General features: G+C 43.9%; 3 protein-coding genes, 3 non-coding genes and 2 pseudogenes across 6 annotated transcripts; 7 read left to right on the forward strand and 1 right to left on the reverse strand.

The window, feature by feature from the left end:
* The first annotated feature begins 1,973 nt into the window (after positions 1-1,973).
* On the forward strand, positions 1,974-2,046 carry TRNAT-UGU (transfer RNA threonine (anticodon UGU)). The gene has a single exon. It is a non-coding gene; the product is annotated as a tRNA-Thr (tRNA).
* A 1,517-nt stretch (positions 2,047-3,563) lies between these two features.
* Positions 3,564-3,652, forward strand: TRNAY-GUA (transfer RNA tyrosine (anticodon GUA)). The gene is given in 2 exon segments: positions 3,564-3,600; positions 3,617-3,652. It is a non-coding gene; the product is annotated as a tRNA-Tyr (tRNA).
* A 617-nt stretch (positions 3,653-4,269) lies between these two features.
* Positions 4,270-4,341, forward strand: TRNAP-UGG (transfer RNA proline (anticodon UGG)). Its single transcript has one exon. It is a non-coding gene; the product is annotated as a tRNA-Pro (tRNA).
* Positions 4,342-13,790: 9,449 nt separating this feature from the next.
* On the forward strand, positions 13,791-14,412 carry ANG (angiogenin). The gene has a single exon (XM_054449113.2). The coding sequence runs from the start codon at positions 13,791-13,793 to the stop codon at positions 14,232-14,234; it is 444 nt and encodes a 147-aa protein (XP_054305088.1). The 3' UTR covers positions 14,235-14,412.
* Positions 14,413-19,583: 5,171 nt separating this feature from the next.
* Positions 19,584-20,812, forward strand: RNASE4 (ribonuclease A family member 4). The gene has a single exon (XM_054449112.2). The coding sequence runs from the start codon at positions 19,584-19,586 to the stop codon at positions 20,025-20,027; it is 444 nt and encodes a 147-aa protein (XP_054305087.1). The 3' UTR covers positions 20,028-20,812.
* Positions 20,813-40,874: 20,062 nt separating this feature from the next.
* LOC129013215 (exportin-6-like) lies at positions 40,875-43,314 on the reverse strand (annotated as a pseudogene).
* An 8,943-nt stretch (positions 43,315-52,257) lies between these two features.
* LOC129012924 (epididymal secretory protein E3-alpha-like) lies at positions 52,258-52,694 on the forward strand (annotated as a pseudogene).
* Positions 52,695-63,800: 11,106 nt separating this feature from the next.
* On the forward strand, positions 63,801-66,570 carry LOC129012925 (epididymal secretory protein E3-alpha). The gene is made up of 2 exons (XM_054449091.2): positions 63,801-63,906; positions 65,746-66,570. The coding sequence occupies exon 2, from the start codon at positions 65,772-65,774 to the stop codon at positions 66,213-66,215; it is 444 nt and encodes a 147-aa protein (XP_054305066.1). The 5' UTR covers positions 63,801-63,906; positions 65,746-65,771; the 3' UTR covers positions 66,216-66,570.
* The last annotated feature ends 4,703 nt before the right edge of the window (positions 66,571-71,273 follow it).

A 71,273-nucleotide genomic window follows, 5' to 3' on the forward strand; every position in this document is an offset into this window, starting at 1 on the left:
CTATAAGGGGAGTAAATTTAGACACAAAGAGAGGCGCTAAGGGTGTGGACCCACAGAGGGACAGCCATGTGAGGCGGCAGCAAGAGGCCAGCCATCTCTAAGTGAAGGAGAGAGCCCTCAGAAGGAACAAAACCTGCCAACACTTTGGTCTTGGATTTTTGACCTCCAGGACTGTGAGAAAAATGAATTTCAGTTGTTTAAGTCACCCAGTCTGTGGTATTTTATTATGGAAGCCCTAGCAAACTAACACAATGACTGAGAGTTTTCCAGAACTAAAGAAAAACAGCAGTATATGGATTTAAGAAAACCCATACCCAAAAACTTGACACTGATACCATATTTGGAAAAACATGGGTTTTCCTATGGTGTCCTGTACTCCTGTTTTATGTTTCTAAATGGAAAGCTTCCTGGGCGATGCATCTGATTGGTGGAGCCCAGGTCACATGCCAATTCTCAGCTGCAAGCTGGGAAAGCAAGTGTTCTAGGACAGACTTACTTATAATATGTGAAATATCCACATGTAAGGAGAATTTTTAAAAGATGTTGGGCACACACTAACATAACATATGCCTATAACAGGGCTATTCAAAACTTAGGTTCTAGTCTCGGCTGTTTTCTCTGTATTCTTTTCCTTCAAGAGTGCATAACTCGTAGTCTCTAACTCAACGGATGACTTATGTAATTTGATTAATTCATTTATCAATTCATGAAACTCTAGACACAAAAGTATTCTGGCTATCATACAATTCCCATGAACTGCTCCACCTTCACTTCGTATTCAGTTTACCTAAATCCTAGCATCACCCCTCTGCCCTCTCCAGATACCCTGAAGAGGTAGGCTTCGTTTTTTCTGCAAGTATTATCTTGCCTCTTCAAGACACCTTTGAGAGTCCCCTCTCTTTCCTCTTGATTTCACTTCATATGTAGGTTCAGCAGAATCGCCCCTCCCTGTAACACTCTCACTCATCCCCTCCTTTCCAGTCCCATAACGATTACCCTTTTGCAGCTTTATGTTTGAGCATCTGCACCATGGCTAGTCACTGGTGTTTCTGACTCTGGTTGCTCGTCCCTTCAATTAATTCCGCAAACTCATCAATGTTTGGTGAATTTCTATTTTCTTCTACTAATCTTCTCACCTGCTGCCCCAGCCGGTGTTCCCTTGAATGTCTCAGTCTTTCTCTTGGACTTTGCTCGTAATTTTATTCTACCAGGGACCACCCTGCTCCCATTTTTGTCTAAGTCTTCACCTCCCTTCATAGTGCAGCTCAGGCCAATGCCCTCTTGAAGACACCCCCGGATGGTTCACTTTGTAGATGTGTGGACCTTGGCATGGCCAACGCCCCTTCACACCTGGCACAGCTACTTTTCATTGTTTTCCTTCATGAAAACTAAAGTTCTTTTGTTCCACAAGACTGTGACTGTGACTTCAGGATAAAGATCATATCTGGATCCCTAATTCTTAGTGCAGAGCCTAGCACAGAACTGGAATGCCGTGTTTGTTGAATGAAGGAATGAATTAAACTGCAAATTAACGGATGCCTGCTCTGGCACTGAGACTCGCAGCTGTGAGAAAGGTATCTGGAGGCAGACAGTTGCTGGTACGAACTCCTGAGTCAAGCAGGAAACAAAATGCGGATGTCAGCAGTTTCAAGTGAGACCTGTGGTGAGCTCCTTCCTCTGCCGGTTTTCCGTTCTTAATTTTCAGTCTGAAGTGAGGGAGTGGAGAATCTTTCTGTGTTAGACTGTCGTGTTGGGCAGATTTCTCCAATCTTAGGATAGTAGTGGTCCCTGTCACTGGCCTTCACTTTGCACCATCTCCAGCAAGAACACTGAGTCTGTGAACTGAATTCTAGTGGTTGGGAAATGGATTGAAACGACATCCAGGTTTTAACTTAGTTTCTATGCTCAGATGTTAGCAGAAGCCCTGCAAATCTTTTCCTTTTCTGTGAAAGGAAGAGCAAACTTCTCCGTGAGGCCCTATAGCTCAGGGGTTAGAGCACTGGTCTTGTAAACCAGGGGTCGCGAGTTCAAATCTCGCTGGGGCCTTCCGGAATTAATTTCTTGATACAAGTTTTTAAAAAAACTCTCCTCCTAGTCTTTCTGAACTAAGTCTCAGAAAATGTGGCGAATTATAGCTTCTTTCCCCAGTTCAGAGCTTCCAAACACCAGCTCAGCAGAACGTTTCCTTTAGGTTCCAGTAGTAATGCTGCTTTAGCTCCTGGAATGCGGCGGAATCCATTCATTACACAAGCGGTGGAAATCGCCGTCAGCCTCTGCCGATGCCCTGGCTTGCGGACTGGCAACGAGAGCCCTGCTGGCTGCCGGGCGGGAAATGGGGACAGCTAGGTGAGACAATAGCCCTTTAAGCTATTCTCAAGCCCCGGGTCTGGGCATATTTGGAGTACAGATCAAGGTTCTCCTTCTGAAACGGGAAGAGCCAGCGATGGCCGCTCCGGCCAGGAGTCCAGAAAATAGATGCTCACTGTGCGTGCGGCAAGGTTTCATGTGCCAGTGGGGTTTTGGGAAATTAAGGGCCCGACTTTAGGGGCGAGACTTGGGTCACTAGATTTGATTTTGACGCAGAGAAATGTGGCCTTCCTTTTGAATGAGCTAAAAATATTTTCTCCGAAAGCGAATTCACACAGAAACATTGGGTTTGCCCAGATGTCCTCTATTTCGGGGGTTCCCAACCCTTGGGCCGCGCACCGGCCCATGGCCTGTTAGGAACCCGGCTGTACAGCAGGAGGTGAACTCCGGGCTAGCTACCAGTACCGCCTGAGCTCCGCCTCCTGTGAGATCAGAGGTGGCATTACAATCTCACAGGAGCGCGAACCCTCTTGGGAACTGCGCATGCCAGGGATCTAAACTGCACTCCTTATGAGAATCTAAGTGATGCCTGATGATCTGAGGTGGAACAGTTTCATCCCGAAACCATCCCCCAACTCCTCCCCGCCGCCCCCACGGTCCGTGGAAAAACTGTCTTCCACGAAACCGGTCCCTGGTGCCAAAAATGTTGGGGACCACTGCTCTATTCTACACCCTCTCCCTCCCGTGTCTGTGGACGCGTAAGCGGAAGAGCCGAGATTGGGAGGGAAGCGCAGGAAGTGAGGACACCGGGGAGCCCAGGCCTAAGCCTGGAGGCCCGCCCTCTCCGGCGTTCACAGTTGCGCAGTCAGAATTGTGGGCGTCCCACCGCCTCAGCCCCCAGTTCTCCGACGCCCAGGTGCCGGTCCCCACCTTAAACACAAACACACGCATCCATGCTCGCGAGGCCCCTGGGTCCGCGCCCAGTGAGGCCAACAGCCCTCGGGCGCCCAGAGGATGTGCAGCCTCGGTATGCCCGGGTTCCAGGGGCGCCTGCTCTGCTTGGGAGCCCCTCAGTGAGGCAGGGGAATACAGCTTTAGAAAGGTTGTCCTCAGAACCTCGGACGCAGGACTGTCTTACAAGCTGGCTTTGCGACTCTGCAGTAATCACTTTCCGGATATAAAGAGCTTACTTTCTTTCCTGTCTCTGGTTAAGGATATCTTGAATAGAGGTTTTTAAGAACTTCTTTTCCGGGCTCCCTTCGATAGCTCAGCTGGTAGAGCGGAGGACTGTAGTACTTAATGTGGTGTCATCCTTAGGTCGCTGGTTCGATTCCGGCTCGAAGGAGAAGCTGCTGTTTTGGGGTTTACAGTTGTTCTTCGTTTGTGCAAAAAATCTCTGTATCTTGACGTGATGAAATCTGTTTGTGTCTCTTACCCTTGTCCGAAGGAAACAGCTTAGCCACGAGTTGAGCTGCGTTAATCACGTCTTGAAAAGTTGGGGGAAGGCACTATTGTCTTGCCGAAGTGTGTTATATTTTGGCTTCTACGTTAAGTCCAAAGGCCGGCAGATATATACGTATCGCGTGTCTGTCCTGGGGCTCAGTACCCTACGGCCTTGCAACCGAGCTCAGCTCTGGCCCTCGATCTCTATTTCAGCCCCCTCCAGGTTCCCTCCAGGCCTTAGCGGGCTTCAATCGCTCCCCGGGCTCAGTGAGACACAAGCATGTGATTTAAGTCTAAAAAGCTGCCTTCTTCCTTCACCCCATCCTGCGTCTGGATCGAGGAGAATAAGCCAGAGAATAAGCCACACTTGAAACTTGGTAAAGATGGAAGGAATAACTAAATAAGGCCAAAGGGAAATGTCACAACGGAGGAAAAAAACAAAACAAAACAAAAAAACCTTCAGAACAGCAGGCGGAAAAGAGACATTCAGAGTGATAGCAAGAAACCTGCCAACACAGTGGCTCGTTGGTCTAGGGGTATGATTCTCGCTTTGGGTGCGAGAGATCCCGGGTTCAAATCCCGGACGAGCCCTCCAAATTACCGTTTTTCCACCCCCTTTTGGCAACCAGTGAAAAAAGTTTCCGTTAAATTTGAAATACAAACTGTCTCGCGTTGGGCTGTCCTGCCAAAGAAAGCAGCACCGAATAAGTATGTGGCAGATGGGGCTGTCGACTAGTGTCAAGACTAAGCTTCAAGGCTTCCTGGACGCTCAGCCAGGGGTAGTTTCGGAAGGGCCGCCTGGCAATTGGGAGCAGAAGCCAGTTTCCCGCCATCTGCTCTCCATGGAGGCAGTGCCCTAGCGGCTGCTTCCCGTTGGGTTCCAGCTGAGGAAGGAGCGCAGATCCCAGGCTCGTTCTTTGCCTGGGCTGCCCCTGCGGCCCCTGGGGCGGGTGCCGCTGCGGCGCCAGCTCCAAGGGCGGATCCAGGCGGAAGGGGCCTCCTAGGAGAAGCGGGGCGCGGTCCCAACTACGCAGAGGCTCGCACGCAGATCCTCCACACCTCACTACGCCCGTCTCCGACGGTGTACACACACTCACGCAAGCACGCCAACCCCACCTAGATGCAAAGCAGGATTCAAAAGAACATCTTTGCGTTTTCTACCGGCTCCCCATCATCGTACTAGGGAGGAAGAAGCGGGTGAGAAACAAAACTTCTTTCCATTGTCCTGCCCGTTTCTGCGGACTTGTTCTGAGGCCGAGGTAGGTTCACACTCCCGCTCCTCCTCCTCTCTGGTAGCTTCATCAGGGGCATTTAGGCCGGGGAGTCCTTTCCTAGTAGAGGCAGCTTGGGACCCCTTGGGGAGGCGTTTGCGGGACTGGGCTGGAGAGGGAGGAACGGGGAGGGAGGTGAAAGTCCAGTATTTGCATGAGTTAACGACTTTACATTCCCACTCAGGTTTTTACTTTGCGCAGCTGGGCAGCGATGCCAGCTTCTATTGATTAATAGGCTTGGAGGGGGACCACAGAATCGCCGAACCTAAGGGAAGCCCTAGGAGGCCTGCACTTGCCCACAACTAAGAAAGCTTTGCTAGTTATTCAGGTTAATCACCAGATTTTTGAAGCAGGCCTTAGTTTTTGCAAGCGTAACTAACATTTGGGGATCGGTGTTTTCTGTTTACTCTCTTCTGCCTCCTCACACTTAACCCACCCTCAGCCAGTGTTGTGCAATTCTTAGAGACACTTGCCAACAGCCTCTTCTCTAAGCCTTCCTACTGGAAGGTTGGGATCCTCCGTTTTCTCGCTCTGAGACAGCGCGTCAAATGCTAATAGCAGCACATGAGTAAAGCGCAACATCTTTATTAAAACAATTTCAGCACCACTCAGGGGGCTAGGGAAATCTCAAATGAGCCAAGACCCTCCCTCGTGACAGTAAGAATCTTATAATCAAGTCATAATGTAATCAATAGAAACCCAAGTGACATAATTATCTGCAGCACAGGACCACCTTCCCAGAAGCAGCCTCAGGTATTCAAGACTTACTTAACCACAGAGCCACTAACAAGTTTTGCAAGAGGATAGGTTTATTACATACGCTTCAATTCAAGCAATTCTTTTACTGATGACAAGCAGAGTAAAATAATTTTTCAATTTATGGTAATAGTCAATGTAGGTTTCCTTCGAACAGCAACTTTCAGTGGCCCCTTTAAAGTTAGCTTTGATTGTCTAGAAAGTACTAGTATGGAATATAAAAGTTGTGTGGGCCTGGCACGGTGGCTCATGCCTGTAATCCCAGCACTTTGGGAGGCCGAGGGGGGTGGATCACGAGATCAGGAGTTGGAGACCACCCTGGCCAAGATGGTGAAACCTCGTCTCTACTAAAAAATCAAAAATTAGCCAGGCGCGGTGGTGAGCGCCTGTAATCCCAGCTACTCGGGAGGCTGAGACAGGAGAATCGCTTGAACCTGGGAGGCAGAGGTTACAGTGAGCAGAGATTGCATCACTGCACTCTAGCCTGGGTGACAGAGCAAGACTCCGTCTCAAGAAAAAAAAAAAAATTGTGTGGTGCATTGGAAAGCTTCTAGTCCCGCAAATGCCATGAGTTCCTTGGGCAGTACATGTCTCTTTCTCTGTTCCTCAGTTGCCTCTTCTTTAATATGAGGGGTGGACAGAGTCTCAGAGGCCCCTTCCGCTCTTGTTCTATGACTGCGTGGAGTGGTACGATGTTAGTAACAGGACATAAGGCACTCTAGTAATGTGGAGATGAACTATCATTTGGCAGAGAGGATGGAAAAAATCATTCCAGGAAAAGAGGAATGGCTTTAGCTATTGTTGAAAACAGGTAATCAGGTTATAAGCAGGCAAGAGTAAGAGGTTTGTCAAGTTATTGTTGGAAGCATTTGTCACTGTGACTCAAATTAAAGTAGCTGGATAAAAAAGTGGACCAATGAAGGTCAGTGAAACCTTTCTTTAGGAGTTTTTATTGAATCTGTATTTAAGCAGATTCTCTGTAACTCTCTGTAAACAGTTATTCCCGGAAGAATGCCATGAAATACTTGGGAAAGAGGGAACGGGAACAAAGAGTGAGTGGGCACAAAGCCCAGAGTTGGTTGAAAAGCAAATGTTTAATTTTTGTCTTTGTTTGGAAATACAGGCATGTCAGCAGGACTTTGTCCCCACTGTCCTTCAATCAGTAGTAGTGTTGCCTCTTCCTGGAGATGTGGTTCTTCTTGCCACGTGGGCTTTTCCTTCTTTACCTGTTACTTCTGTTATTGAATAAGTTCATGCTTATAGACCTAAAGTGTTAGAATAATAAAGAAATTTAGAAATTATTTAGTCCATTCTTCCCATCATCTAATTTTATAATTAGTCCTAAGACAGAATGACACATATATACTCTGTATGAAGAAGGAAAGTGCTCCAACACTAGAGTCCTTGGAAACAGGACCCATGCATCCCGTGTCTGTGTGCAGGGACATTATTGGCTTGAGGGAGAGAGAGAAAAAAATCTCCAGGAAAGGGGAATGACTTTCAAGTTAAAGCTGTCTGAACATTTAAAAAATATATGAGGTTTTTTGCAATTGGCAATTCCTTCATTTGTATTAAAATTACTGACAAAGATGTGATGTTCCTTAATCACAGAATATAATTCCTTGTTGTATTTTAAACACAAATGACTAAGTGCTTAGACGCATTCTAATGAAACAGTAATTTTTCCCCCAAACCCTACTTTTCGTCTCAACAAAACTTCCTCGTGCCAAGTTTAAAAGAAAAACAAAAAACTGTCTTTTTGCATTGTGGGCAGATTGTGAATCCTCCAAAGGTTGTCCAGTGAAGGCTCAGAGGCAGAGAAGGGACCTAACTATATTCAGAGGCTGCTGGTTGCCCCACCCCAGCACTACTGCAGAACTCTAAAATCAGAGGCTGCTCTGTTTGTGTGAGTCAGTGCTTGAATTGGTGCTTCAGGCCATGGGGCTGTGTGTGTGCAGGCGCATATGGGTTGTATGTTGTGGCAGGGTACCGCTTTTCGGGACTCAGAGGTGGTGTTGCTTGAGCTAAGCCTGGAAAGACAGGTCAGTTTTCTCCTTGTTTATGAAGGGTTCAAAGTCTGACTCCACCATTCATCTGCTGTTTGTTCTTGGAGTTTCCTTATGAGCAGAGCATATTTACATAATGCCTACCTCACACAGTCCTGGTGTTGGTTGAATGTAGTCATGTATGTGAGAGCTTCACAAAATGAAAGATTGCATTGAATATTATAATTATTGTGATTTCAAGTGCATTAAACTAGCAGGCAGCCTGTCTTTTCTTGACACCTTCTCAAGTGCAGCTAGACTGAATACTTGCAGGTAGGTGGGTGACAACAGAGGATTGAGGATTTTTAAAAAGATAACACTGTCCTAGATCCAACACCACTGTGGGCAAATGCTGGGGATCTGTGAAACAGTTGGTACCCTGCTGCTGTCTGATAGTGGAAACTATGAGATCTATAAAGTGATCCTGGTGACGTTTGGCCCACTGTTTTTACGCAAGCAGTGGATCTACAGCCGTGCTTTGATGATGGAGATAAGCAATTTTGCAACTACATTACAAGGATCAGAAGATTGAATGTTCAGGGTTAGTCTCTTGTGGATAGGTAAAGATGGAAGAAGGAAAAACACAGGAAACGTGGCAAGCCTACTTCTGGGGATTAGAAGCTGAGAGGTTGAGTGTAGGGGGAGGGGCAGTGTACTAATAGCTGTCACACAACCTTCTCTAGAAGTGCTTTCCTGGCTGTATGAAATCGATGGAATAACATGCTTAGCATCCGTTCATGAAACCAAATGATGTGATACGATAAATAGAATGTGATATGATAGATGATAAATAGTACAGTGGAAAAGCTGTTTGTGTGAGTCAGTGCTTGAATCGGTGCTTCAAGCCATGGGGCTGTGTGTGTGCAGGTGCATATGGATTGTATGTTGTGGCAGGGTACCGCTTTTCAGGACTCAGAGGTGGTGTTGCTTGAGCTAAGCCTGGAAAGACAGGTCAGTTTTCTCCTTGTTTATGAAGGGTTCAAAGTCTGACTCCACCATTCATCTGCTGTTTGTTCTTGGAGTTTCCTTATGAGCAGAGTATATTGACATAATATGTAAATTATGTAAATAATTTACTGGAAGACCATATCTTACTCTGTGACATCTTCCAAGGCAGTTCTTGGAGTTGGCCCAGGGAGATCAGAGATGCTGTCTTATGGATTCAGACTATTATGTGTGAATAGTGAAATCTCAGTCCTGCCATGGACAAGAGTAAGCACCACAGACAGCAGAAAGAGGGAACTTTTGGACAGAAGGCCATGTTTCTCAAACTTTGTCTTCCAGAACAAATCTCTAATCCATTCAGGTGGGTTAATATCTAACCCAATCATGCCCAGTGAAAAGGTGAATGACCCTCCTCGTTTGTTCAAGAGCAGTGTCCTTGGTTTTCATGTCCCTGCCAGGACTGGGGGTCCTTAGCTCTATTCTCTCCACCTCCTTATTAGGAACACTGTATAATCAGAACCTGGAGAGGCCTCTAGGTTCACACAACTGGAACCCATCTCCAGGAACAAACAGCTGGAACCCATCTCCCGTTGAAGGGAAACTGCCAGATTTTTGTAAGATTCTTCCTCCTGGGTAATCTATTGTTCTGTTTGTTTTATATATTATTTATTTCTAGCCATCCATCCATTTTAATGAAACCATTTTCCTCCCTTTAAAGCCTCCAGGCTCAAGCTCATGAATTAAAAAGAAAATGGATCAGATTCTAAAGTTTAAAATGAAAACAGGTTTCCTTTGGGATGGCCTATATGTGGATAAAGAGAAATTAGTGAGATTGGGAGCAAGTGGAAGTTTAGGAGGGATTTCTAAATTGTGATAAAATCCCCAAAGGCCTGGGGGAGCCATTTGCCGAAGGGCATTGGGAGTCCTCCCCCGTCGTCCACCCCTGTTACAGGCATTACACGTGGCTTAACAAGGAAAGAAACAGAAAGTATGTTTTTAGCATTGTTTTCTTCTAACCTTCCCTGCCAATTTCTTATCTTAGAAAGGTTTTGGATGCTTTTTGAAAACAAAGTGGAACACATCTCAAGATCAAAAGAAGGCTCACTGGCAGGTTGAAGGGAAGAAGGAAGGAAAAGCGATAAAGGGATGAATATGCCTTGGGTGTTAGGCTCTCACTTTGGGGTATTTTGCCCTAGGATATATAAAAGTGTGAAGCCACATTGATGAAAATGGTAACTATAGTTACTCATCATAAACTGTCAAGTTAACTCCCTGGTGTGTAAAATTTGATGAATCTTTTGAATACTGAACATTGCCTGTGGGGAGAGGGAGAGAATATTAATTCTTGTGAAAACTAACAGATTCATTTGATACAGAAGATAAAGTTACTCTAAAGAACAGTTGGGGCCAGGTGTGGTGGCTCACACCTGTAATCCCCGCACTTTGGGAAGCCGAGGTAGGCGGATCACCTGAGGTCAGGAGTTTGAGACCAGCCTGGCCAACATGGCGAAACCCCGTCTCTACCAAATACACAAAATTAGCCAAGCATGGTGGTGGCTGCCTGTAATCCCAGCTACTTGGGAGGCTGAGGCAGGATAATTGCCTGAACCTGGGAGGTGGAGGTTGCAGTGAGCCGAGAGAGCACCACTGCGATCTAGCCTGGATGATAGAACAAGACTCTGTCTCAAAAAAAAAAAAAAAAAAAGAAAGAAAAGAAGAAAAGAACAGAGAACAGCTGGGACTAATTCCACTGACAAAAAGCTGACAGACAGTTACATGTTTGGGTATAGAAGGATATATCTATAGGACTTTTGCCACCAGATGTGAGGCTTTGCACCCTTGGCTTAGGCAGATTCACTTTTACACCACAAATAATCTGTCTCTTATTGGTTTTCTCCCAATTCCATTTTACCTTGCTTTTTGAGAAATTGAGTTGAATATATTGAGAAAGTTTTGAGTGAGGGAGCAGATGTTAGATATTGGTGGTTTTGGTGTACGCTTGCTGAGATTTGGTTCCTGGATGTCTTAGGGAATCAAGATTACAGGCCCCCAACTAAACTTATACAAAATTTGTCTCTGTAACTGAGGGTCACTGGACCTTTGCTATTGAAACTAGCAAAGCCTCTATTATGTTTAATAAGAACCATGAAACTTCAGATTTTTAGAGCTAGCAACTCTTTTATTTTCTTGATGAACAAACCCAGGCCTGGAGAGAAAAATGAAGTCAATTATTTAAAAAATATTAGGGGTTATAATAAGGCAAGCATGTTGATTCAAGGTGAATAATATGAGTTCTGTGGAATATACACCAGTAAGAAACACTAACAAATAAATAGTTCATTGTTCATCCAGGATCACGTGGGTAATGGCATGTTTGGAAATGGCACCCGTGAAACCTGACAACAGGTCGGTCTTTATTTTGTGATATCCTTATGGGTAGATCCTGAACTTTGTGGCTTTTACTTTGGCACTTATATCTAGTGAGGTGTCCTTGGTCTTAATATCTAATGCAGAGCGAGTTTGGACAGAGATTCTAAATAGGCTCACCAGCTCATACTCTCTTCTGTGAACAGCAGTATCCCCACAAGTTATACGGCATTGGCAGCTCCTGCAAGTACGATCTTTCCTAGAGAAGACATTAGTAACATTCTTATCCACCACTGCCACCTAACGACTCTTTTAGGTACTAGCAGCTCCGGTTCCGTTTCCTGATTTTTGAATTCTGGGATTCTGGCACCAGGCAGAAGGATGTTGACTATGTAAGGGAGACCTTTGACATTAGAAGTCAGTATTTGTTCATTACAGAGCAAGAGACTTAATTTATTACAAATCAATAAAACTTTAATAAGATCTTCCAAAAAACTAGAAACAGGAAACATACCCAGGAGACTGAAAAGCATGATGTAAATGTGAAGAACGTGACAATTGGGTGGCTTGGCAGCCCAGCAGCTATACTGCAGCAGCTGCATGAGTGAATACTTGTTACTCCTTTAGGGCTGGCTCTCCATTCTGCAATCATATACCTCTTTCTTGATAAACTCCCAAGAACACACTTTCAGCATGGAATTTCAGACTTTTAGAGATAGCAACTCTCTCAAGTGTGGATAAATGTCAGTGCAGACAAATTTGATGCACTGCTGAAGAATACCAAATAATATGCTAAGGAATTTTTTCATTCCACAATAATGGAGTAAATAGCAGCTGGAAATGTTTGCATTAAGTTCATAGATTATAATTTGTAATGGAATCAACACCAAATGCAAATTAGAAAGAGAGCCCACTTTGTTCACCCAGTCACATGTCTTCCCATGTAACCGTAGAACATTGGGGTCCTGTGTTTTTCTAGATCCACAGTCTTGCTCTCAGAACAGGCTAGCCACACCACAGGCCTAGTGCTAGGACCCATGGCCTTTTTTTAAGCTCAGACTCCCTTCTGTGAATAGCAATAACCCCACAACTTGTACAACATTGGTGCTTCCTGCAACGGCTACAGAACTATTTGATACGAAGATGTTCATTGACTTACACACAAGAGAAGCACAAAATAAAAAATTAATAATTAATTTAATGTCTATGAAAATGTACCATTTATTTTTACTTTTGGGGTCATAAGAATTGTATTACACTTAAGAATGTAATACAATTTGAAGATCAGATTTTTATCCCTTTGTGAGAATTTCTCAGTGTGTGTGATGACTACCAAGAAATCATAGCCAGTCATAAATTCAATGAGTTACTCATAAACGAACAAGAACCATCTACTTCTTGGGGAGGTAGGTCTGCTTCCCTTCAACTCAGGATACAACTGCTTTCAATGGCTTTCTTCACATTAGCTGACTAGCTAGAAGCCTGTCGTAAACAATTTTATGGTTGACTCCTTCCCTGGGCTCAGGGTTCCCTAAAACAGAGGTCCCCAAATCCCGGTCTGTGGCCTGTCCGCCTGAGCTCTGCCTCCTGCCAGATCAGCAGGCAGCATTAGATTCTCATAGGAGCTAGACGCCTATTGTGAACTGCGCATGTGCGGGATCCAGATTGTGCACTCTTTATGAGAATCTAACTAATGCTTGATGATCTATCTGAGCCAGAACAATTTCATCCTGAAACCATCCCCCACCCATCCATGGAAATACTGTCTTCCACAAAAATGACCCCTGGTGCCAAAAATGTTAGAGACCACTCCCCTAAAACTCTCTTCTTAGCTCTCAGCTCCCGTATTATATCTCAACTCAGTACATTGAAGCCCACATCTTTTCCCCATGGATGCCTCGTTTCCTATTAGGGAGGCATTTTTTTTGTTTTTTGGTTTTGGTTTTTGTTTTTTTTTGAGATAGAGTCTCGCTCTGTCGCCAAGGCTGGAGTGCAGTGGCGCGATCTCGGCTCACTGCAAGCTCCGCCTCCCGGGTTCACGCCATTCTCCTGCCTCAGCCTCCAGAGTAGCTGGGACTACAGGCGCCCGCCACCACTCCTGGCTAATTTTTTGTATTTTTAGTAGAGACGGGGTTTCACCGTGTTAGCCAGGATGGTCTTGATCTCCTGACCGCATGATCCGCCCGCCTTGGCCTCCCAAAGTGATGGGATTACAGGCGTGAGCCACCGCGCCCGGCCGTCATTTGGTATGTCTTAAGGTGCCTCAGGACCTAGCACAGTCCCTGGTACCCAGTAGGGACCTATGTAATGTTCGTTATTCAATTAATAAATTCATGAATTAAAGAGTGAGAGTGGATTTTGTAATGTTATGACTGATAGAGAAATACTCAGTGATTCTAAGGGATGGGGAAGAATGATTGGAGCTAGAGGTTGTGCTCAGGAAACTATTAAATAGACGTTCCGCAGGAATGGATTGACGAAGTGTGAGGTTAATGAGGAAGGGAAAATAGAAGATAAAATTTGGTGGTGGAAAAGATCTGGTTCATGATGCCGTGTCAGAGAGCAAAGCTCCTGTCCTTTTAGCCTAATTTGGTGATGCTGTTCTTGCTTCTGCCACACCTCCTTTTGCCCTTGGCAGGAGCCTGTGTTGGAAGAGATGGTGATGGGCCTGGGCGTTTTGTTGTTGGTCTTCATGCTGGGTCTGGGTCTGACCCCACCAACCCTGGCTCAGGATAACTCCAGGTACACAGACTTCCTGGCCCAGCACTATGATCCCAAACCACAGGGCCGGGATGACAGATACTGTGAAAGCATCATGAGGAGACGGGGCCTGACCTCACCCTGCAAAGGCATCAACACATTTATTCATGGCAGCAAGCGCAGCATCAAGGCCATCTGTGAAAACAAGAATGGAAACCCTCACAGAGAAAACCTAAGAATAAGCAAGTCTTCTTTCCAGGTCACCACTTGCAAGCTACATGGAGGGTCCCCCTGGCCTCCATGCCACTACCGAGCCACAGCAGATTTCAGAAACATTGTTGTTGCTTGTGAAAATGGCTTACCTGTCCACTTGGATCAGTCAATTTTCCGTCGTCTGTAACCAGCGGGCCACTGGTCAAGTGCTGGCTCTGCTGTCCTTGCCTTCCATTTCCCCTCTGTACCCAGAACAGTGGTGGCAACATTCATTGCCAAGGGCCCAAAGAAAGAGCTACCTGGACCTTTTGTTTTCTGTTTGACAACACGTTTAATAAATAAAAATGTCTTGATATCAGTAAGAATCAGAGTCTTCTCACTGATTCTGGGCATATTGATCTTTCCCCCATTTTCTCTACTTGGTTGCTCCCTGAGAGAACCGCATAGAATAGAAATGCCTTTTTCTTTTCTTTTCTTTTCTTTTTTTTTTTTGAGATGGAGTCTCATTCTGTCACCCAGGCTTAAGTGCAATGGCACAATCTCGGCTCACCGCAACCTCTGCCTCCTGGGTTCAAGTGATTCTCCTGCCTCAGCCTCCCAAATAGCTGAGATTACAGGCATGCACCACTACACCTGGCTAATTTTTGTGTTTTTAGTAGAGACAGGGTTTCACCATTTTGGCCAGGTTGGTCTTGAACTCCTGACCTCAGGAGATCTGCCCACCTTGGCCTCCCAAAGTGCTGGGATTACAGGCATGAGCCACTGAGCCGGGCCACTTTTTCTTTTCAGTCAGTTTTTACAAGTCATTAGGGAGGTAGACTTTACCTCTCTGTGAAGAAAAGTATGGTATGTTGATCTACAGAGAGAGATGGAAAAATTCCAGGGCTCATAGCTACTAAGCAGAATTTCCAAGAGAGGCAAATTGTTTTTTCTGTCAAATAATATTACTTCTACAAATATGAGACCTTGGGGAGGAGTTTCCAAGGACCAAGTACCAACATACCAACAGATTATTATAGTTTCTCTCACTCTGTTACACATACACACACACACACACACACACACACACACACATATACACATATGTAATCCAGCATGAATACCAAAATTCATTCAGGGTAGCCACCTTTTGTCTTAAGCGAGAGATAATTTTGATGTTTGAATGGAATGCTCCCAGGATATTCTCTTGTCATGGTTATTTTATATAAAATTCAAAAACCAATTACATTATTTCCTCTGTAATCTTTTACTTTATCAACTAATGTCTGGCAAGTGTGATGTTTTGGGGAAGTTATAGAAAGATTCCGGCCAGGCACTGTGGCTCACGCCTGTAATCCCAGCACTTTGGGAAGCCAAGGCAGGCAGATCACGAGGTCAAGAGATCAAGACCATCCTGGACAACATTGTGAAACCTTGTCTCTACTAAAAATGTGAAAATTAGCTGGGCATGGTGGCACACACCTATAGTCCCAACTACTCGGGAGGCTGAGGCAGGAGAATCGCTTGAACCCGGGACGCGGAGGTTGCAGTGAGCCGAGATCACGCCACTGCACTCCAGCCTGGGCGACAGAGCGAGACTCCATCTCAAAAAAAAAAAAAAGAAAGAAAATAAAAAAAAGAAAGATTCCCAGTTTATCCCAGTTTATCCCTTATTCTTCCTCAATTCTCAAGATTTGTTTTTAAGTTAACATAACTTAGGTTAACACACTCTTTGTAAAATACACTGTTCAATCTACAGACTCAGTGGTTAGCTTCCTGTTACCTAATTTCTGTTAACAGGTACTTGGATATTTTATTTAGAAAGTGGTTGCCAATAAATTAGTTATAAATCACCAGTTTCACTGCCTTGTGAACACATAATTATTGTGGTCCCAGTATTCCCTATGGTGGCTTCTCCTGCTCCTGGTATTGCCCTGAAATGGGCCAAAAGCCCTGGCTCCCCACTACTCAGGTTATAGAACATTGTCCAGGTACCACCTAGGAGAGCCCAGCCTCACTGGAAATATCAAATTTAGGAATGGGTTTGAGAAGTAGGTTGCTGGTATGTGCTTAGCACAAGAATCTCTCTTCCTTGGGTTAGTCTATTTCAAAACTGAAAACACTGTCATTCCTTAAGAAAATAGGAAAAAGTATTCCAAACCTCTGTTACTAGAAAATTTGCCATATTACCAAATCTCAAAAACCTCTCAGGAAATGAGAAAGTCCCAGTTTCTGGTAAACTATCTGGGCCCTTTTCTCAAGTTCTCCAACCAGTGCTATTTCCTTGAGGTGAGGCAAAGTTACTCAGGATCATTGCTGCCACTCAAGGCCTTGATAGGGCAAGTCAAAGGCAGGGACCATTATTATATTGATCACATCATAAGCTGTGAAAACTCACATCTTCTCCAAACATCTGCTTGGAGCATTATCGTTGCATAGTTTGCTCTGGTGTTAAGGGAAATGGCTGTTTCATAGGAAATCACATGGCAGTGGGATGGGGGTGTTTCCTGACCTGCTGATGGTACTGGCAGCTGAGCAAGCATTCCTAGTCCTTTTTGGTCTGGGCCTCTTGTTCTATCACAACCACAAGCTGTTTAAAATAAAATGTCAAGTCACAGGCAGGTCATTTTATCCTGAGTGAATCATTTGAAGAATTGAAGTCCTGGTCAGCTGTGATTGTTGGCTTTGCAAGGAAAAAGAAGGAACACTCCAAAATGCTAAGTCCTTTGAAGAATAGTGACATGCAAGGAAGAAAATTCCATGCAATTTGGAGAAGAAAAATTTTTCTAGGAATCTAGTAGCTGAGATATTTTATAGTTTAAAAACAGACTTCCAATATCTTGAGAATACAGTTAGCTCTACGAAATAAAGAGGAGTCAATAATATATGCAACTCTGTAGTCATTCGTTATTTTATCCAGATTGACAGAAGCAGAGGAAACCAAGAAAAATGGAAGTGGTTAAAAAAAAATAAAAATGCATTTACTGAGCATTTACCATGTGCTAGGCCTTGTTATAGGCACTTAGATTGATTTTCTTTTCATAACATCCCTAAGAGGTAGGTATTATATACTCATTTTGCTTATGAGGAAATCTGCTGAGAGAGATTAAGTAATTTTCTCATGGTCACTCAGTCTTTTAGACCGCAGTGTCAAAAGAAGTTCTTACTGTGAGTCAGGGTGGTGCAATGGAGAAAGCGTTTGGCGAAAATCCTGACCCAAAAATACGTGTTGGGATGATGTGGAGATCATTCAATTTTCTCTCGTAGCTACAGTTTTGAGATGCACCCATTGGTATCCACACTGGCCTGCTGTCCTCAAATATTTCTCTATGTCTTGTTTACTTGAGTAGTGTAGAAAAGGTGACGTCCTGGGTCTGCTCTCGCATGCATAGGTGAGGTTTTCTCTGTAGCCACTTATCTTGCTAAACCATATTTTTGGTCCCAAAGAATCAGGATGAGAGAAAGTAGATAAAACCATGGAAACTTGAGGTGTCACCGGAAAAGCAAACCATAGTTTATTGATCTACTGAAGCTATAATCCAAGTACTAAGTATACCTTCAGAAGTTGTATGCACTGTTCTTGGGACAAAAAGGAAATCAAACATCTGCCCTTCCTCCCACAACCTCTTTACTTCCCTCTCCTCCTAACACTGTATCTCACGTCTACAGCTGCAGGCACGCAGATATGACATACAGCTTTACATCTTTACGTGCAAAGGCAAAAGGTGGCTATGGATATAGGAGGTGGCATTTAAAAGAACAATATCTATGTTTGATACTGCTTTCATTATCAATAATGAAAAGGTAGCCTTTCAGCAGAACAAAGTAAGGTACAGGTCGTTTGGAAGCCATTTCAGTCATTCACACAGTGTGATCCACCATTATGAAGCAGAATTTGAAATCAAAAGACAATAGTACCCATATACATCAAACTAGGAGTTCAACTGGGGTCAGTCCTTGGACTGCACATACAGAGTTGGGCAGCCTGACTCTCAAAACATTGCCCTTGCTGATTTGGGTTGCTCACTTCCTATTGAATCAGGGATGATTTTTCTTTGCTGTAGTGAATCAGCCCTGCTGCACTGCAAGAGTCAAGCCGATTCACAATTCACATCAATTCCAGGAGTGACGGCCAGATGGCAGCATCTGGCTAGTCAGTTGGTGAGTGAGTCCACCTCCAATCTTGATTAAACTCTGCTGCTGGGAAGTAGCAATTCTGAGCATAAATGTCTTTGATATCCTGAATATTTGGGGCGTGGAAAGAGCACAGGGTGTTGACTAAGATAGGCCTGGATTCCTTTCTTTAATCCGTCAACGAAAGCAATGAATGTTCTGAAACTACATGGCAATGCTTTTTTTGTTGCTGCTCTGGCTTTTTTTTTAATGCTATAAAATATATGCTTATTTTTCACTGCCAAGAGGTGACAGCACAATGATGCTGCAACGAGAGAAGACAGACAGCTACCAACAACTATTGACAAGACAGGAGGAACATCACGAATAGATGCAAGACAAAGCAATGTATCTCCACGGCCTAGATTTTTTAGGTTATGCATAGAAACAGCAAGGAGAAGAAGACACAATCCAAGTTTTCTTTTGAGGATGTTGTACTGTTTATTTTTTAAACATTTCTTAGCTTTTCTTATTAGTCAATTTCATAAGCCTGGGAAACACCTCTACTCTATCCATTTAATTGCATTTGTTCATTAGCTTACTCATTTCACTTATTAGTTCATTCAAACAGTAGCTATTATCAACTGTCTTCTAAGAACCGTATCTGGGTACTCTGGTTTTGCTTTTTTTTTTTTAAATAGAATTAAAAGGATTTCCAAAAGGACCTGATTTTACATTAGAATTAGAATAATATATTTTAGATTAATGTATAACATATATTATTCTAGAATTAGAATAGATTTTAAATCACATTAGAATAATAGCCACATGACAAAAAAGAAAAGAAAAATAATAAAATTAATGACAAAGAATAAGAATAGTCATATGAGAGGAAAGGCAAAGCCTAAATATTCCTCTGTCCTCTTCCTCCACCTAGATTCCCAGATGTAAGGTATTAAAAGTAGTTTGTAAACTTTCTTTGACGTATCCTGAGTCTATCCAAACTGTCGGGAATTGGAGCCTCCCGGGAACCAAACACTCCCCAAAGATCATACACCTAGGGAATTCCCCCAAGAGACACACAACTGCAGTTTCATATAGGTTCACCTTTTCTCTCTTTTTATACTCTGAGCACACAAGCCTGGCAGCCACGCAGTCAGTCCTTGTCCTGTGTCGTTGTACTGGCTACAGCAACTTCTCTCTGTAAATGAGAAAGGTCTTGCTTTCAGAAAAGATCATGTTTGCAAACTACTCACTCTTGAGGAAGCAAGGGTGGGAAAAGTAGCAGAGATGAGTGGGGAGATGGTGCATATAAGAAGGAGGAAAGAGGAGACTACGGAGTCAGGATGCCAGCTTGCTATTCTCAACACCTTTTTCCAGTGCCCAGTTCTTACCTTATTTCTCCTGCCCCTTGCTTTCTTTTCTAGGCACCTCTAAGGTACTGATGGCTCTGCAGAGGACCCATTCATTGCTTCTGCTTTTGCTGCTCACCCTGCTGGGGCTGGGGCTGGTCCAGCCCTCCTATGGCCAGGATGGCATGTACCAGCGATTCCTGCGGCAACACGTGCACCCTGAGGAGACAGGTGGCAATGATCGCTACTGCAACTTGATGATGCAAAGACGGAAGATGACTTTGTATCACTGCAAGCGCTTCAACACCTTCATCCATGAAGATATCTGGAACATTCGTAGTATCTGCAGCACCACCAATATCCAGTGCAAGAACGGCAAGATGAACTGCCACGAGGGTGTTGTGAAAGTCACAGACTGCCGGGACACAGGAAGTTCCAGGGCACCCAACTGCAGATATCGGGCCATGGCGAGCACTAGACGTGTTGTCATTGCCTGTGAGGGGAACCCACAGGTGCCTGTGCACTTTGACGGTTAGATGCCACCGTGTAGGGATTATCGCGAGTGGTTGACCTTACACTTACTCCTTAAATAGCAGTGAGTAATGCATTTGAGCTGTCCCAGGCTCTGTCTCCTCAGCTCATTTCTTACTCTTTTTCTGTATATAACTCATTCTATTAAATACATTGCATCAAAGAGAAATGGAGACATAAACCTATAATGAATGAGGCTGGGCTTTTCTGTAATAAGCTTCCTTTTATAATACTGGTCAGCTTAGCTCTCTCAGATCCTATCCTGTGGAATTTAGTTATTATGTGTATTTATGTAGTATTTCAAACATTTCAAAATGCTTTCATCTATGTTTATCACATTTTAATACCACAGCACTTATAATGATGTCATTACATATAGAAGCTCAAAGTTAAGGGATTTGCTGAAGACTATAAAGTTAATGGAAGAATTGAGACAAAAATCCAGTGTAGCTGGCCACTTATCCAGGGCTTTTCCTACTTCATCACAAGGAATGTTTTGAAAGTGCCTGCTTTTTTTATCCTTAAAATTCATCTGTCGGGGGAGGCATTAAAAATTTGGAAATGTATGCTAGCAAAATGTGAGCTCTGTATTTTATGGCATTCTTATGTTTGGGTTGAATAAGATTAAGAAAATGATACTGGGAATTTTCTTTTTCCTGAACCTTTGAATCACCATAGTAAGTCAAAGTATTAAAAAAGGTACTAGATCATTAAGACTTATGTGCTCTTACTGACTGAAAGATTTTTTATGTTTTCCTTGTAATAAAGGACTTAAACCAAAGGTACCTGAGAATACTGTGCTATGGTATTATTTCTTTTTCTCCGATTTTTAAATTCTTCTCCGGTTTCATGCATGCACCTTAATAACCTCATAAACTCTGGTCAAAGCCCATCAGATCCATGACCACAACACGGAAGATTTGTCTCATTTACTCCACAGAGAATGATTCCTCTCAAAGACAATTCTCACAGCTCTTCCTTCTCCCTTAGAATATTTAGAAGCAAATTAGGGAGCTGTTAGGCCTCTGAGCCCAAGCCTGCACGTATACATCCAGATGGCCTGAAGCAACTGAAGAACAACAAAAGAAGTGAAAATAGCCAGTTCCTGCCTTAACTGATGACATTCCACCACTGTGATTTGTTCCTGCCCCACCTTAACTGATCAATTAGCCTTGTGACATTCCTTCTCTTGGACAGTGAGACTCAGGAGCTCCCCACCAGAGCACCTTGTGACCTCCGCCCCTGCCCGCAAGAGAATAATCCCCTTTGACCGTAATTTTCCACTACCAACCCAAATCCTATAAAACTACCCCACCCCTATCTCCCTTTGCTGACTCCTTTTTTGGACTCAGTCCGCCTGCACCCAGGTGATTAAAAAGCTTTATTGCTCACACAAAGCCTGTTTGGTGGTCTCTTCACATGGACGCGTGTGACATTTAGTGCAGAAGACCCGGGACAGGGGGACTCCTTCAGGAGACTGGTCCCCTGTCCTCACCCTCACTCCATGAAGAGAGCCACCTATGACCTCAGGTCCTCAGACCAACCAGCCCAAGGAACATCTCACCCATTTCAAATTGGGTAAGCGGTCTTTTCACTGTCTTCTCCAGCCTCTCTTGCTACCCTTCAATCTCCCTGTCCTTCCAGTTCCAGTTCTTTTTCCTCTCTAGTAGAGACAAAGGAGACATATTTTATCCACGGACCCAAAACTCCGACGCCAGTCATGGACTCAGGAAGACAGTCTTCCCTTGGTGTCTGATCATCGTGGGGATGCCTGCCCTGATCGCTCACCCACATTCCATTGGTGTCTGATCACTGTGGGGACATCTGCCTTGGTCATTCACCCACATTCCCTTGATGGCAAGTCAATTGCGGGGACGCCTGCTTTGGGTGATCGGACACATTACAGCCCAGGGCTGCTCACCACCCCCTTCTCTGTGTCTCTACCTTTCTCTTTAAACTTACCTCTTCACTATGGGCAACCTTCCACCCTGCATTCCCCCTTCTTCTCCCTTAGCCTGTGTTCTCAAGAACTTAAAACCTCTTCAACTCACACCTGACCTAAAACCTAAATGCCTTATTTTCTTCTGCAATACCGTTTGGCCCCAATACAAACCCAACAATGGTTCCAAATGGCCAGAAAACGGCACTTTTGATTTCTCCATCTTACAAGACCTGGATGATTTTTGTCGAAAAATGGGGAAATAGTCTGAGGTGCCTGACATCCAGGCATTCTTTTACACATCAGTCCTTCCCTAGTCTCTGCTCCTAATGTGACTCGTCCCAAATCTTTCTTCTTTCTCTCCTGTCTGTTTCTTCAGTCTCCACCCCAAGCTCTGAGCCCTTTGAATTCTCCTTTTCTACAGACCCATCTGACGTCTTCCCTTCTCCCCAGGCTGCTGCTCACCAGCCAGGCCCCAATTCTTCCTCAGCCTCCACTCCCCCACCCTATAATCCTTTTATCACTTCCCCTCCTCACACCCGGTCCTGCTTACAGTTTCATTCCGTGACTAGCCCTCCCCCACCTGCCCAACAATTTCCTCTTAAAGAGGTGGCTGGAGCTGAAGGCATAGTCAAGGTTAATGCTCCTTTTTGTTTATCCGACCTCTCCCAAATTACTTAGCATTTAGGCTTTTCTTTTTCATCAAATATAAAAACCCGGCCCAGTTCATGGCCCATTTGGCAACTACCCTTAGACACTCTACTCTCCTAGACCCAGAGAAGCCAAAAGGCCGTCTTATTCTCAATATGCATTTTATTAGCCAATCCACTCCCGACATTAAAAAAGCTCCAAAAATTAGATTCTGGCCCTCAAACCCCACAGCAGGACTTAATTAACCTCGCCTTCAAGGTGTACAATAATAGAGAAGAGGCAGCCAAGTGGCAACGTATTTCTGAGTTGCAATTACTTGCCTCCACTGTGAGAGAAACCCCAGCCATATCTCCAGCACAAAAGAACTTCAAAACACCTGAAATGCAGTGGCCAGGTGTTCCTCCAGGACCTCCTCCCGCAGGATCCTGCTTCAAGTGCTAGAGATCTGGCCACTGGGCCAAAGAATGCCTGCAGCCCGGGATTCCTCCTAAGCTGTGTCCCACCTGTGCGGGACCCCACTGGAAACTGGACTGTCCAACTCGCCCAGCAGCCACTCCCAGAGCCCCTGGAACTCTGGCCCAAGGCTCTCTGACTGACTTCTTCCCAGATCTTCTTGGCTTAGTGGCTGAAGACTAATGCTGCTCAATCATCTCAGAAGCCTCCTGGACCATCACAGATGCTTTCAGTAACTCTTACAGTGGGGGGTAAGTCCATCCCCTTCTTGATCAATATGGAGGCCACCCACTCCACATTACCTTCTTTTCAAGGGCCTGTTTCCCTTGCCTCCATAACTGTTGTGGGTTTTGATGGCCAGGCTTTTAAAACTCCCCAACTCTGGCGCCAACTTGGACAACATTGTTTTATGCACTCCTTTTTAGTTATCCCCACCTGCCCACCTCCCTTATTAGGTCGAAACATTTTAACTAAATTATCTGCTTCCCTGACTATTCCTGGGCTACAGCCACACCACATTGCCACCCTTTTCCCCAGTTCACATACTCCTTTTCCGTCTCCCTACCTTAATTCACAAGTATAGGATACCTCTGCTCCCTCCTTGGTGACCGATCATGCACCCCTTACCATCCCTTTAAAACCTAATCACCCTTACCCCTCTCAACGCCAGTATGCCATCGCACGACAGGCTTTGAGGGGACTAAAGCCTGTTATCACTTGCCTGTTGCAGCATGGCCTTTTAAAGCCTATAAACTCTCCTTACAATTCTCCCGTTTTACTTGTCCAAAAACTGGACAAGTCTTACAGGTTAGTTCAGTATCTGCGCCTTATCAACCAAATTGTTTTGCCTATCCACTCTGGGGTGCCCAACCCGTACACCCTTTTGTCCTCAATAACTTCCTCCACAACTCACTATTCTGTTCTTGATCTTAAAGATGCTTTTTTCACTATTCCCCTGCACCCCTCGTCCCAGCCTCTTTTTGCTTTTACCTGGACTGATCCTGACACCCATCAGCCTCAGCAACTTACCTGGGCTGTACTGCCACAAGACTTCAGGGACAGCCCCCATTACTTCAGTCAAGCCCTTTCTCATGATTTACTTTCTTTCTGTCCATCTGCTTCTCATCTTATTCAGTATTTTGATGACCCTCTACTTTATAGCCCCTCCTATGAATCTTCTCAACAGGACACCCTCCTGTTCCTCCAACATCTGTTCTCAAAAGCATATCGTGTATCCCCCTCCAAAGCCCAAATTTCTTCCTCATCTGTTACTTATCTCAGCATAATTCTTCATGAAAACACACGTGCTCTCCTTGCTGATTGTGTCCAGCTGATCTCTCAAACCCCATTCCTCACCACCAAAGAACTCCTTCCCTTCTTAGGCACTGTTGGATATTTCCAGCTCTGGATACTAGGCTTTGCTATCCTAACAAAACCACTTTACAAGCTCACAAAGGGCAACTTAACTGATCCCATAGACCCTAAGTCTTTTCCCCATTCTTCTTTTCACTCTCTCAAAAAGGCCCTGGAGACAGCTTCCACACTAGCACTCCCCGACTTGTCCCATTCTTTCTCCTTACACACTGCTGAAATACAAGGCTGTGCTGCTAGAGTCCTCACACAGGAGCCAGGCCCATGACCTGTTGCCTTTCTATCAAAACAACTTGACTTCACAATTCTGGGGTGGCCCTCATGTGTGCATGCAGTGGCAGCCACAGCTTTAATACTTCTGGAAGCCCTCAAAATCACAAGCTATGCTCCATTTACTCTCTACAGTTCCTATAACTTTCAAAATCTATTCTCTTCCTCACACTTGACACATATACTTTCTGTGCCCCGGCTCCTTCAACTGTACTCACTATTTGTTGAATCTCCCACAGTTACCATTGTTCCTAGTCCAGACCTTCAATCCAGCCTCTCGTCTTATTCCTGATACTACATCTGAGCCCCATGACTGTATCCCTCTAATCCACGTGGCATTCTCCCCTTTTCCCCATATTTTCCTCTTTCTTGTTCCCCACCCAGACCACACTTGGTTTATTGATGGTAGTTCTTCCAGGTCCAATCACCAATCACTGGCAAAGGCAGGCTATGCTATAGTGTCTTCCACATCTATCATTGAGGCTACCGGCCTGCCCCCTTCTGCTACCTCTCAACAAGCTGAACTCATTGCCTTAACTCAAGCCCTCATTCTTGCAAAGGAACTACGTGTCAATATCTATACCGATTCCAGGTATGCCTTCCACATCCTTCACCACCATGCTGTTATATGGGCAGAAAGAGGTTTCCTCACTACACAAGGGTCCTCCATCACTAATGCCTCCTTAACAAAAACTCTTCTTAAAGCTGCTCCACTTCCAAAAAAACTGAGGCCATCCACTGCAAAGGCCAACAAAGGGCATCAGATCCCATCGCTCAGGGCAATGCTTATGCTAATAAGGTAGCTAAACAAGCAGCTAGCGTTTCAACTTCTGTCCCTCATGGCCAGTTTTTCTCCTTCTCATCTTTTCACTTTACATTTCCAGTTTCGCCTTACACAGGGTCTCTTCTTCCACCTGTGGCTCCTCCACCTACATGTGTCTACCTGCTAATTAGACAGGCACATGTACACTAGTTTTCCTTATCCCCCAAAATCAATTTGCAAATGGGACCCAATAGCTTCCTTTTCCCCTCATGACACCAACACTTCACTACTATTTTGTTTTGTTTTTCTTATTATTAATATAAGAAGACAGGAATATGCCCTTGACTTACTCACTGCTGAAAAAGGAGGACTCTGTATATTTTTAAATGAAGAGTGTTGTTTCTACCTAAATCACTCTGGCCTAGTATATGACAACATAAAAAAAACTCAAGGATAGAGCCCAAAAACTCACCAACCAAGCAAATAATTATGCTGAACCCCCTTAGGCACTCTCTAATTGGATGTCCTGGGTCCTCCCAGTTTTTAGTCCTTTAATACATGCTTTTCTCTTTCTCTTATTTAGACCTTGTGTCTTCCATTCAGTTTCTTAATTCATACAAAACTGCATTCAGGCCATCATCAATCATTCTATATGACAAATGCTCCTTCTAACAACCCCACAATATCACCCTTTACCCCCAAATCTTTCTTCAGTTTAATCTCTCCCACTCTAGGTTTCCACACCGCCCCTAATCCTGCTTGAAGCAGCCCTGAGAAACATTGCACATTATCTCTCCATACCACCCCCCAAAATTTTCGCCGCCCCAACACTACCACTGTTTTGTTTTGTTTTTCTTATTAATATAAGAAGACAGGAAATGTCAGACCTCTGAGCCCAAGCCTGCACGTATACATCTAGATGGCCTGAAGCAACTGAAGAACCACAAAAGAAGTGAAAATAGTCAGTTCCTGCCTTAACTGATGACATTCCACCACTGTGATTTGTTCCTGCCCCACCTTAACTGATCAATTAACCTTGTGACATTCCTTCTCCTAGAAAATGAGTCTCAGAACCTCCCCACTGAGCACCTTGTAACCCCTGCCCCTGCCCACAAGAGAATAACCCACTTTGACTGTAATTTTCCACGACCTACCCAAATCTTATAAAACTGCCCCACCCCATCTCCCTTTGCTGACTCCTTTTTTGGACTCAGTCCACCTGCACCCAGGTGATTAAAAAGCTTTATTCCTCACACAAAGCCTGTTTGGTGGTCTCTTTACATGGACGCATGTGACAGGAACAAAGATATATGAAGATGCTAGCTGCTTAAGGAGGGAAGTGTGAGTGTGTGTGTGTGTGTGTGTGTGTGCATGTGTAAGGACAAAACTGACAAAACTGAAAACATCTGAATTACAGCAGATACAGAAAGAAATCTCACCTGAACTTCTCTCACCTGACTAAAGCAGAGCCTCCCAGAAAGCCCCCATCATTACCTCCCTCCAGAGGAGTCCTCATGTAATGGTAATAGGTCTTTTGCCTGATGTGCACAGCATGTCAATATGCCAAGACACTGGGTTGCAGCAGAGAAAGAGGTTTAATTGCAGGGCTGCCGAACCAAAAGATGGCAGGAAACCTCAAATCCATTTCCTCAAAGAGTCTGAGGCTGGAGCTTTTAAGGATTTGGAGTAGGTGGAAGTAAGAGATCACTAATTGGTTGAAGAATGCAGAGTGAAGTCATGGACAGAGAGATGAAAAAACAGTATTCTCATGCTGATCAGTTCATCTGTGGGGCTCTTTAAAGTTGGTGGTGTCAGCTGTTCTGCTGGAATTCAGGATCTGCATAAACAATTCTTAAACAAAAGCCTTATGATTCTAATGTCAAAGATCTTATCTATGGGAACAATGAGAATGCAAATTGTCAGTATGTAGTGTTCATGACTTTTGGTTACAAGGAAGTGGGTCAAAGTGTAGCCTGATTAACACTTACTTATAATTATATTTCTGTCCAGGATTCTTGCTAACCGTGTGAGGATGACTTCACCCAGACAGGAGATATTCCAAGAAAATTGTGTAAAACTTTATCCAAAGCTTCTATTTGCCTTTCCCAAAAGTCATTTGTTTTCCAGTAGAAGCCATTTCTCCCTCCTTCTTTTCCCCTATGAGTTGATAAATAAACTTTTATCTCTAGCTCTTCATCAAGCCTCTTCATCTGAATGCTTCCACAAGTTATGAATACAACTTGTTTTCTTTCCCCCTGCTAACCTGTCTATAGTTAATACACAGGCTCCCACCCACTGAACCAAAGTTGGTAGAGGGAAAGTTTTCCCTCCTAATAGCCTGTCTGTGTATAATTAGAGTGAGAAAGAAGGATGAGAAGATAATTCTGTCCTTGTCACCATCCAAGCAGTCATGGGAGTTGGGACCTGTGGTATAATAAAGAATAAATTTGAACTTAGTTCCTGGTTCCTGCCACAGAGCTTCTAAAACCCTTGGAATTTCCTGAGTGATAGTGTAACCAAACTGAGGGTCAGCTGATCACTGTTCACTGCTCAAAAGCAAGACTTGTGAGACAAGGGTTGGTGGAAGGAAAACCAGGCTTATTTAAGAGCCACCAACCTGAGGAGATGGTGGACTAGCGCCTCAAAGACTATTTCAAAATTTTAGGCTAGCTAAAGGGATTTTAAGAAGCAGGAGGCATGGAAACTATGAGCAGGAATGATGCAGGGTGCAGGTTTGCGTGTCTTATTCTGATGGCTATCTTCAGTAACGGATCACCTAGAGGTCTGGCTGGCATCACCATGACTGCAACTAAGCTTATGGATTAACCCCCCCTCAGTGATTTTTCTAAGAATATAGGATTCCACAATCTCAAATTCATGCCCGGTTTATTTCAAGATTAGCCCCTGGGTTTCTTAAGCAAGGATATGGCTAGATACTGAATAAAGCAAAGGGTGAGGCTATTCATTTTTGAAGCAGGCTGATTATACCAGTTACAAACTCCCCACCGCCAATTCCTATTTCATTTCTATGGGAGATCAGGTGTCAATTTCTTTCTAGCTACTTCCTGCTGAAAGGGGGCATCACTAGGGAGCTGGAGAATGGAATTTATTTACCTGTAGTTGGAAGTATTCATGCATTCCTCGACTTATGGAAGTGATTATTTACAGCATCACTGACCTGGGAGTTAGGAGTCTTTCCATTCAAGGGAAATGCTATCTTGCAATATCACACATATGGTGCAACAAGAGTATAACCCATAGAGAATATACCTATTCCTATAATCATAGCTGGAATTACTAGTAGTTTTTTCCACCAAGTAGGTCCTGATCCAAATCATGAAGATAACCACTGGTTTAGGGACATTGTGGGGTCAGACACAGCATTGATTTGTCTGTGCATGTCTTGAAGGGCTAAGGAGATGTTTTGCAAATTATCTAGGACATACATAAAACATTTAGCTTCAATTACGGCTCAAGGTCCCTCCCAGCAGCTGTGAGTACATCAAGGGCCATGTGTTTTTGCAAGACTACTTTTCTCATCATAGTCATTTCAGAGGTTACTAATGAGATGCCCTTAAATGTGTCTTTCAGCACTTGCTATAATTTGTAAGTGCCTCAATATGCCAGATGATGCTTTCTAAGCCTGCTTGGGGAAAAACAAGGGACAGGAGATGGTTGTACGAAGGGAAAACCAGCCTGGTCCATTGGTGTAACACATCTGGAAAGTGTGCAGGTGGCCTGATGGTTTTTGTTAATTAGCCCTGGACCTATGGGAGTCCTAACGTGCACTGCCCTATCCAACCATCAGGTAGACATGGCCGAAGATTAGTTTCACATAACTATTGAGTTCCACTGGGGACCAGCCACCAAATTTTGGGTCTGTGTACAATCAGTGGTAAACAAGTTTGTCTAATATAGCACTAAAGAATGTTCATATTGATGTAGAGGCATCCTATCCACATTTTTAGTAACATTCGGCCAATGATTCTAAGAGTGATTCCTTTGTTCCCAACATAAAGGGGCAATTTGGGTTAAGTGACTAATAGTGGAGATCATCCAGAGGTAATGGTCCCAAATTTGATAAAAACTCACTTACCATGTAATGGTTATTAGTAGCCAAAATCTTGGGGGCCATCTAGGAAAACTCCTTTAAGAGAGGGATTGCATACTCAGAGGTCCTTTGGATAGTCTGGTTATATGAAGAGTTTTCCAGAATCTGGGTTCTGAAGCGTTATATTAATGCCAGGCCATTTTTTTAAAATATTACCTTAAGGTATCAAAGTCCTGATTTTCCCATCAACAGTTTTTCATATAGGTTTGTAAATGTATCTAATCAGTCCCCTGCAGGGGTGATACTCACTAAAGTAGCCCAGAAGTGCTAGAGATGGGTAGCAATCCACATACCTAGCAAGTATCTTAGTGTAGACTATCTGCATAATGTCGTGCCCACTGTAGAAATAGACTAGTTTTAGCAGATGTCAAAAAAGTTTACTCATTATGATAAAGACTAACAGAAATTTCATCCTATAGTACAAAAAGATTTTTAAGCAGTAGCTTCAGTTCTCCAATTGGCTCACAAGTCCAACCAGGTTGATTGTCTGCTGTGTCAGGTTGGGGAAGGACGATTTTTACTGAAATGTGATGTATGCATGGTTTGACTCCAGCCAGCTTAACAGATGAATGAGTAGTTAATAAAACATCATAATGACCTGTCCACTTTTTGGCTGGCTATTGTTGGTCCAGTCCTTGTTTTTACCAAGATTTTAGCAGCACTTTATCGCTAGATGAAAAGGGTGAAGGGGCTTGTTTGTAAGACACATAAAACTGGAAAGAACAAAAAGAACAAACTTGTGCAGGGTTAGTGATTTATGTCTTAGTTGTTGTACATATTGTTTAATTCTTGATTAATTTATTAAGTCCAAGAGTGGCGTCCCTGGCCAAGAAGTTCAGAAGGGCCTCCCACACACAATTTCAAAAAGGCTTAATTTAAGCCCACTTCAGGGTGCTACCCCAATCCATAGCAGGGCAATAGGTAAATTCCTTTACCATTTTAAATCTGTTTACCGATAGAGTTTTGCCAGGGTTTTTGTTTTGTTTTGTTTTGTTTTTGTTTTTGTTTTTTAGCATGTGGATTATCTTTTCAGTCTTTCCAGTTGATTGTGGCCTCCAACAAGAGTGTCATTTCCATTTGATCTGTAATGCTTGGCTTATCCTTTGTGTGATCTCAGAAATAAAAGAAGGATTATTGTTGCTTGATATGGAGTAAGGAAGTCCAAATCAAGGAATGATTTCTTTTAGCAGAGCCTTAGCTACTTCTGCAGCTTTCTCAGACTTGTTCGGATAGGCTTCAATGTCTTGCTTGGGTAAGCTTCAACCTTTCCAGAAAATGTGTCTACAAACACTAGTAGGCATTTATAATTCCCAATGTTTTGGGCATCTAGGTGATATCAACCTGTCGGTCCTCGAATGGTCATATTCTTTTGTATTGTACCCTCCTCTGGGAAGAGTTGCATGCAGCTCTTGGATCATTTGGGGCACATAGATAACATGCTTATATAATCTTTTGAATGATCTTTTGAAGGTGTGGCCCTTTGAGATATGGCTACACCAGGTGAGCCAGTCCATCTCTGCCATAGAGTGTCCCCTCATGCAGGTGTTTTAGGACTGGGTATACCAGGGCCTCAGAGAGTAATATCCCATGAGTGTTAGCTTTGCATGAGGAACGAGGGTCTGTGTTGGTCAATGTCCACTCATGTGTGCATTCTTCATTTCATTCAGTGTAGTGGAGTTTAAATTCTGACAAGTCTAAATGGAGTATTAAGGTCCCAAGTAAATATGTTTCTTGAATGGCCTGCTTTGCAGCTTTATCAGCCACTTGATTCCCTTTGGTTATTAGGGAGTCATCCTTTTGGTGGCCTTGGCAGTGCATAATAGATAGCAACTTGAGCTGGCAGAACAACTGCCTCTAACAAAGCTAAAATTTCCAGCAGGCATTTAATGTCTTTATTTCTTGAGGTTAATAATCCCCTTTCTTTCTGAATGACCCCACGAGCATACACTACTAAGAAGGCATATTTGGAGTAGGTGTAAATGTTTACCCATTTCTCTTGAGACTGTTTTAAGGCCCTGATGAGAGCAATCCATTCAGCTTTTTGTGCTGAAGTACCAGCAGTGGAGACATAGGCTTCTACTACCTTGTCTAGGGTCGCTGGAGCATACCTGGCCTGGCGTTGTCCTCCTTCTGCGAAACTGCTTCAGTCAGTGTATAGCTCCCAGTCCAGAGTGGCCATCAGATGATCTGACAGATCTGGTCTGCTGGAATAGACTGCATCAAGAATTTCTAAACAATTATGCTCCAGTTCATAGTCGGACTCAGTGGCTGGGAGCAAGGTGGCAGGATTCAAGACTGTGGTGGTTTGCAGGAAACAATTTGGTTATCTAATAGGCTGGCTTGGTATTTGCCCATATGCCCCACTGTCAGCCAGTAACCTCCCTTTTGTTACAATAAGGTTAACACTTGATAAGGCACAAATGCAGTAATGGGCTGTCCTAGGGTGAATTTTTCTGCTTCCTGTAAGGTATCACAGGTAGCTGCCATGGCCTGAAGACAAGGTGGCCATCCTCTGGTAATCTGCTCCAGTTGTCTGGGAAAGTAGGCTACGGGTTGTGGGGAATTCCCATGTAGTTGAATTAGTATTTCCTGTCCTGTGCCCTGTTTTTCATGGATATAGAGTCTAAATAGCTTTCAAGAATTGGGCAGTCCTGATGCTGGAGCTGACACTAATTTTTTTTTTTTTTTTTGATGGTATCAAATGCCTGAAGGCATTCAGCCATCCAGTTTAGGGCTCCTGAATCTAATCCCTTTAGAGCCTTGTAGAGAGGTTTGACTATGAGTCCAAAATTAGGGATTCAGATTCAGCAGAAACCTGCCACACCTAAAACCCCCCACAGTGTCTTCTGTTCCCAGGGGCCTTTATTGCTGCTATCACCTGTTTCTGGTCAGACATCAAGCTCTGCTTTCCTTGTTTTTAGTCAGAACCCAAGATAGGTCACTTCTTGTTTACAAATCTGAGCTTTCTGAGGTGATATGTTATGTCCGTATTATATTAAATAGTTTAAGATTAAGATAGCGTTAGATAGGCACCTCTCATAGCCTTGGCTTGCGATTAACAAGTCATCCAAATATTTTAGCAGAACCCCATCATCTAGTTGAAAATCTCTGAAGCCCTTTGCCAATATTTTGCCAAAGATGGTAGGTGAATTTTTAAAACCTTAAGATAATACAGCCTAACAATATTGGAAGGTGTTTTTAGTTTCCAGGTCTTGCCACTCAAAGGTGAACAGCATCTGGTCCCTCTCTTCAATCAGGATGCAAAAGAAAAAAAAGTATCCTTTAAGTCTAATACCAAAAACTACCCATAGTGCCCTGGTATATCAGTCAGTAAGGTGTAAAGGATGGGCATAGTCGGGTGAATGTCTTGGACAATGTCATTAATGGTTCCCAAATCTTGTACAAATCAATATTCATTTGAGTGTGGGTTTTTAACAGGCAGGATAGGGGCATTGTATGGAGATCTGTAAGGACCTATTTGTCCATTTTTTAGAAACTTCTGTAATATAGGTTGTATCCCCTCTAAAGCCTCTCTTTTTAGAGGGCACTGTGTTTGGGGAATACCTTAGCCCCTTCATTTATTTCTGTGCACACAGGCTGTGTATTTTTTAGCTCTACCTGTGGTCCCATCTGCCCTCATGACTACTTACTTGCTCACAGATTGCTGGCAGGAGGCATTCTTTTTCTTCCTAGGGGTCTGTGAGCAGCATCTGCAGCTGCAAAGCTTGCTCTGGCAGGACCTGCAGATGAAGTTGTTGTTTTTCTGGAGAAAAAGTCACATGGCAATTTAGTTTACAAAGCAAATCTCACTCCAGCAAAGGAATTGGGTATTCCAGCATATAGAGGAAACTGTGTCTCAGCTCCAGATCTCTGTGTCCAGCAGTCTGCAGACTCTCCAGAGTCTGGAGAAAGGCTTTTTGCTGCATCTTGCCAGTGACAACCATCACAGGCACTGTTTTCCTAGTACTTTCAGTTTCTTTATTGTTTCTGACTGAATAAGTCACACTTGTATTGATTAAAAAGTCAATCAATTTGTTCCCCATTGTCAATCATACCTGAGGTTCCTGTGAGGAAATTAGAACCTGCTCCAAAAGATTTGGTCCTCCTTCACTATCTGAGCTACAGTCCTGCTTTACCATCGGGTGGTATGTTTTTTCTCTGTCACTGTGTCTTCCTTCTTCTGGTTTCCCTGTCTTTTCTTTAATTTGGGGCACTCAGATTTCCAATGACCTTCCTCCTTGCAGGGGGCAGACTGATCATTATCTAGAGTTTTGTTCTGGCCACCTCCCCGTGCCTGGTTTTTCCTTTTCAGAAATACATTCTTCCCACTGATTCCAAGTGTATCATGGCTTGCTTTAGCTTTTTGGCCTTCCTGGCATTATATACTCTGAAGGCAATGTCCACCAGTTGAGAAAGGTTTATTCCAAATACCCCCTCCAGTTTCTGCAGTTTTCATTTAATATTGGATGAAAGTCATGTTTACCATTCTCATATTCTCAGGAGCTTCTGGATCATAGTCCATATACTTGTGGTAAGCCTGGTAAATGCACTGCAGAAATTCACAGGGGTTCTCATCTGCCTTTGGGAGCACTGCCTTGGCTTTATTGAAGCTCTTTTGCATTCCTCTCTTTAACCCAGCCGACACATACTTTTTATAATGACTCAACACAGCCATTCCTCCATTGTTGGGGTCCCAAGTAAAATCTGCAAGTGGAGCAGCCATTTCTATTCCTTCCCCATCCTGGGGAGAGGAGTTAACACCTTGGCCCCTCTGGGCCCTGGGCTACATTTGGTGATCCTGCGAGGGCTGGTGCCCCCAGTACCACATGGGAGGGGAAATTTAAGATATTTATGAGGCCCATATCATCAATATCCTCTTCCTTTTGGGTCTTACTGTCTATCTGGAAAGAGAAATCTCTTTTTCCCTTTTCTCCACATCTTTCACATAGACCCCTCATGTGCTGAGTCTTTGTTATGTAATAAATGCTTGAACACATGGAATCTCATTTCATTTCCCAGATCTCAGGCAAAATAACTCCAACTGTAATAAGGTGTACTGTTTAAATCACTGTTCAGTAGCCACCATTTTTCAGATTCCAACACATACATAGGCCAAACAGTGTTACAATGAAAAAAAATCATTATCTTTTTTGTTGAGTTCATAGCTATAAGCTTTCCAATAAGCCAATATACAGCCCAATGGCCACTTAGATGGAATGGAAGTCAAGTTGCCTATTCTCAGGGGAGAGATCAAAAGAACACAAACACAGATCAAAACAGAGTACTCCTGAACCAATTCCTGTAGAAGGAGACTGGGAATTTAATAAATCTTAGACTAACTGATACTGCAAAAGACCTATGTCAGGTCCAAATAGCACAAAGCCCAAATGGCAGAGACAGAGGATTTCTAGCAGGTAAACTGGTTTGACTTACCCAGTCTTGAATCCTGTCAACTTCCTCAACTATCATTTTCCTTACACTAATAAAGCATTGCAGGCAGCTGATGCCACAGAGAGGGAAGGAGGGAAAAGATGTTCTTGGCAGCTGTTGGGACATCCCTAGAATCCCAGCTGGGGGGTCAGCTAGCCACGAGCAGCTGATACTCATGAGAAGTTGTTGCTCTGCCTAGTAGCATGAATGAGTAAGCCCTGGCATGATGCCACAGCCAATTGCTCCATCCATTGGAAACCAGGCAGGCTAGACCTGTAGAGACATATAGCCCCACGCTGGGTGATAAAAAATGTAACCAAATTGTTGGAAGTAAGTGCTCAGTGCCGCAGAGTGAAAATAGCACTCAGGCAAAAATTTTCTCAGCAAAGCAATTTACTTCTATAGAAGGGTGCATCTCTCAGATGGAGCAATGGTGAGAGCACACCAGACAAGGGAGGAGAAGGGCGTCTTATTCCTAATGCAGCTAGTCCCTACTGCTGTGTCTTTCCCCTATTGGCTAGGGTTGGACCACACAGTCTAAGCTAATTCCGGTTGGAAATTTTAAAGAGAGCGAGTGTATGAGCTGGAGTGGCGGGGTGAGTAGTTTCAGCAGGAAGGACAGTTACAGAACAGGTGAGTAAGGATGCCTAAGGACAGAACAGGTGATAGAGGCTAGGAGGGGGTTGTTTACTGAAACTAGAGGCAAGGGGGCGTAAAGAACAAGGAAGTTAAACTTTAAAATGGAGAACAAAGAACAGGGAAGCTGAACATACTGAAGTATTGGTTCTTTGAAGAGGAACTCAGAACTCATTGTACGTAATGATTTTTTCTCCCTCTTGAATTTTTTTTTTTTTTTTTTTTGAGATGGAGTCTTGCTCTGTCACCTAGGCTGGAGTGCAGTGGCGCAGTCTTGGCTCACTGCAAGCTCTGCCTCCTGGGTTCACACCATTCTCCTGCCTCAGCCTCCTGAGTAGCTGGGATTACAGGCACCCGCCACCACGCCCGGCTAATTTTTTTGTATTTTTTAGTAGACACAGAGTTTCACTCAGGATGGTCTCAATCTCCTGACCTCATGATCTGCCTGCCTCGGCCTCCCAAAGTGCTGGAATTACAGGCATGAGCCACCACGCCCAGCCACCCTCTTGAATTTTAAAGGAAGTTAACAGGCTAAACTCTGAAGAGGAATTTACTGTATCCTACAATCGCCCCCCTTTCAATTTTCATAGGCCTTCCTCTTCAAACCTTTTTAACATGTCTTGGCTTTGCTGCTTGACTTGATCCTCTAAAACAAAAAAGCTTTTCTGAATAAGGTGGAGGAAAGTTAAGGGAGGTTTTAGTAGGTGCTCTTTCTATAAGTCTTTGCACTACCCCACGGATGCACGGTATGACACAATACCCAATGAGAATGAGTACACCTATTACGGCTGCAAGAGAAGTAAGAATTGAGGCTATGATCTTTTCCATCTACTGAACCACCTTTCTAGCCATCCTGAGAAAGGGTTATTGACTCCAGAATTTTTAGCTAATTCATTGGATAAAGCGGTAAGTCCTTGTAAGACCCTTGTTATGCTCCCAGTGGGGGCAGTGTTGTTTGGGATAAAGGTACAGCCCTGAGTTTTGATCATAACACCAACACTGCCTTTTCCAGCTAATATCATATCTAGGGCCATTCTGTTTTCCCAGGCCATCTGGCTAGTGGGCCCCAATTGTTCTGCTATCCCTTTGACAGCATCCCTGGTGTAATTAATAAACCACTGCTAATTATAATAGATGTAATTTATCCAATCTATGTTTTTATTAATTGTCACCCACAAAATTCTGCAGCTATTTAATCTTGACTCAAATCCTGCAGCTATTTAATCTTGATCTGTAAATTTATCTGGTACTCCTCATGGGACTCCAATTGCATCTAAATAAACGTGGGAGTTGAAAGACCCATAAGGAGCTTCCCTTGTTTTATGATGTTGTATTTTTCCTCTCTCTGGTTGATGAAATGCTGAGGTGAAAGGGATAGCCAATTAAACTAGAGCACAAGTGCTGCTCCAGTTACTTGGCAGAGTACAGTATAGGTCCACCACAATACCACCATACATATGCTTGGGGATGAACAAGGGCTGACTGATTGGTAAGCTCTTGGAAAGTCTTAAGCTCACTGCATCCTTTTAGGTCTCCAAGGGATGCTAAGTTTCCTCCCTGTAGCGAGAGATACAAGTGAACTTAGTGTCAGGAGACAGAAGCTGGATGGAACTTGGGGGCTGATCTGCAGGGTATTGAACTTCAGGATATAGCAGAGAGAGCTTGACACGACTTTTTACCCCAGGCTGTGTAATCCTGGAAAAAAGCAACCATATAGCCCATGCCTAGTAGACTAAAGGACTATCCTAATGGAAAGGGGACAATCTGGGCCTCTAGTCTGCCGCGTGCACAAGCATAACAAGTGGTTTTGTTTAAAGTGTGGATGGAATGTTTTATCCATTCCAACCAGGCATTAGCATCTTGATATTCTGTCTCAATTGCCAACGTTTGTTTTAGGTCTTTAACTTCTATAATAACTACCTTGGTCTTGTCATTAGATGGAGGAGGAACAACAGTTTTGTTGTGAGAGCTTTTGGAAGAAGGCTTAAGGGAAGGTGTAGGCGGCGGAGGATCAATGAAGTGTATTTCAAAGGATCTGATAGGGTCTGTTCCTGAAACCTCAGCCCCCACACCATAAAACCGGCTTAAAGAAGGGAACCGGCTTAGAGAAGGGGAAGAGGCTTTGAGGGTTTGAGATAATAACCTGTATTGGATTGCACTGGTTCAGCTGACAGCTAGATGAAGCTGTTCCTTTAGTAAAATGAATGTATGACTTTAGGAAATTACAACCACTGGTTGGGGCATCCCATCCTTGCTCTTTAGTGGTCCACAGAATGTTGGACCAACTGCGGCATAAAAGCTCTGTCTTGCAGGGGCAAGACTCCCAGCTGATACTGGGGTCTTCACTGAAATATCTCCGGACTAAATGATCCCCATTCACTAACGTCCAGTCTGAGGAGAGCCAGGAAGGACAGAAGTAATTTTCTGAAGTGGAGAGCTGTCTTTAACTTGACAAGTCTCCACAAGGTATAACAAGGCAAGCATCAAATGTAACAGTTTGAGGCGAAATTGACTTTGTTACATTAATAATGAGGTGGTCAGCAATAGAGTGAGGAAAGAAGAAGGAGTAATAAGAGAGTTAAATTTTTCTTAGCTTGGCCGGGCGCAGTGGCTCACGCCCGTAATCCCAGCACTTAGGGAGGTCGAGGCGGGTGGATCATTTGAGGTCAGGAGTTCAAGACCAGCCTGGCCAACATAGTGAAACCCCGTCTCTACTAAAAATACAAAAATTGTACAGGCGTGGTGGTACACGCCTGTAATCCCAGCTACTCGGAAGGCTGAGGCAAGATAATTGCTTGAACCCCGGAGGTGGAGGTTGCAGTGAGTGAGGATCACACCAGTGCACTCCAGCCTGGGCAACAGAGCAAGACTCTGTCTCAAAAAAAAAAAATTTTCTTAGCTTTAGTTTGGTAGGGTTTTCCCCTGGGACTATGGCCCACGACTCTGGAGGGGGCAGCACTTTCTTGACTTGGGTGTGATAGGTCCGTCCTTTTTCTGCTGTCTGGACTTCGGTTTCAGTAGTTAGGAGCACTGGGTAAGGTCCTTCCCAGGCCAGTTCGAGCTTTTCCTCCTTCTAGTTTTTGATGAGGACGTGATCTCCAGGCTGATGTTGATGTACTGGGAACTCCAGGGATGGTGCCTGTGCTAAAAGACCTTTAGTTCTAAGGAAAGAGAAAGTGGAAGATAAACCAAGTATATAATGTCTGAGAAACTGATCTTTTGTTTCGAAGATGGAAATGTCAGCAGTGGAGTGTAAATACGGCAACCCATATAGCATCTCATATAGGGATAGGCCAACATCTTTTTGAGGGGTGGTTCAGATTCCTAACAAGGCAATGGGAAGGCATTTAGTCCGTGGCAACTGAGTCTCTAAGACTAGTTTGGTTAAGTGACTCTTCAGGGTTTGATTTATTCTTTCTACTCTTCCCGATGAAGGTGGGTGCCAAGGAGTATGGTATTTCCACGTTATGTCTAGTGCTTGGGCTAATTTCTTAATGATATGTGCAGTGAAATGAGTTCCATTATTTGAATTAATATTTTCAATTTATTTGCCCAGATCCATTGGAGGAACCACCATCTATGACAGCTATAGTCCTATGAAATGTATTTTTGAAGTAATAAGACTTGAAAGCCAAAATTACTCCTTGATCCATGGGCTGCAGAACTGCAGAATGGATGTTGTGTGAGCAGGCATGGAAACTATGGAAACTAATACCTTTGAACATCTCCATCAGAGGCCTTAGGTAACCAGGTGCATTGCCAATCAGCAGTAGTATTTTGAAAGGAATCTTTTTTTCTGAGCAGGTCTCAATAATGAGCTTAAAATATTCAGTAAAACATGATGTAAACAGATGTGCTGTCATTCAGGCTTTGTTGTTCCATTTATAGAGACAGGCAAAGTAGATGCAGCATAATTCCTAAGCGCCTTAGGATTTTCAAATGATACATGAGCACTGGCTTCAACCTGAAGTCTCCAGTGGCAGGTGCCCCCTGACAAGAGAGTTGGCCTGTCCTCTGAAGCTCTGAAGCCAGGCACTGACTCCTCCTCTCTAGCTATGGGAGTCCCAGATGGCACCTTCTTCCAGTATAAAGCTGTCTCATCTCCACTGAAAATCTGTTGTTTAGTGTGGCCACTTTTATCAACGATCTTATCTAGAGCTTCTGGAGAACTTGCTGCAGCTTCTGCTCAGCACTTGCTGCTTCATCCTGCACTTTTATGTTATGGAGACAGCTTCTTTCCTTAAACCTCGTGAACCAACCTGTGTTGGCTTACAACTTTTCTTCTGTAACTTCCTCACCTCTCTCAGCTTTCACAGAATTGAAGGGCCTGATCTGGATTTGACTTTGGCATAAGGGAATGTTGTGGCTGGTTTGGTCTATCCGAACCACTGAAATTTTCCCCATATCAACAACAGTAAGGTTGTTCTGCTTTCTTATCACTCGTGTGTTCACTAGAGCAGAACTTTTAATCTCCAAGAACTTTCCCTTTGCATTCGCAACTTGACTAACTGGCTCAACAGCCTTTGGCCTATCCTGGCTTTTGACACGCCTTCCTCACTAAGCTTAATCATTTTCAGGTTTTTAAAGTAAGAGACATGTGACTCTTCCTTTCACTTGAACACATAGAGGTCATTGTAGGGTTACTAAATGGCTCAGGGAATAGGGAGGCCTAAAGACAGGAAGATGAGGAAGCCTCCAATCAGTGGAGCAGTCAGAACACACACATTTATCAATCAAGTTTGCCTTCTTCAGTTTGTGGCATCCCAAAATAATTACAATAGTAACATCAAAGATCACTGACCACAAATCACTGTCAGATATAGTCACGGAAAAAGTTTGAAATATTCTAACAATTACCAAAATGTGACACACAGAAGCACTAAATGCTGTTGAAAAAATGGCGCTGACAGATTTGCTCGATGCAGGGTTGCCATAAGCCTTCAACTTGTAAAAAACACACTATCTGCGAAGTGCAATAAAATGTTTCAAAGGTATCACAACTTCTTAGTCTGGAAATCTGAACAATATTTTACTTTTTCACAGTGAGCATGTATTCATGTGGAACTTATATAACTAAAAAAGTAAAGTTGTATTTGAATGCATGTGGGCTACAAGTAAAAAGGAACATGAAATAACAGTTTTATAAAGCGGAAAGATTTATGGGTCTAACTCTGTGTCATATTTAGGTTTTCTAATAAATGGGTATAGAAACAGAAGGAGAGACAGAGTTAGATAAAAGGTGTAGACTGTAGGCTTTGCTGCTTCGAGAACTTGGTGCTGATTAGAGGTGTGATTGCATTCATGGTATTAGGGATGAGTGTCACGAACTGCTGCGTGTTCTGCTGGTGAGCTTCACTGCAATACTGCACTAACCAGTGAGAGTAAGCCTGCAGCGCAGCCAGGGACTGAGCATGTACATCAATGAGATCAAGTTTCAATACTGACGGCACATCAGTTTCAATGTTGCACAATTTTTTTTTTTTTTTTTTTTTTGAGACGGAGTCTTGCTCTCTTGCCCAGGCTGGAGTGCAGTGGCACGTTCTCAGCTCACTGCAACCTCTCCCTCCCTGGTTGAAGTGATTCTCCTGCCTCAGCCTCCCAAATAGCTGGGACTACAGGCACGTGCCACCACGCCCGGCTAATTTTTTGTATTTTTAGTAGAGACAGGGTTTCACCATGTCTAGACCGAGCCAGGATGGTCTCGGTCTCCTGACCTTGTGATCCACCCACCTCGGCCTCCCAAAGTGCTGGGATTATAGGCGTGACCCACCACACCCGGCTCAATGTTGTACAACTTTATCTGAGATCCGTACAGAGTGACTTTGACCAACCTCTCCACGACTGTGAGGGCATCATTGAACCATGCAGCAAACACATCCCCAGTAAAGTACCCGGCCAGGTGGTCCATGGCCTGCAGCAGGGAGCTCAAGTCTCTCAGGGAGCAGTGCAGCCACCAGCAGTCAGCAGTCGTTCTCCGCCATGATGTTCAACCTGTGTCCTGACCCTGAAGTAACTATAAATTGCTGTAATCCCAAATAAACTTCTAAATTGCCCTGAAGAACTGGGAACAGTGTGGACAAGGTGTGCGTGGGCAGGAGCTCCATCACTTTGGCCACCACCTCCAAGCTCTGCCGTAAGTACCGCTGTCACTCTATCTGCTGATCGTCATCCAGAGTCTCGTCATCCAACTCCTCCAGCTGGCCTGGTTGTATCTGAACTGGATTCGATTCAATACCTCTGTGTGGAGGAGCACCAGGGCATCTTCGTACCTATTGAGAACTGCTTCCTTGTCTCCAAGACGACTTTTAATTTTATTTGTCAGATAGTCCAGAAAGAGCATCCAGATATCCAAACAAGAGAATTAACCATAGTCCAGAAAGAGCATCCAGATATCCAAACAAGAGAATTAACCTTTATGAGTAGGCTGATGAAATGTGTACTTGAACAAAAGTGTCAAAAACTCCACCACCGGGAACTGGGAGTAAGACTCGATTCTTCTTAGGTGAACACTCACAAAGCCGAAGAAAGTTGGTAAACTCGATATAGCTCTCATCGAGCTCTTCTAGCCTGCTCTTCACTGTGTGGGCATTGTTATCCTTGGTGATTTTCTGCAGGAGGTAGAAAGTCTGCTGGAACATAAGCAGTAAATACTCCTTGAATTCCATAGGCACACAGTTCTTGGACATGAGTTCTTTGATGCAGGACATGGCCAGGACTCCCAGCCGGCTCCACTCCTGAACCCAGACACAGTTCTGGCTGCTGCCATTAACTGGCAACATCTTTCTGGCCCGGATGTCACAGCCAAATCACACAAAGTGGAAGATGGTGGTAAGGAGGGATGGGGTGCTGCTGGCAGACAGAGGAATCCAACTGAAGAGATGGGCCAGGCACTCCAAGGCCAAGGAACAGATATACTCACTCACCACATCAAGGATGGGAATTGGCTGATTCAACAGTTTGGCTGAACTAGGACTCTGCAACAGGTTACTCAGTAAGTCACCACTTTCTCCTGAGGTCGGGGAGGGTGGTGGAGTGGCAGCAGTAACACTGTGTTTGTCCCAGACAGTCTCCAAGATACCTGTCAGTAGCCCAAGCACAGTCTGCACCTGGTCCAGTAGCAGCTTCCCAACTCCTCCTTCCAAGCCACGCTGAGGTCCGCACGGGGACAAGCCAGCTCCTCTGAAGTTGTCTTCAACATGATCAGCCCAAGGGGGGTTGTCACAGGGGATTGGTTCAACTGCAAAATGTTAGTAAAAACGTCATGGTAGAACATGGGCCAATCCTGACGTCCAATATCAACAATAACTTTGCAGAGCTTGTTCCCGATAAAGTAAGGTAAGGTTTTATGGTGAGCCAAAAGGAATTTGGGCAGTCAGCTGTGGATTTCCATCTCATCCTGAGATGGGACCCCAAGCCACATTTTATTGATCAGATTCTCAAAAATTGTTAAATTGTACATCATTACATAGCCATTCCTAGTGCTGTAGAGAAAGTACAAGAAGAATCTCCAGGCTCCTATTTGGGGGGCAAAGTTATTAAGAAGCTCCTCTATCTCACGTTTTCTTTCATTGGTCGTACCATCGTGAAAAAGTTCTGTCATCAGACTTTCCAATGCCCTGAGAGAGGCTTCTTCAGATGCCATGCTGATCGGGGAGGGGGCGGCTCAGATGAGCTGGTTCTCGGGCTTTGGACACGTCCCACTCGCACAGTTCAGGTCACGGTCCCGGCAGACTAGGGAAGTCCCCCACCCATGCAAAGACAACCCCTTCCCCACCGGGCCCCAAGGGGATCCTCTAAAAAGGTCAGGGCTGCCTGGGTCGCCTCATCAGGGGCCCCCGAGACAATTCATCTAGACCCACCCGCCCCCCACAAGGAAACTGAAAAAGCAGGAAATGGGGTTCGGATGCTGGCGAGGAGGTCAGCAGCTCGGGATCCCCGCCCGGCCCAAACCCCCCGCGGGAGAGGCTGCGGGTGCAGGCAGGGGCTCCCCGGCCTCCGCCGGCAGAGGTGGTGGCGGGCTCTGCCCCGAGGCTAAAGGGGCGGAGGCTGACAGGGCCTTGGCTGCGCACCCGGGGCAGCCAGCTCAGGGGAGAGGCCCAGGGGCCCAGGCTGTCCTCTCCGCCTCAGCCCACACGGCGGCTGCCACAGCCCCCTAGAGCATCCCTGAGCGCGCCCGCCCTGGAGCCCCTTTCTGGTACATCACGGCCGCCCGCCACCACGGCATCTTTTAAATCTGCGGAACAAAGCTGGAGGCATCATGCTACCTGACTTCAAACTATACTACAAGGCTACAGTAACCAAAACAGCATGGTACTGGTACCAAAACAGAAATATAGATCAATGGAACAGAACAGAGCCCTCAGAAATAACGCCGCATATCTACAACTATCTGATCTTTGACAAACCTGAGAAAAACAAGCAATGGGGAAAGGATACCCTATTTAATAAATGGTGCTGGGAAAACTGGCTAGCCATATGTAGAAAGCTGAAACTCGATCCCTTCCTTACACCTTATACAAAAATTAATTCAAGATGGATTAAAGACTTAAACGTTAGACCTAAAACCATAAAAACCCTAGAAGAAAACCTAGGCATTACCATTCAGGGCATAGGCATGGGCAAGGACTTCATGTCTAAAACACCAAAAGCAATGGCCACAGAAGCCAAAATTGACAAATGGGATCTAATTAAACTAAAGAGCTTCTGCACAGCAAAAGAAACTACCATCAGAGTGAACAGGCAACCTACAAAATGGGAGAAAATTTTCACAACCTACTCATCTAACTCAAACAAATTTACAAGAAAAAAACAAGCCCATCAAAAAGTGGGCAAAGGATATGAACAGACACTTCTCAAAAGAAGACATTTATGCAGCCAAAAGACACATGAAAAAATGCTCATCATCACTGGCCATCAGAGAAATGCAAATCAAAACCACAGTGAGATACCATCTCACACCAGTTAGAATGGCAATCATTAAAAAGTCAGGAAACAACAGGTGCTGGAGAGGATGTGGAGAAATAGGAACACTTTGACACTGTTGGTGGGACTGTAAACTAGTTCAACCATTGTGGAAGTCAGTGTGGCGATTCCTCAGGGATCTAGAACTAGAAATACCATTTGACCCAGCCATCCCATTACTGGGTATATACCCAAAGGACTATAAACCATGCTGCTATAAAGACACATGCACACGTATGTTTATTGCGGCACTATTCACAATAGCAAAGACTTGGAACCAACCCAAATGTCCAACAATGATAGGCTGGATTAAGAAATGTGGCACATATACACCATGGAATACTATGCAGCCATAAAAAATGATGAGTTCATGTGCTTTGTAGGGACATGGATGAAATTGGAAATCATCATTCTCAGTACACTATCGCAAGGACAAAAAACCAAACACCGCATGTGCTCACTCATAGATGGGAATTGAACAGTGAGAACACATGGACACAGGAAGGGGAACATCACACTCTGGGGACTGTTGTGGGGTGGGGGGAGGGGGGAGGGATAGCATTAGGAGATATACCTAATGCTAAATGGCGAGTTAATGGGTGCAGCACACCAGCATGGCACATGTATACATATGTAACTAACCTGCACATTGTGCACATGTACCCTAAAACTTAAAGTATAATAATGATAATAACAAATAAATAAATAAATAAATCTGCTACTGTAAACCACTGGTGGCTGTATGGGATCCTACTGATAGTAGTATTAGGATTGGCAACAACAGAGTGTGTAGTTTGGAGTATCTGATTAATAGCTCTAAGGTCTTGCCCTAACCGGTATGAGCCATCTGCCTTTTTACAGGCAATATTGGAGTGTTACAGGAAGCCATATAGGGTTCAAGAAGCCCATCATGGAGAAGACCTTCAATCAGAGGTTTTAAATTTACCCTGGCTTTTAAAGGAGTAGAGTATTGCTTTCTCTTTACTACTTCCCCAGGGGTTTCTAATTTAACATGAATCGGAGGAATCTGTAACTTTCAATTCCCGTCTTTTGACCATACCTCGGGATGAATGTATTCTTTGTCTGTGGTAGTGAGCAAGTTTAGGGAGGGGAGGAATTTTCCATGATTGATCTGGAGGCCTAAGCCTAATTTTAGTGTTAAATCTGTTCCTAATAGATTTGTCCCTGTTTCCAGAATTAACATAAATTTGATACTAGCTGATGGTTTTTTATATTTCACTTGTCTCTTCTAAGATTTTTTTTTCTCTCTACCTTTGAGTCTCCTGGCTTTACTCTTTCGTACCCTTTATATTGCCTGGAGAGTGGGTTCTTTATAGGTTCTGGCCCCCTGGGTACTTTGTTGTATGGTGGATAGCAGAATTTTCACCTTCTGCTTTTGTTTTTCTTCATCTCTTCTTACATATACTTATTGGGTTTCTCTCAGAAGCTCTTCTATAGGTCTATCTTTCCAGTTCTCTATCTTTTGTAATTTCTTGTTAATATCTGGCCAACTCTTAGTGATGAAATGAAGTTCTAAACATTCCCTGCCCAAGAGTGTCATCTGATTCTAGGCCAGCGTATTTTCTCATTTGCTCTTTAAGCCTTTCTAAAAATTCTATTGGTCCCTCATCTTTTCTCTGTTTTATATTAAAGGCCTTGGTAAGATTATGGGCACAGGGCAGTGATTCTCGAATTCCTTTTATTACCATCTCCCTAAGGTCTTTCATATTTCCTCGATGGGCTGTATTGTTGTTATCCCATTAAGGATCCTAGGCTGGGAATTTTGTTCAGTCGCTGGGACATTCTGACTGGGAGGGTGTTCATGTTCCCAAATGGTCATGGCGGCCCTGTGTATCATGCTCCTTTTTTCTCCTGAGAATAAGATGCCTAAGATAGACATTAACTGAGCCCAAGTATATAACTGGGGTCCTAAAACTGATTAATTTGATCTGTCACTCCATAAGGGTCATCTAAGAGTGGTTTAAGCTCCTTTTTTAGGTTTAGGGAAGAGTCTGGGGTGGCAGCTGGTTTGGGGAGAGGAAGGTACTTTAGTCCAAATAAAACGGCCCTATTTTTTTCATTTTCTTGTGTTGGGTCCTTCCATTACCCTTCCAATATTCTAACATTAGGCCTAGGGGACTACCACAGGGGATATTATCATGATCATGATCTTTCCTATCTTTTGTCTTACTTGCTGTATTTGCCATCCTGGAGAAAGTGTTTTTCCCTGAGTCTGCAGGGCTCAATCTCTCTTACCAGAGATTTCTCACAACCTAGCGAGTCTGTGGGGCTCAATCTCTCCTATTAGAGCGGGTCGGTATAAACCCCACGATGGGCAAGCCACCTTTAAGCTGTATGAGGTCGATGCAGAACCAGATCTGGACTCTGCACTCACTCTGCACTCAATTGTGTATCTCAGCCACACACTTTCAACCTCCAGGATGTCCCGACCACCAAGGAAATACTTCACTGCCCCTGCAGCATTTCTTACCTTGATGTGTCCCAACCAAGAAATACTTCACCGCCCCCGCAGCTTTTCTTATCTTGGTCTGTGCACAGAGTTACCTGTTTGCCGTGGTATTTATTTGTAGGCCTTTTCTTCCCGCTTTGCTGAGAGTCCGGGTTTATTCTGCATGCCGGGTGGGTCTCGAATCCTTACCCCTGGCCGCCGCACTGAGGCAGCGGGATGCGTCTCCTCACGAGAGGTGATCAGAGACTTTTCCCCAGAGGAGAATGGGATCCCGGGCGGGCCCCCAAATTTGTTGGAAGTAAATGCTCGGTGACACAGGTTGAAAATAGCACTCAGACAAGTTTTCACAGCAAACCAATGTACTTCTATAGAAGGGGGCATCTCACGGATGGAGCAATGGTGAGAGCACACTGGGCAAGGGAGGGGAAGAGGAAGGGGAAGGGGAAGGGGGTCTTATTTCTAACCCCGCAGCTACTCCCTACTGCTGTGTCTTTCCCCTATTGGCTAGGGTTGGACCTCACAGTCTAAGCTAATTCCAACTGCTATTTTAAAAAGAGCGAGGGTACCAGCCGGAGTGGCGGGGTGACGAGTTTCAGAGGGAAGGACAGTTACAGAACAGGTGACTAAGGATGCCTAAGGACAGAACAGGTGATAGAGTCTAGGAGGGGGTTGTTTACTGAAACTAGAGGCAAGGAGGTGTAAGGAACGAGGATGTTAAACTTTAAGATGGAGAACAAAGAACATGGAAGCTGAACATACTGACATATTGGTTCTTTGAAGAGGACCTCAGAGCTCATTGTACTTAACAATTTTTCTCCCTCTTGAATTTTAAAGGAAGTTAACAGGCTAAACTTTGAAGAGGAATTTACTGTATCCTACAAAACTCAGGTTCAGCTGCTCACCACTTGAAAGCAAAACTCAAGAGACAAGGGTTGGTGGAAGGAAAAGCAGGTTTATTCAAGAGATGGCAACCTGAGGAGGTGGTGGACTAGTGCCTCAAAGACTATGTCAAATGTTTAGGGTAGCCAAAGGGATTTTAAAGGAAAAGGAGGCATGGAAACTATGAGCAGGAGTGGTGCAGGATGCAGGGCTGTATGTCTCATTCTGATGACTGTCTTCAGTAATGAACCACCTGGAGGTCTGGCTGGCATCACCATGACTGCAACCAGGTTATGGATTAACTACTCAGTGATTTTTCTGAGAAGGAGGACTCTACAATCTCAATTTCATACTTGGTTTATTTCAAGATTGCCCCCTGGATCTCTTAAGCAAGTATATGGTTAAATATTGAACAAAGCAAACGGTGAGGCTATTCATCTTTGAAGCAGGCTATTTCGGCTTAAGTAGGAGTGTCTTGTTTTTCATAATAAGCCCCTTTGATCATGCCTGAGATTATGCTAATGAGGTAACTTAAGGCGGGGCCCCTACATGACCTCAGGAGGGGGCTGGCCACAGAAAGACCAGGGATTACAAGGTTGACACTTTCAGCCAACCCACTGACTTTCAGAAAGGGGGCAGGGACTGGAGATCAAGCTCCATAAAAACTCTCGGACATACAACCTGAGGAGCTTCCAGATTGCTGAATACATAGAGGCGTTGGGATTGTGGCATGCCCAGAGGCCAAAGAAGCTCCACACCTTTCCCCTCCCATACCTAGCCCTATGCACCCCTTCCATCTGGCTGTTCATTAGTTGCGCTCATGATAATAAACTGATAAATGTAAATAAGGTGATTTGATGAGTTCTATGAGCCATTGTAGCAAATTATCAAATCTAAGGAAGGAGTGGTTGGAAGCTCCAATTTATAGCTGGTTGGTCAGAAGTACTGGAGGCCCAGACTTGCCAGTGGCATCTAAAGTAGGCGGCATCTTATGGGGCTGAGCTCTTAACTTGTGAGATCTAACGCTAACTCCAAGTGGAAAAGTCAGAATTGGGTTAAATTTTAGGGCACCAAGCTAATGTTTGGAGAGTTGGAGAATTGCTGGATGTGGAAAAAACCCATGCATCTGGTGTCAGAAGCGTTGTGTGAGAATAGAGGAACAGAGTGTGTTTTCCTAGAGTAATTAAAAGAAGTAATCCTTGCTGGACACATTATTTCACTTATGGTAGAATTTATTTTCTATTCCTGTCTCTATACCCTCTGCCCATATTCTATTGACACATTTATCCCCCAGTTGTGTCCCAGACACCATCACTTTTCCTTTTCAAAGTCACTCCTTTCACTCTTACTTTTAATTGTAACATAGTCAAGACTTGTACATAGTGTCCTGATTGAATCCGAAAAGGACGTTTGAGCATTTTCACTGGGTTCTTCACTATAACCACTGACCTGAACTCAGAGTCTGAGTAGGGTAAGAACTGCTCTGCTGAGGACCCTCGGGGGATGATCAGGAGCACTGGAAGGGGGTTGATTGAACTTTTATTTTTATTTATTTATTAGTATTATTTTTTTTTCTTTTTTTTTTTTTAGACGGAGTTTTGCCCTTGTTGCCCAGGCTGGAGTGCAGTGGCACAATCTCGGCTCACTGCAACCTCCACCTCCCAGGTTCAAGCAATTCTCCTGCCTCAGCCTCCCGAGTAGCTGGGATTACAGGCGCACACCACCACCCCCAACTAATTTTGTATTTTTAGTAGAGATGGGGTTTCATCATGTCGGTCAGGCTGGTCTCAAACTCCTGACCTCAAGTGATCCACCCACCTTGGCCTCCCAAGTGCTGGGATTACAGGCGTGAGCCACCACGCCTGGCCTAGTATTAATTTTTTGAGATGGAGTCTTGCTTTGTCACCCAGGCTGCAGTGCAGTGGCACTATCTTTGCTCACTACAACCTTCGCCTCCCGAGTTCAAGTGACTCTCTTGCCTCAGACTCCTGAGTAGCTGGGGTTACAGGCACACACCACCATGCCAGGCTAATTTTTTTGTATTTTTAGTAGAGACGGGGTTTCGCTATCTTGGCCAAGCTGGTCTTGAACTCCTGACCTCAAGTGATCCACCTGCCTCGGCCTCCCAAAGTGAAGGGATTACAGGTGTGAGCCCCCAGCCTGATTGAGCTTTTAGATAGCAAATAATGGAGGATCCAAATCACGGAAAACTAAGGCCTGAATTCCAGTCAGCCTCATTCCCACTGATAAAAGCTTTTCCCTGCCCCTCCCTTCCTTCACCCCCAGTCACCTCAACCACAATGCATTAAAGCTGCTTGCATCCTATCTCCTATCCTGTGTAGGTCTTTATCACCAGGACAGGGTTCCACAGACAGGAAGTACCGACCCTTTGTTCTGTGTCTGATATGGGCATTTGACATTGTTAGAAGTGCTCTCACATACATGCATCTCATTAGACTCTCACAGGTCTGTAGGGAGCTGTTATTAGGCCCTACATCGGTGAGGACACCGAAGCTCAGAGCTGTGAATCAGGTTAGAGGTTCAGTAGGGCCAGGAACACTCCTCATGGCAAATGAGGACAGAGAGCTGGTTTAAAGAGGTAACTTTTTCAAACAACCATACATCCTAGGCTGTGACCACAGTAGCTCGGGTAGGGACTCTTTTAGTCTTTTTGCCTAATTGATTACAGCTATATATCTAAACTGGTGTCCTTTTATGATGGCATCGTCAATAAGCAGCTCTGACAAATGAAGATCATTTGTCATAGTGATAATTAGGGGAATGGCCCCTGAGAAGGAATATGGGTAGTTAGGAGTAATCATATGTTCCACCCAGGCTTTGGGAGAAGTGTTATAAGGACATCAAGATATTGGAGAAGCATCATTTTGTAGAGTCATTGTAATTGTAGCCTGGGCTGTGATTTTAGAGAATCAAAGCCTTCCTGCCTAAGAACCACTTGCCTAGTAGTCACTCATCTTCTACCCTCCTCTAAAATGTGACAGCCCTGCTCTTTTTGCCTGCTGTCATCCACATAAGATGTAACTTTCTCCTCTTTGCCATCTGCCATGATTGTGAGACCTCCCCAGCCAGATGGAACCGAAGTGGAGTCTCTGGAGCCGCCCAGCAGCAGCCTCATAACTCAGAAGATGCTGAGGAAGACCCAGACAGGAAGAAAGGAAGAAAAAGCATCCTGACTGGTACATTAGCAAAGGCACAGCCCTGGAGAGCAAGGAGAGGGGCAGGGCAGGCAACAGTGCCCATGGCATGCATCTGCAGCTTGTGAGCAATGCATGAAAACAGGAATCAAAAAACAGCATTGCCTTCAGCATCCATGTGTTTACGGCTCTCATGGGGGACATGATAGAGGAGGATGGATCAGCACTAGCTCTGCAGGCTGCCTAACCTGGAAGTCAGTCTCTGCCTTTAGATCTGCTCACTTTTTTTGGGAACGGAGATATCCACGGATCCCTTGTCCTACAACCTCAATTAATGTCTTTGTAACAGCCATCTGTTAAATTCAAGAAGGCCCTGGAACAACTTAATTGGAAAAGTTTCCCTCTTATCCCTTGAAAAACCAGAGAAAAGTAATGTCACACAAATGTTCAACTTCTGATTTCTACAATTTCAGATACCAGAGTTTATCTGTTGCCATGACAACTAAGAGCTTTATAAATGTTTTCTAGCCTCTGCTTGCTGTTTTCTGGAACTTATCTACATTTCAGTATTTGCTTAATAATTTTGAGCTGACACTAATAACATAATTGTGTCTGGATTGTGTATGTGTTGTGTGTTCGTGGAGTGGGTATAACTGATGTCTTTGTTTTTCAATATGAGCAATTTTTAATAAACTTTAATATTTAATGTGCAAAAAAAAGTTACAGCCCTTTCCACTTCGCAGACAAAAAGCTTAAAATGCCATTTTCTATTGCACGCATGACTTCCTGAGAGTTGATCTGGTGAAAAGAAGCCAGCTGGAGGGTGATGGGGTGATTCTACCCACTGCGGATTGGGTGGATGACAGAGTAGACAGGAGATGTTTGAAATTCTCAAAATGAACTTTATCTATTTTTTTCCAACTTTGTGTTTGGCTCACATAAGATGAAGCATATTTTTAGTTCTTAGAAACTTTATTCTCTTACGAGAATTATCTTCTAATCAGGGAACCAAATAGTAAAATTGTGCTGAGTGCTTGCATTGGCAGGAAACACAACTTTAAGATAAAGGTCAGCTCTCTGGACATTGTCTACATGATGCTTTTCTTTCTTTTCCCTGTGGACACACAGGTGTCCCTGGTGACTGAAATGGCATCCTCTCTGAAGATCTGGGGCAGTCCCTTGGCCCTGCTTTGCATTCTTTGCAGGCTACTTGTACACAGCAAGGACATTTCCTGGAGAGAATTCATGACCCTGTGCTATTTAGATACAAGCTGAGATTTTGAAGAGTACAAATGTGATGTCCTCATGAGAGAAAAAGAAGCTCTGAAACACAAGAGCTCTCATATGTCCATCTATAGCTTATGGCACAAAATGGAGTGTAGATGCATTATTGAAATGAGAATAACCGATATAGAAATGCCTATGTATGGGCCCAGGGTGCCCTCAAAGTACTCAAGTGTCAGTGGGAGAAGTACAACAATAGCTACACAGAGAGCTTCAACTACATTGAATTCCACTGTGGCAAGGATGGGTATGTTGATAGCATAGGAGACCTGAGGATGGTGGAGCCTATCAGCAACTAGAAGGTCTATGAACATCCTCAGGGGTTGGTATTCAGTGCTTCCCCTGCCTCCATCAATAGCCCCGACACTCCCCACTTGCACTTATGCGTCAGTGTTTTCCAAAACTTAGAATTATGAATCGCATGATTTCTTGATACCGTAACCTTGCCTGTGTTGTTTCTCTGCCTGGAATACACTTTTGTCTTCATTTACCTAATTTATTCCTACATGTTTGTCAAGATTCAGCTCGTAATGCATCTGATCTTTACTGACCAAGATTTTTCCTGATATTCACTCTAAACCTACCCAAGGTGGATGATCTTCCTTTCCCTAAATAAATTGTATTATCCCAATATGTGTGACATTCTACATATGATGTGTGTAAAGTAAGTATCATGTAATTGGTATGGGTGTGTGAGATCTAGGCTATGTTTGCCTATGACTTATGCTGTGCATGGAGTTTAGGGCGTATTTTATGTGGCTGTGTCTGTGCATGTGATATGTTTGTGTATATCATGAGGATGTAAATGATTATAGGCTAAGCTGGAGACAAACTGTGATGTAGACACTGATTGTGTTGACAATTTGATATAATCAAAAAGGTCATAATCCAGTTTTAATGATTTTATTAAAGTGAAAAGATGGGAATGGCCACTCTGTGACACACAGACTCCAGAGAAAGTTAAGTTTTTGCTTATGTAGGAAAAAGACAAAGAAATTAAAAAGGATTACAATATTTTCTATACCAGGCTGGTTCAAGAGTTACAACAAATTAATTAGTTACAGATTTATCCCCAACCCCACGACTTGTTTTCATTTATTCATAGCTGTGCTTCATTTCTGTTCCAATTTTAAAAGAGTGTATTTAACATCCTATCTCAAGACAATGTGATAGCAATGAAGTCTTTACATAAAAAACAGAAGAGGTGAGTTCATCCATGATGAAGATCAGCCATGGAGTGGGAATGAGTCTTCCCTGACCCGCTTCAGTCATTTTACATTTCACACAACAATGCAGGTAAGAAAGGGTCTTAATCTCTAATCAGAGAAACCAAGGTATACCTGCCTTGGTTACAGCTGCCTAATATGTGACTCAGGCCCCATCATCACATTTTTTTTTTCTTTGAGACAGAGTCTCACTCTGTCACCCAGGCTGGAGTGCAGTGGCCAGATCTTGGCTCACTGCAACCTCCGCCTCCGGGTTTCAAGCAATTCTGCCACAGCTTCCCGAGTAGCTGGAATTACAGGAGAGCATCACCATGCCCAGCTAATTTTTGTATTTTTAGTGGAGACTGGGTTTCACCATGTTGACCAGGCTGGTCTCGGACTCCCGACCTCAGGTGACTTTCCCGCCTTGGCCTCCCAAAGTGCTAGGATTACAGGCCAAGCCACCACGTTCGGCCCATCATCACATTTTAAGGTTCAAAATAATATAGAGTTCCAACAGCTTAGATTTTGAGTGAATTGCTTTCATGGTGGTAACATGCTTAGTTCCACTCAGATTCTTGGGTAAAGGCAGAACTGACTGGGTATAAAACACGTGGCACGCTTCCTGGCTTATGGTAGTCGCTCAGTAAAAATTCTTTCCTTTCTCATATTACTCTTTGGTTTTCTACTTCAATTTTGACTTTGACAAACAAACATAACAAGTGCCCATCAACCATTTCTGTCCCTGACTCTAGAGATGGGGATTTCTTTTATTTTTTTATTTTTTTGAGACAGAGTCTCACTCTGTCACCTATGCTGGAGTGCAGTGGCATGATTTCAGCTCACTGTAATCTCCACCTGCTGGGTTCAAGTGATTCTCCTGCTTCAGGCTCTGGGATTATAGGCGTGAGCCACCATGGTGAGCCACCATGCCTGGCTAATTTTTTGTATTTTTAGTAGAGACAGGGTTTCGCCGTGTTGCCAAGGCTGATCTCAAACTCCTGAGCTCAGGGAATCCGCCTGCCTTGGCCTCCCAAAGTGCTAGGATTATAGGCGTGAGCCACCAGGCCTGGCCTAGAGATGCGGATTTCTTTCTTTTCTTTTTTTTTTTTTTTTTTTTTGAGACAGAGTTTAGCCCTTGTTGCCCAGGCTGGAGTGCAATGGCGCAATCTTGGCTCACTGCAACCTCTGCCTCCTGGGTTCAAGTGATTCTCCTACCTTAGCCTCCGAGTAACTCAGGATTGCAGGTGCGAACCACCATGCCCCACTAATTTTTTTGTATTTTTAGTAGAAATGGGATTTCGCCATGTTTGCCAGGCTGGTCTCGAACTCCTGACCTCAAGTGACAGTGATCTGCCCGCCTCGGCTTCCCAAAGTCCTGGGGTTACAGGTGTGAGCCACCACACCCAGCCCAAAACTGGTGGAGGTGCCAGAGAGTGAACTGGGGACCTCGTACATGCCAAGGATTTCTAATGCAAAACTACAGTAGGCTGTCATCTGCATGTAAGCTATACACACGCGGGATGAGAAAGAACACCTCCTCTATCAACCACACACTCACAGATATCTCTACTAGACTCAATTCCTTAAGAATGTTTCTAAGAAGTTCAATGCATGTTGGATGGGCTAAGGCATTACATTTCCTAAGGATGACACATCAAGTAGAAGATATTAACACAAATGATTTTATCTGATAATAATCATGTTCGCTTGGCAGAAACATAGGGTGGAGGTTGGAGGACTTTAAAATACAATGATCCTCAACAATGGACTTAAGACCTAAATTTTGTTCATGGAATAAATGAGAAACGAAATAGGAGAAAGAAATGTTGGATTCACAGGCAGGTAGGACTATGTGAAATTCTGTTTGCTAATTGTAGGAGAGAGATACAAAGTAAGAAATGCTTGCTTCATATAATTTTGCCTAGGTCCAGTATGGGGAGGAAAAGTGCTAAACATTAAAGTACCTTGTGTTCTTCAGCCTCCTGCAATGTTGAATGGCTCTGGCCTTGAAAAAATTAGAGAAAAGACCAAAGTATCAACATTATTTATGAGGTGACTGCACACTTTTTTAGAACTCTGGCCTCAATGAGGAGTCAGTGTATCTAGATTGGTCATCATGTACCAAAGGCAGTTCCTCAACTTTGCAATTTTCGAGTGCACCTGGGGAAGAGCAGACACCTGGGGATGACAATCTCTACCAACCAAACTCAGAAGAGACTAGTATCAAACCAGTGGCAAGGCCAGGCGTAGTGGCTCACGCCCGTAATCCTAGCACTTTGGGAGGCCGAGGCAGGCGGATCACAAGGTCAAGAGATTGAGAGCATGCTGGCCAACATGGTGAAACCTCATCTCTACAAAAATACAAAAATTAGCCGGGCATGGCGACATATGTCTGTAGTCCCAGCTACTCGGGAGGCTGAGGCAGAATAATCGCTTGAACTTGGGAGGCAGAGATTGCAGTGAGCCGAGATTGTGCCATTGCACTCCAGCCTGGTGACAGAGTGAGACCCTGTCTCAAAAAAAAAAAAAAAAAACAAAACAAAACAGTAGCTCCTCCTCAATGGTCAATTTACATATGGGGAAAAATACTAATTATTTTTCTCATTTGATAAATGCTCTTCAAAATATAGTGTAAGAGAGGAACCTTTTATGACGTTAGCTGGGGCCACTATAGGAAAAGTCAGATTAACAAAAGAAAAACAAACAGAATGTGGTAACATGTGTATCTCATGTATACATGAGAGAAACTCAGTAACTCAAAGAGGTGGCTAGAATGCCATCTTCAGCTATTTAGATGGCTAAATGCCATCTTCAGTTAAAGCAAAGGAAAATGCACATGGGGAGCAAGTCATAGGGAGATGAGCAGGAAAAGTATAGTAAATGAGGGAAAGTTTGGTCATACAGATTTAAGTCAGTATCTTCTCCACTGAGAAGGGTCTCTTGTGATTTAGAGTCACCTTTCTCTATCTGGCACAGAGAAGGAAACATCCATAAGAATGGAGGTTTCCCTTATGAATGCACATTACCCTTACAAAAGGCCAATGCATACTCTTATTTTCAGAGCTTGTCTTGTGTATACTGTTTCTCAAAATAAGCAGTCCAAAATAATCTATACGTTACAGAGCATACCTTGTGGTGGCATATTCTGATCTCCTATAGTAGATTCTCACAAATTTCTCATGTAAGTAGCTCTTTAAAAGTTGCTTTTACTAAAGGGTAAGCAGATGGTAATTCAAAACAGTATAGGAGGAAAGTGCATTTAAGGGCAATTAGCATATTAGGTTTGTATATCAGTGGAATGTGAAGCTGATACAGAAATGAATGAATATGCAGCTACCCAAATCAGAGATAAATATCAGAGCTTTATAAGCTCTAGCTTTCCTGATATCCATCCCTTATTTGGATAGCTGCATATTAATTTCCTTAGGGACCTATCTTCCTCTTTTGTGGACCTTATAGGTGAGGCTGTCCACCAAGGCTTGCAGTCCCTTCTACTAAGCCAAGCAATTGTCATGAGATCCAAGCTAGGCTAACTGAACCTTCTTTTGTAGGACATAAATATATGGCACCCTAAAATATGCCCCAGATACAAAGTCCCATCAGTTAGTATTTGTGTTGCTCTGCATCCTCACCAGCTTTGGTGATGTCAGTTTGTATTGCATTTCAGCCATTCTAATAGATGTGTAGTATTATTACATCTATTGTGTTAATTTGCAGTTCTCCAATGATAATGATGCACTAAAAGGATTAACAGCTCATCAAAGTAGGAAGAATTACAGTTACACATTAATCATTGCATGCTGGTCCACTTTGAGCAGCTTCCCTGCAGCTGCTAACTAACCAAGAGTCATGTAGCATGCTGACCACCTGCTTCCGCATTGTTCCTATAGGTAGAAACTCACAAACAAGAATCATGGGTCTTTTTTGCTCAATAATTGCTTCAGGCATTTCAGATTCTGAACTCTAGTGGAAAGGCTGACACCAACCAGTCTGAAGACCCCCACCATGCAACTGGCTCAGAAGAATGCACCTTTGGCATCTCCCTGTCCCAAGACTGCACTCCTCACTTGTCAAGAATCAAAAATCCCTACACTTCAACTGCTGTCCAGACCCCTCACAAACCCTACCCTAAACCTCTTGGAGAGGTGGATTTGACTTTTCCTCCCATCTCCTTGTCTGACTGTCATAAAAATATTACACTATTTCTCTGCTGCTATCACCATTATCTCAGTATGTTGACTTGCTGGGCATAAGGCAAGGAATCTATTATGGTTAAAGTTTAGTGGAGAGCTAGCCTGGAGGCTCCTCATGGCCATTTGTCCATGGTTCAATGCTCTCTTGCTGCTGTGGCAAACCTGGAGATTCACCAAAGTATCTGGAGTCTTTCTTGCCAGCATGGCACTGCCAACTTTCAGCTCAGGCTCACTTGCAGGGGAGAAATGGTTTCCAGAATGGGAAAACATCTCTGGTAAGTGTTCCAACATCATCTTTTCCTTTTCCTGATCTGGTGGCCTTCTTAGAGGTCTTGTCACCTCTTTGGAGGTCCTGTTGTTTCTCCTTCACAAAGGGCCCTGCTCAAGGACATTTTTACCAATTGGAAGGAGCACATAGGGCACTGTACAGTGGAACTATTCCTGGGGTCTTTGGGTTTCAGTTCTGAAATCTGTTTTTTTGTTTTGTTTTATTTGTTTGTTTGTTTGTTTTAAACAGAGTATCGCTCTGTCACTGAGGCTGGAATGCAGTGGTACAATCTCGGCTGACTGCTGTTGGCTCTCCCTCCTTCACCTGGTAAAGGAGCTATGGCCAGGCCACTGGCACTTGACCAAGAGGCCAGGAATGGTGAGATGTTTAAAGAAAGTGGAAAGAAATCCCTTATGGACAGTGTTTTGTGTTGCTTTGGCAATATAAGCTGATACAGAAAAATGTAAAGTTATAGTACAGGAGAATGTTACTAAGCCTGTACTGTTGGAATCATAGGAAAGGGACCTATCAAGGAATTAACAGAAAATAATTAAAATCAAAAGGATGATGACACTTTGCTAGTTCAATTAAATGAGCTCTTGGCTCTCCCTCCTTCACCTGGTGAAGGAGCTATGGCCAGGCCACCGGCACTTGACCAAGAGGCCAGGAATGATAAGATGCAGGAATGGCCTCCTCTTCTCATACCTGTCAGAGGACCTAATTTGGCCAGGGAACTACTTCAGCTCCAGCAGGACGATTTTCTCTTCAATAATTACCTACAGGAGGTGATGGCGCTGACACAGGGCAACCCATGGGGCTCATTTGGGTACACTCTCCATTCTCTATTTCTGATTTATTAAATTTGAAAAATAGTATTGCTACCTATTGAGATGATCCAAAGCCAATGGAAAATTTGTTCTCTTCTATATTGTTTTCTTCTATATCCTATATCCCATAATCCTACCTGGACCAAGGTTCAAACCTGGACTCTGAAAGGGCATGCCAAAGCAGATGAGCCTTAAGAAAGTTCAGGAAGTAAGGCATAAGCCCAATGAAAGCCTTTCAAGTTTTCTGGAATACATTTTGAAGTGTTCAAGGAATACACTGATATTGGTCCAAAGGCCTCAGAAAATTTAAAGATGATAAACATGACATTTATTAGCCAGAATGTCCCCGACATCCAGTGAAATTTGTGACAAGTTGAAGGGGCACTGGACATATCTTTGTCTCAAATGGTAGAAACAAGGGTGTTCACCAGCACAGACCTGGTCTGAAACAAAGAGAACTATAAAACACGTAGCAGCAAGCCACCTTGCTAGCAGCTGCTTAAGGAACCCTCGGACCATGGCATGAACCCACCACAGGAGCCCCACATAAGTTAGGACCCCCTGGGACCCAGGCTTCCTATAATTAGGAACACCCTACTTATTGAACTGCATGTGCCAACTACAGACAGGAAGGCCATTGGAAAAAAGACTGACCAAACCACAAAGGGGCCAATAATGGGAAAATCAACTTCCAATTCACCAAATGCCTGAAATATCTGAGGGATCTGGGGCTGAGAACTTCTGTAACAAGGATCAAAAATGATGGGGCCCGAGGGCAGCCTCTGACCCAGCTAGTACCCTCCATATTTCCCACGTGGAGCCCTGGGACATTATGATGCTGAGAAATCAACTTTTAGCCTTTCTAGTAGATACCAGTGCCACCTACTCAGTATTAAACACACACTTGTTCAAATTGTCTTCTGAAACTATGAAAGTGAAGGCAGTTTTAGAGGAGACCCTAAAAGAACCATTCCTGCAACCCCTAGATTTCCAACTATAACAGACCTGCCTAAAGCATCGCTTCTTATATATGCCTGAATACCTTATCCATTTCTTGGGACAACATCTCTTGACTGAACTGAATGCAAAAGTTACCTTTTCCCCAGGATGGGTGAATATCACAGTGTCCCCAGATCAAGCCTGTACCTTGCAAGCTGCATTGTTGCAGCAACAGGCTCAGAATCTCTCTCTCATCCCTGAAGAATTCCTACAAGAAGTGGGTACTGATGCCTGGGCAGATGGGAAACCAGAGAGTGCTAAGTCTGCAGTCCCAGTCCCAGTCAAAGTATATGAGGGAACCACACTGCTGAGTCTTAAACAATATCACCTGAGAGAAGAGGTATGAGGAGGTATTCAGTTTTTGTTGTCTGATTTCCTCCAGTCTTTGTACTCAATAGATCTTGCTGGTCCTCGTGTAAGAAATCTTATCTGGACTTCTCTCAACTGACTAAAGCAGAGCATTGTGAAAATACAGCTGCCACTATCTCTCTCCAAGGGAATCCTCGTGTAACCACGATAGGTGTGTGGCCTGATGCCTACATTCATCTTCTCATCTGTGTCTCAAGGAGTATGGAGTTAGGGTTTTGGGGTTTTTTTAGTTTCTGTTTTGTTTGTTTTGTTTTGTTTTTGAGAGACAGGGTCTCACTCAGTCACCCAGGCTGGTGCTATCATAGCTCACTCCAGCCTTAAACTTCTAAGCTCAAGCAATCTTCCTGCCTCCGTTTCCCAAGTAGCTGAGGTTACAGGCACGTGCTACCACTACTGGCCTTAAAAATTTTTCTTTTTTTTTTGGTAGAGTCAGGTTATCATTATGTTGTCCAGGCTGGTTTTCAACTCCTGGCCTCAAGTGATCCTCCCACCTCAGCCTCCCAAGTAGCTGGGACTACAGGCATGTGCCACCACACCCAACTAATTGTTTTAATTTTCTGTAGAGATAGGGTTTCTCCCTCAGTTGCACAGGCTTGTCTCAAACTCGTGAGCTCAAGTGGTCCTCCCACTTTGACCTTCTAAAGTATTGAGATTACAGGTGTGAGCCACTATGCCCAGCCCCTACATTTCAATATGGGTGAGTGAAAACAGAGATGTAATTTTCTGCACTGCACTACTGCACTGATCCTATGAATTCCATCCATGGAGCCCTTGGAAGCCCGTGGATCACAGATTAAGACACCTATAGACATTGTCATCCCCTGAATGAGGAACCTAAGTCACTTTTATGGTTTTGTGAAACAGTAGTTCACAAACATTTAAGAATTGAATAGTGGCTAACAAAAGAAATATTGGCTTGGTGCAGTGGCTCATGCCTTTAATCCCAGCACTTTGAGAGGCCAAGGTGGGTGGATCACCTGAGGTCAGGAGTTTGGGACCAGTCTGGCCAACATGGCAAAACCCTGTTTCTACTAAAAATACAAAATTATCCGGATGTGTTGGTGGGCGCCTGTAATCCCAGCTACGCAGGAGGCTGAGGCAAGAGAATCACTTGAACCCAGGAGGCAGAGGTTCCAGTGAGCTGAGATCATGCCTGGGCGATGAGTAAAACTCCATTCCAAAAATAATAATAATAATAATAATAAAAGGACATATCAAGGAATTAACAGAAAATAATTAAAATCAAAGACAATAAAGGATGAACATAATTTTCAAGTGATTTAAAATTTATATTTAAAGGAGAATACCTCCTTAAAAACCGAAATCAAAAGTCACTGCCCAAGGAGCTTCTGTTACAGAAGCTGGTAGACAATTCTAGGAAGTAGACCCATTAAGTGGTTTCCAGAAACACTGGTTGGGTTACCTTCCTGGGCTGCATTGGTAGTGGCTAATTTCTGTAAATATAACAAAATACTTTTCCCCAGTTTAGTTTAGATTTCTTCCTAATTGGCTTTATACCCAAAAAGCTTTAGGACTTTGGGCTTAGCTCATAGGAGAGTTCATGGATATATGCTTGGAGTCCATGATATTTTTTTTCCATATTAAAAGTGGAATATCAAGTATTTGAGAAACACTGGCTCATACATTGGCTCAGGTGGCTTCTCTCTCCCACCTCTCTCTACATTCATTGAGTCACATTGAATTTAAGTCTTCAATAGACAATGCACATTTGTTGGAAAGAGCTCTGGATGTGTGGGCACATGACAAACAACTGATTTTCCCTCAGAATTGCCTCTCAAATTATCCAAATTCAGAGGCCCAGAATTGTTCCCATTTTGCTCTCCCCTGTCCCCCAAAGACCTAGAGAGTAGAAGGATGCACAGAACCTGCTCTAAGACTATCTCCCATCCATCCAGTCTATCAGCACATGATTTCCTATTACTCAAGGACTGCTTCACAGGAGCGGGGGTTTGAAGATAAGTTCTGGATATAAACTGAACCTGCTGTCATTCCAACAATAAGGTGGCCCAAGTGAGAAAATCAACTAAGGTGGTTTGGCTAGGAGCAGCCTTTGGAGGTGTTGTTAGAAAAGATTTGCAAGAGCCTTACTTTATTCATAAATGGTAACTTTGACGAGTGTTGATGAACCAGTATTGGTCACATTTGCCAATTTGTGGGGAGTTGGCATGGAAAAGATGGTGGAAAATTCAGGCTGTGATGTTAAAAGTAACCATTGAACACTTGCACAAACTCAGTTGAAGAAGCTGTAGTCTTGTCAGTTTGAGCTGAGTTCAGGACTGAATCTTGAGGTCCTGAAAAACAACTTAGCCAGCATGTTACGTATAGTAGCAAAGATGTTACATATAGTAGCATAGTAGAAACTGTGGCTAGGCTATGTGACATTTTAATAGTAAGCAGTACAGTGTCACCAAACAGCTAAAGGTTATAATTAAAAAACTGAGTAGAGAAATTTCAGATACTGGCTACCTAATCATTCATAGCTATTTGGCCACTGTTTTCACTAGATATTCTTTCACCTCTCAATGAAGGTCTCACAATTCACAATATTAAAAGTGATTTTCTGTCCTGATCAAGTGGCTAGTGCCTGTAATCCCAGCACTTTCAGAGGCTGATGTGTTGAGGCTTAGCTAGGCTCAGGAGTTCAAGAACAACGTGGCCAACATGGTGAAACCCTGTCTCTACAAAAATTAATACAAAAAACTAGCCAGGCATGGTGTTGCATGCCTATAGTCCCAGCTACTCAAGAGGCTGAGGTGGGAAGATTGCTTGAGCCTGGCAGGTTGAGACTGCAGGGAGCAGTGTTTGTGCGACTGCACTCCAGCCTGGCCGACAGAGCAAGACCCTGTCAAAAAAAAAAAAAAAAAAAAAAAAAGGCAAAAGGCCGGGCACGGTGACTCACACCTGTAATCCCAGCACTTTGGGAGGCTGAGGCAGGCAGATCACGAGGTCAGGAGATCGAGACCATCCTGGCTAACACGGTGAAACCCCGTCTCTACTAAAAATACAAAAAATTAGCTGGGCGTGGTGACGGGCGCCTATAGTCCCAGCTACTCAGGAAGCTGAGGCAAGAGAATGGCGTGAACCCGGGAGGCGGAGCTTGCAGTGAGCCGAGATCTCGCCACTGCACTCCAGCCTGGGCGACAGAGCGAGACTCCGTCTCAAAAAAAAAACAAGGTGGCTTTCTTCAGTGAAGTTCCCATGTAACATAGCATAACCTTCCAGGGACTTCCCCAGAAGTTTGTTAGAATTGAGAGCAGAGCTAAGTCTCTGGTTGTCTCCTGATAGCACCAGATAACCCCTTTCTGGGGTCACCTAGGGTCTAGCAATTATTTTGTGCCCAGGGCTCAGCCTTTGATGTTTGTAGCCTTTGCTCGAGGCTACTGTTTGAGTGAACCCAAGTGTTCCAGATGAAACGATACAGGAACAAGTTCACATAATAAGGCTGTTCCCCATCACCACCTCCGCTACCAATCAGCTGGAGCGCTGCAGCTCCCCCTGCTATTCCTTTCTCCACTGCTGCAGATTTCCAGGGCTCTGAGAAAAGGAGGAGGACGCAGACTCTGCTCTTCAGATCCACACGCTGATCCCCACTACAATCAGTGACCTGAATTCGGAGTCCCAGTAGGGTAAGAAGGGCTCTGCTGAGGTTGCTCAGGAGACAGCCAGGAGCACTGTAAGGAGACTGATTGAACTTTTAGATAGTAGACAGTGGAGAAGGATCCAAATCATGGAAAACAAAGGCGTGAATTCTGGTCAGCCTCAGTCCCACTGATACAGGCTTTTCCCTGCCCCTCCCTTCCTTCACCGCCAGTCCTCCTAAGCACAATGCATTAAAGCTGCTTGCATCCTACTCTTCTATCCTGTGTAGGCCTTTATCACCAGGACAGGCTTCCACAGATGGGGAACCCTGTGTCTGATGTGAGCATTTGACATCGTTAGAAGTGCTCTCACATGCTTGCATCTCATTAGACTCTCACAGGTCTGTAGGGAGCTGTGATTAGGCCTATCTGAGGACACCGATACTCAGAGCTATGAATCAGGCTAGAGGTTCAGTAGGGCCAGGAATACTCCTCACGGCAACTGAAGACAGAGAGCTGGTAAAGAGATAACTTTTTCAAACGACCATACATCCTATGCTGTGACCACAGTAGCTCTGCGGGGGACTGTTTTAGTTTTGGTGCCTGATTGATTACAGCAACAGTTCTAAACTGATGTCCTTTTATGATGGCATTGTCAATAAGCTCTAACAAATGAAGATCATTTGTAATAGCCATAATTAGGGAAATGGCCTCTGAGAAGGGATGTGGGTAGTTAATAATGATCACATGTTTCACCCAGACTTTGGGGAAAGTGTTATAAGGAAGTCAAGGTTGGAAAAACATCATTTTTCAGAGAAGTACAATTTCAGCCTGGGCTGTGGTTTCCAGAATCAATGCCTTCTGCCCAGGAACCACCTCCCAAGTAGTTACTCATCTTCTACATTCCCTTAAAATGCAACAATCTTTTCCACTTTGCAGACAATACGCTTAAAATGTCATTTTTCTATTGGACACATGATCTCCTGAGAGTTTATTTGGTAAAAGAGAGCTAGACAGTGATTGGCTCCTCAAATTGGGTAGAAGACAGGGTAGACAGGAGATATTTGAAATTCTCAAAAGGTACTTTATCTATATTTTCCAAATTTGTTTTTGGCTCTCACAGGCTAAAGCATATTTTTAGTTCTTAGAAATTGTATTTTTTTTTGTTTTTTTTTTTTGGAGATGGAGTTTTGCTCTTGTCACCCAGGCTGGAGTGCAGAAGCGTGATCTCGGCTCACCGCAACCTCCGCCTCCTAAGTTCAAGCAATTCTCCTGCCTCAGCCTCTCGAGTAGCTAGGTCTACAGCCGCCACGTCCAGCTACTTTTTGTTTTTGTTTTTTTTTTTTTTGAGACGGAGTCACCCAAGCTGGAAGCTCTGCCTCCCGGGGTCACGCCATTCTCCTGCCTCAGCCTCCCGAGTAGCTGGGACTACAGGCACCCGCCACCACGCCCGGCTAGCTTTTTTTGTATTTTTAGTAGAGACGGGGTTTCACCATGTTAGTCAGGATGGTCTCGGTTTCCTGACCTTGTGATCCGCCCGCCTCGGCCTCCCAAAGTACTGGGATTACAGGCGTGAGCCACCACGCCCAGCCTACTTTTTGTATTTTTAGTAGAGATGGGGTTTCACCATGTTGGCCACGGTGTTTCTCGAACTCCTGACCTCAGGTGATACACCCGCCTTGGCCTCCCAAACTGCTGAGATTATGGGTATAAGCCACTGTGCCCAGCCCAGAAACTGTATTCTTTAATGAGAAGCATCATCTTCTAATAGGGAACCAAATAGGAATATAGTGCCCAAGTGCCTGCTTGGCAGGGAAAGGAATTTTAAGGTGGAGCTCAGCATTCTGAATATTGTCTGGATAATGCTTTTCTTTCTCTTCCCTGTAGACACGCAGGTGGCCCTGGTGACTGAGATGACATCCTCTCTAAAGATTTGGGGCATACTCTTGGCCCTGTTTTGCATCCTTTGCAGGCTGTGTGTATATAGTAACAACGTTTACTGGAGAGAATTCATAAAACTTCATTACTTAAGTCCAAGTCGAGAATTCAAAGAGTATAAATGTGATGTCCTCATGAGAGAAAAAGAGGCTCTGAAAGGCAAGAGCTCTCATATGTTCATCTATAGCTTATGGTTCAAAATTCAGCGTGCATGCATCAATGAGAAGGGGAGCGACCGATATAGAAATGCATATGTATGGGCCCCGGGTGCCCTCAAAGTACTCGAGTGTCACTGGGAGAAGTACAACAATAGGTACACAGAGAGCAGAAGCTTCAGCTACATTGAATTCCATTGTGGCATAGATGGATATGTTGATAACATAGAAGACCTGAGGATTATAGAACCTATCAGCAATTAGAAAGTCTATGCATATCCTCAGATATTGGTAGAGTATTCAGTGCTTCCAAAGTGGTGGGCCCTGCCTCCATCAATAGCCCCTGCCACTCCCCACTTACATTTATTTGTCAGTGTTTTCCAACTACTTAGAGTTTATGTACCTCATGATTTCTTGATACCAAATCTTTGTGTGGTTTCTGTATCTGTAATACAATTTTGTCCTAATTTGCCTAATTTACACCCACATTTTTTCCAAGATTCAGCTCATATGGCATCTGTCCTTGACTAACCTAAGATTTTTCCTGATATTGACTCTTTATACCTATCCAAGCTGAACGACCCTCCTTTTCTTAAATAAAATATATTATTCTAATGTATGTGACACTTATATGTGTTATATGTGCAGAGTATGTATCGTGTGATTGGTATGGGTATGGGAGATCTAGGCTATTTTTGCCTACGGCTGTGCAAGGGGTTTAGTGTGCACTTTATGTGTCTGTGTCTAATGTATGTGATATGTTTATGTATATCATGGATATAAATGATTATGTGCTAAACTGGAGACAAGTAGTGATGTAAGCACTCATCGTGGTATCAATTTGAAATAATCAAAAGGGTCAAAATCCAGTTTTAAAGAGTGGGCTGGGAACTGTGACTCATGCCCGTAATTTCAGCACTTTGGGAGGCTGAGACAGGTGGATCACCTGAGGTCAAGAGTTCGAGACCAGCCTGGCCAACATGGTAAGGCCCTGTCTCTACTAAAAGTACAAAAATTTGCCAGGCTTGGTGGTGCATACCTGTAGTTCTAGCTATGGGAGGCTGAGGCAGGAGAATCTCTTGAACCTGGGAGGCAGAGGTTGCAGTGAGCCGAGATCACGCCACTGCACTCCAGCCTGGAAGACAGAGCAAGACTCCGTCTCCATCTCAAAAAAAAAAAAAAAAAAAAAAAAAAAAAAGAGTTTACTAAAGTGAAAGGCTGGGAATGGACATTCTGTGGCACACAGATTCCGGAGAAATGGGGTCAGTACTCCAAAGTTAAAAGTTAAGTTTTTTTTTATGTAGGAAAAAGAGAAAGAAGTGAGAAAGGATTACATTTTCTATACCAGACTGGTTCAAGAGTTACAACAAATTAATTGGTTACACTTTTGTCCCCCCACCATATGACTTGTTCTGTTTATAGTTGTTTTTCAATTCTCTCCAACTCTAAAGAGTGTATTTAACATTCCATCTTAAGACACTGTGAAAGCCTGGAGGCCGAGATGGTTGGATTGCTTGAGCTCAGGAGTTTGAGACCAGCCTGGGCAACATGGTGAAACCCTGTCTCTACAAAAGAAAAACAAAAATTAGCCAGGCATGGCGGCATGTGCCTATAGTCCCAGCTACTGAGGAGGCTGAGGAGGGAGGATGGCTTTAGCCCAGAAGGCAGAGGTTGCAGTGAGCCGAGATTATGCCACTGCACTCCAGCCTGGGTGACAAAGCCAGACCCTGTGGTGAAAACAAACAAACAAAAACAAAACAACAACAACAAAACAAAAAGACAATGTGAAAGTGATGAAGTCTTTGCATGAGAAAGGGAAGAGGGGAGTTAATCCATAATGAACACCAGCAGTTGAGAGGGGGTGAGTCTTCCCTGGACCCCTTCACAAATGCAGGTAAGAAAGAGGCTTAATCTCTAATCAGAGAAGGCAAGATACACTTGCCTTAGTTACAGCTGCCTGGTACATGACTGAAGCACCATAATCACATTCCTTTAAGGTTCCAAATAATTTAGAGTTCCAACAACTTAGATTTGAAATTGTAGATTTTAACAGTGTGACACGTTTAGTTCCACTCAGATTTCTGGGTATAGGCAGAGCTGACTGGGTATAAAACACGTGGCATGGTTTCTGGCTTATAATAGGTACTCAGTGAAAATTGTTTCCTTTCCCATTCACCCACTGGTTTTGTACTTTAATTTTGATTATGACAAACAATCACTGTAAGAACCCATCAATTATCTGCTGTCCCTGACGCTAGGGATGGGAATTTCTCATACAAAAATAGAGTAGGCTGTCATCTGTATAAAAGCTATACACACCCAGGATGAAAAAGAACACCTCCTCCATCAACCACACACTTACAGATGTCTCTATTAGACTTAATTCCTTAAGAATGTTTCTAAGAAGGTCAATGCATGTTAAACAGGCTAAGGTATTACATTTCCTAAGGATGACACATCAAGTAGAAGACATTAGCACAAATGATTTTATCTGATAATAAACATGTTCACCTCATAGAAACATAGGGCTCTGGCCTTGAAACAATCAAGGAAAAGACCAAAGTATCAACATTATTCATGAGGTGACTGCACACTTTTCCTAGAACTCTGGCCTCAATGAGTAGTCAGTGTATCTAGATTGGTCATCACGTACCAAAGGCAGTTCCTCAACTTTGCAATTTTTGAGTGCACCTGGGGAGGAGCAGACACCTGGGGATGACAATCTCCACAAACCAAACTCAGAAGAGACTAGTATCAAACGAGTAGCTCTTCATTAATGATCAATTTACATATGGGGAAAAAATACTGTTTTTCTCATTTGATAAATGTTCTTCGAAATATAGTGTAGGAGAGGAAAAAAAATTTTCCTTCTACCTTTTTAAGATCTTAGCTGGGGCCCCATAAGAAAAGCCAGATTAACAGAGAAAAACAAACAGAAATGTAGTAACATGTTTATCTCATGTATACATGGGAGAAACTCAGAGAGTAACTCAAAGGGGTGGCTAGAACTTGGGCTTAAATGCCATCTTCAGCTAAAGCTAAGGAAAATGCCTGTGGGGAGCAAGTCACAGGGAAATGACCAGGAAAATTATAGTAAATGAGGGAAACGTTTGTCATGTAGATTTGAGTCAAGTACCTTCTCCACTGAGAAGGATCTCTTGTGATTTAGAGTCACCTTTCTCCTGGCACAGAGAAGGGGACATCTGTAAGCATGGAGGTTTCCCTTATGAAGGCACATTTTCCTTGCAAAAGGGTAATGTGTACTCTATTTTCAGAGCTTTCCTGTGTATCCTGTTTCTCAAAATAAGCAGTTAAAAATAATCATTTTGCTACAGAGCATACTTTGTGGTGGCATATTCTGGTCTCCTAAAATAGGTTCTCACAAGTACCTCATGTAAGTAGCTCTTTAAAAGTTGCTTTTACTAACAGGTTAGCAGACAGTGGTTCAAAACAGTACAAGAGGAAAGTGCATTTAAGGGCAATTAATATATTAGCTTTGTATATCAGCTGAATGTGATATACAAAGTGATATACATTTGAAGGCAATTCGCATATTGGCTTTGTGTTGTTTCTCTGCCTTTCCCAGTATTTTATTTATTTATTTATTTATTTATTTATTTATTTATTTATTTTGAGATGGAGTCTCCCTCTGTCCCTTAGGCTGGAGTGCAGTAGTGCGATCTTGGCTCACTGCAACATCTGCCTCCCAGATTCAAGGGATTCTCCTGCCTCAGCCTCCCGAGTAGCTGGGATTACAGGTGTCTGCCACCATGCCTGGCTAATTTTTGTATTTTTAGTAGAGATGGAGTCTCACCATATTGGTCAAGCTGGTCTCGAACTCCTGACCTCAAGTGATCCGCCCGCCTCAGCCTCCCAAAGTGCTGGGATTACAGGCATGAGCCACCGTGCCCAGCCAAGAATTTTGTAAGGTGTTTCAGATCTTGAATTTCAGTGTTGCAACTGATGCCAACCAGTCTTAAGACCCCCACGAAGGAACTAGCTCAGCAAAAGATTTCAGTTTCTTCATCCGCCTGTCCCCATGACTGCACCCTCACTTCTTTATGAATCAGAAATCCCCACACTTCAGCCCAGGTCCAGACCCCTTACAAACCCTACCCCTAAATCTCTGAGGGAGGCAACTTTGAGTTTTCTTCCCATCCCCTTGTTTGACTACCCTAGGAATATTACACTATTTCTCTGCCTCTATCACCATTATTTGGTATGTTGACTTCCTGGGCACCAGGCAATGAATCTATTGTGGTTACAATTTAGTGGAGAATGTCAGAGATGATAAATTCCTCTTCAAAAGGTTTTAATTCCCTGTTCTTCTGGTTGCTTCTCTAGTTTCTATAGTTACCCGTGCTGTAAACATCCCTTTCCGCCCTTGCCACACCCTAACATGCCCTGACAAGCCTAGACATGCCTTGTGCCATAAAGGATAGCCTTCCCCTTCCTGCCTAGATAGCTGTGTTCAATTTCAAACATTAGCCAATCGGGTCAGTTTAGGCTGTGTGTTCCAACCCCCGCCAATGGAGAAAGGACACAGCAGTAGGAACCAATTGCATTAGGGATAAAAACCCCTGCCCTACCCCACTCAGTGTGCTCTTGCAATTATGACTGGCACAAGCTGCATCCTTCTGTAGAAGTAAATTTGCCTTGCTGAGAAAATTTCCATTCAAGTGGTATTCCTTTTGCAGCACCAAATCTTGTTTCTAACAAGAGCTAGCCTGGAGGCTCCTCATGGGCATTTGTCTCTGGTTCAATGCCTTCTTGCCACTGTGGTGAACCTGGAGATACACCAAAGTCTCTGCAATCTTTCTTGCCAGCATGGCACTGTCAACCTTCAGCTCAGGATTGCTTGCAGGGGAAGCATGGTTTCTGGACACGGAAGACATCTTTACTGTGTGTTCCCAAGCACAAGCAACATCCCCATTTCCTTATCCTGATCTGCTGGACTTCTTAGAGGTTTTGTCACCTCTTTGGAGGTCCCACTAACCCTCCTCCACCTATACAAAGGGCCGGGCTCAAGGGCATCTTTCCCACTTGGAAGGAGCCCATAAGGCACTGTCCAGGGGAACTACTCCTGGGCCTCTTCGTCTCAGTTCTGAAATCTGATTTCTGACTTCTGAGGTCTCATTACTGTTCTTGTTTGTCCCATTTACCTGTGTGTCAGAGGGCATCCTAAAGGAATCACTAGCTGAAGCTCAGTAGGCCTGACTCCAGGAACCTATCCTCTCTGCCTTGCAGTTGCTTTTGGTGAGTGCCGACGGACCAACCAGCAGCAGCTTGGTGGCCTAGCTAAGGGTGGCCATCTGCTCCCTC

This window comes from Pongo pygmaeus, chromosome 15 (assembly GCF_028885625.2).
Source record: "Pongo pygmaeus isolate AG05252 chromosome 15, NHGRI_mPonPyg2-v2.0_pri, whole genome shotgun sequence".
In the NCBI taxonomy this organism is placed as follows: domain Eukaryota; kingdom Metazoa; phylum Chordata; class Mammalia; order Primates; family Hominidae; genus Pongo; species Pongo pygmaeus.

Bases quoted from the DNA above. Each gene is read 5' to 3' on its own strand.
- ANG (XM_054449113.2), top strand. From the start codon at position 13,791: ATGGTGATGGGCCTGGGCGTTTTGTTGTTGGTCTTCATGCTGGGTCTG.
- RNASE4 (XM_054449112.2), top strand. From the start codon at position 19,584: ATGGCTCTGCAGAGGACCCATTCATTGCTTCTGCTTTTGCTGCTCACC.
- LOC129012925 (XM_054449091.2), top strand. From the start codon at position 65,772: ATGACATCCTCTCTAAAGATTTGGGGCATACTCTTGGCCCTGTTTTGC.